The sequence below is a fragment of the Lactuca saligna genome, chromosome 7 (genome assembly GCF_052625555.1).
Source record: "Lactuca saligna cultivar CGN05327 chromosome 7, ASM5262555v1, whole genome shotgun sequence".
NCBI lineage: Eukaryota > Viridiplantae > Streptophyta > Magnoliopsida > Asterales > Asteraceae > Lactuca > Lactuca saligna.
Window position 1 is genome coordinate 41,579,893 of NC_136423.1, and position 72,089 is coordinate 41,651,981.

Here is a 72,089-nt window from a genome sequence, read left to right on the forward strand (position 1 = left end):
CATCACTAGCACACGAGTTGAGGTTTACAACCTATCGTGTTGACACTATTTTGTTTTCTATGCCATTCCAATTGAGTTAATTGTGCATATGAGTCCTATGAGTTCTCATTTGAATGCATAAGAGGCAAGGACCTTGATGAATGGAATGTACATTGATAGGAAAAGGTGAGTTGTTTAACTACTTGGAAGACATGGTGGGCAGCTGTGCTACCATAAGGCAAGAAATCAAGATTAAGAAAGTTCAGTCCATATGAGTTTGAATTTGTCGTAAACCTTGGTTTTGACAAATTCACATGGATAGGAACACATACACCGTTTAAATCTAAGTGTCATAAGATTTCCTCTTGCATGAAAATGATTGTGAGGAAATGCTTTCACTAAGAAAGATTTTAAGAAGATAGTGATTGTAAAATTGCATTCTCGAATTCGATTATGGTTACGGTATCCCTTTCCATAATTTGAATTATGAGGTTTGGCAATTAGTCTTAATTGTTTAGACACACATATGAACTATCTAAGGCAAAGGTGTATAAGCTTAAGAGGCCTTGATAAAAGATTATCAAAGCATTAAGTATTAGAAACATGGACTTAAGAAATTCAATAAGTATTGTTTTTCTGGAAGTTAAGATGTTTTGAATACATGTCAGAGCTAGTGGGAGCATAAGTGTTATGTTTTATAATAATCATCATGATAGTGGGAGCATAAATGTTATGATTGTATGATTATTAAGGCATGTATTGCAAGTTGGAAATATTAATTATAGAAAACAAGAGTTATACCTTGTAAAGTCGTAAGGGTTGTAAAGTTGTTTTGCTATAATTAAGGGAGAGAATATTATGCTTCGTTTCAAATCTAAAGGCTTAGGTTGAGAAATGTTAATAAATTTAGTCAAAGGTACATAGTGTGTTCTTAAAATTTCGATTATGATTACGGAATTCCTCTTCACAATTCGAATTTTGAGAACATAGCATATAAAACATTATGCATCGTGTCCCATACGCTTCGGGTGTAGTGTCGATTGCAAATGCTTTAATATTTGACAATTCTAAAATTTTCCAAATGTCTAGCGCATTTAGAGGGAAAAGGGACTAGAATCGGTTTTGACTAAAATAATTAAACAACTATCAAAGGACAATCCAAAATTTGACGAGGATTGGTTGGTTGTGAGTAGTTGGAAGCATGGTATTGAATGGACCATATCGACATTATTATGAATAGACAAGATTCTATTAAGAATGAGTTGTCAAATGGAAAATATGGAAGCGTGTCCATATTGGGAATTGAATATTGAAAAAAAAATCTATGTCTAGATCAGAAACTTTTATACAAAAGGATGTTCAAAGAAATGTACATTGAGTGAGAGACATCATATCTAATGAATTGTCTTGTAACAATCTCCGATAGAAGATTTTGTAATATTATTGGCAATAGTCTTTGTGACTTTGGTGCAGTGGCATTACGAAAGAAACATTGAATAGAATGTTAGAATCTAGCATATTCTATAAGTAGCAAGAATTTGATATTCTTTCACTTATGAAAAAGGATTTGGAGTTGTGAAATGAGTATGATTGGAAATGTGTCCAATGTGATCTATTTCACAAAGTAAGAACCATAGGTGAACATTGTGTGCATGCTAGGAGCATGGGATAAGTGTTGTAATTCAAGTAAGAAGTTGATTATCCGAAACGACAAATAATGAGTAATCGATATGGTGATGAAAAAAGGAGTTTTATTTATACTCAAAGGGTTGAGGCCATATGGGATTAGTATTATTCTTGTGTTTCACTTTGCATGTTTTGACTTCCAGAATAATTGAGTTTATTAAGAATAATCAAATTATTCAAACGGGCCACAGTCGTTCATATGTTGGAAGTAGATATGAATGAAGACTATCGTGAATTGGTGTGTGGTTTGTCTAAAAGAGTATTAGACATAAGCAAATGTTTGTTGCAGCGTTCATGAGTGCTTATGAATATGAATTTGAGCATTGGATTAAACCCATGCTCACTTGGATCACTCCATGAACTGTATCACGAGTGATTGGTGAGACGATAACATCTTATATTCTTGAAACCGAGATGTGTGAGTTGTATCTTAGTAATCGGTTGCACATTGATAATATGAAAATGCACTAGTAACTTGGTGTTATCAAACATATTATTGTGTGTGATTCGGTGAGTAAGTGCAAGCGAACATTGTATCAAAGTTTATCCGTTCCTTTTATCCAAAGAAGGGTAAAACCGATATCTTTGGGCCCCTCGATGGTTTAGTGATGACAAACGTAAATGCTCGGCCGGGCTAGGGCTAATTTGATTTGTTCAATTAGTCAGTCGTCATAAATCGGATAAGTCGAGATATAGTACAAAGAGAATGATTTGAAATCATATCTCATATGATATCTAGAATGGAGGAATATATGATCTCTTATCTAAGGACTCGCGTATCTGATAGGATCAGAGTTGACATCGGCTTTGGAAAGCTACGATTGCAGATCAGGATCTGAAGTCATACGCATAATAGTTATTAGACTTATCCACGAGGGAGACTGTTGGATTAGTGTCTAAGTCCATAGCTATTTCGGTATGTACTTGACCTGATGGTGCATGGTCCTTTTGGGTTGCCTTCACCAAAGCAACTTGATTGGAGAAATAAATAGAGAGAGAGGTTATTATGATTTATTAATATGTTATAAGAATAATATATTAAAGGAGAAATCATATTTGTTTAATTAATATTGGTCAATAATTAATTAGGAATTAATTTTGTGATCAAGTGTAATTAATTAAACTAGAGGGGCTGAATTGTAATTATGTGATAGTTACAAAATAAGGTAAGGATTATCTTATTAATGGGTTGGACGAATCTAAGGTGATAAGGCCTTAGAATTCAACAAGGATAAGGATTTCTAAGACTTATCTTATGGTTACTTGGTGAGCAAGCAACTAGATAAGGATAAGGACTAAAATCCTAATATTTACACCTATATAAACCCCCTAAGGCTCATGAATTCGTGTATCACTTCCCAAGAGGTCCTAGAGACGAATTCCTATACCTCCCCTCTCTCTTTATAACTTCTCCATTTGCTCTTGGTGTTTGTAAGCCATTAGAGGAGTGACACTTGTGACTCTAAGCCTAATTAGGATTGTTATTGCTACATAACAATCAAGGTAATATCTTAAACCTAATTATATGTTAATATCGATTTCCATATGCTAGAATTATGGTTTATAGTCTTGGATTTAAAGCATGTACAATAGACAAACCTAGATCCAAGCTTTAGGGTTTGTGTGAGCACATAGGATGTCTTATGACCAAAACCCATCATAACACTCCATATTTTATACACTAAAAGTATAAAATTTCAAACAAAATATCTTACGAATTGAAGTCGTATCATATGAAAACTTGACCTCTTAAAAATACATTTCTAAAAGTATTAGATAGCTTGTGAGTTACAATTCCATCTCAAACAACCATAGAGAAGCTATATATGTACCAAATAGTCATAATACATAAATAATGACTAATGTTTTTCTCATTCTAATCCGAGTTATCTAAGGTGTTCTAATCTTTTATATTAAAATTCATACTAAGAGGCTAAGTCTTCTATAACGGCGATGATCTACACATCACCGATGGGGGCTTGGTTAAGGAGTGGATCCTTACGGTTTCCGGAGCTTTGAAATTGCATTCACTATTAGGTTTTTGGGTTCAGTCAAGTAGGCGTCGATCAGAAGTTTTATCACTAATCTCTATGCATTGTAAGTTGGTGTATATTGAAATTCTCCATCTTTATATTCTACATGTAGCTTTATTTTGAAATTATGGAAATTTTTTAATGTCTGAAGATGCAAATGGCCTGCCAGGATCGATATTATTCTTCCTCACTGCATTCCACCAGATTGTAACACCTGAGTACCCCCAGCGTATTGCAGTACGTACCTTGTAGTCAGTGTCTGACAACCTATAAATAGAGCTCGAAAATCACTCTTTTCCTCACACCTTTCTATCTGTCACACCCCCAAACCAAGGATGGCGGAAACGTCCGGGGGTGGAGGACTTCATGTATAGTATCATAACCACAATTTCAATAGTAATTTAAGCAAACACAACCAACATATATATAATTGAAAAAGTTACATCACTTGTATGAATTATATGTTTCAAAATCAATTATAATATGTTGACAAAATATGAAAAGTTTGACGCCTTAACGTCCCATCCTCAAAAGCACTTGATTACCTGTTTAGTGATTTCCTGAGAATACAAGTTGTTTGAAAAGTGTCAACACAAAGGTTGGTGAGTTCATAAGCTTTTATTATAAAACTTAGTAGAAGTCTTTCACATGTAAATGTCGCGTTTGTTTCAGAAAAATCCGATATTTTCCTTAAAATCCGTATAATGTAGCCTTATAACCAAAGACCAAAATGTATAAGAAATCATCCTTACTTAGTAGAAATGTCGTGAGTTTGAAATGATATGGAAAGTAAATTTTAAATCAACCTAAAACCTACTTAGGTTTTATGAAATCCCGTAAACTTTATGAATTGTTATCTCCCTAGGTGAGTCGCTATAATCATACTGTGACTATGTGAACCTGCCACAACGTTTCTCAGGCGTCGCGAAAATGAAATGACATTTGTCACCCGTAGACCTGCAGGTCCCACTGTAGCTAGCAGCAAGGTGTGGGGTGTCAAACCCAATATAGATCTATATACAAGTATCACGTTCTCCCTCAAGAAGATTCTGATTATAACTACCAGGAATTATATCCCGCACTCGGACGTACGGGGAGAGAGAGAGTCTCACAATATAGGTTAACAAGTTTACGTGAAATGTGTGTGAATATAAATCTTTCTTGTATGAATGTACCCTTTTTGTACGAGTGTGTTGAGTGATGTATCATAAACTATACCTATTATAGTTTATCTAAAATGTATGTAATATGTATGAACTCTTTTATGAAAATGTATTAGTGTTATGAATTTATCAAACTATACCTTTATAGTTTAATATACGTGTTCTAAAATGAATGATTAATATTTATTATGAATTACTTAGTTTCAGTTCATGATGACAAACTAACAAGGAAACACATTCAATAATTAGAACTTATGATTATACACTTTGCTCAACATAATACAAAGTGTTATGATATTTACATGCTATTGGTTAACTATAGCCATTCTGCCCTGTTTTGGAAAAATCATATAAAAATCATACGAAGTCGAAAACTAGATCCGTAAATTCTGAGAGTTCACAAAATGTGTCTAGTTTAGTCATAATTTTTATCACGATTTTAATGACCTCCAACTTAGGTGAATAAGTCCAAAATCACAGACTGGTCTGGATTGTTGTTTGAAATGATAGTCAGTTTTGTAAAAATCACCATAAATTGTATAAAAATTGTATGGAGATGTGCAAGTAGACATTTTAAATCTAAAAACTTGAACTATTTGCACCTTGTACAGTTTTGAAAACAAAAATGCTTAAGATGCCCAAAACAGTCCGTGAATGGAGTTGAACTTTTCTGATGAAGGCTGTTAGAAAATTTTAGTTATGTTCTTGGTGTTTTAACTTGTATTCCCCCTTAAAAACTTGAGAAAACATGAAAATGTAGGGGTATGAACTCACCTTAAGTGATTTCAGTAGATGATTGTTGAAGAATGGAAGTGTTTAATTCAAGAACACTTGGAGATGCCTTGAAGATTTTCGAGAATCTAACATTATAGTTATGGAGTTTGTGTAAGCAATCAATGATTTGAGTAGAATGAAGTGAAATAATCATAAGGAGGATGAATTTTACTTACTAAGAGTGGAAGAACACTTGAAAATCAGCCTTGAATCTCAAAATTTATGTAGAAAAAGTTTGAGAGAAATGTGGTGTTTGATACTTAGTGAAATGAGAGCAAATGAGAGAAAATGAGGAGAGATGATGTTTGTTCCAGCTCTAAAAACGTGGGAATGAGTGTAATTTGAGTGTAAGGGACATTGAAGTGACCTAGGTAAGATGGGGAGGTATGGCCGGTCATAGAGTGGGTGTGGGGTGGTTGCTTGTGACATAAGTTAAGGCAAAGTCAATACTCCACCTTTAATAATTCACCCATTTGATTTTTATTATTTAGATAATGATTTTCATCAAAATATGTTTAAATTATGAATATTTAGAGTTTATTATGTTAAAATTTAATTTCTGGAGAAAATCCCGCTTTAAAATCACGAAAAACGGGCTTAAAATGTTAAAAATATCAAAAATGGGCTAAAAGTGACAAAATCCCGAAATTTGGCCGAGGTTCGGTCTTCTAATGCTGAACCGAGAGAGAGGAAGGCAGAAACCGAGAGGGGAGAAGAGGGAGAGAAGGAACCGAGAGGGGAGGATAGAGACCGAGAGAGGAGAAGAGAAGAGAGGAGAGAGGCGAGAATAGAGACCGAGAGGCGGGTAGAGACAGAGACCGAGAGGCGGGTAGAGACAGAGACCGAGAGTCCGCGAGGGAGTAGAGACCGAGAGGCCGAGTAGAGACAGAGAGGCGGAGGCCGAGAAGGAGCAAAGACCGAGAGGGGCAGAGACCGAGGCTCGGTCTCGCATGCCTCAGCCAACAGAGGCTCGGTTCTGGTCCTGAGAGGCCTCTCTTCTTGGTTTCGGTTCCTAAAGCCTATTTTTATCGTTTTCGCCCCGTTTTAAGCCGTTTTTGACCCGGTTAAGGGTCGGAATGACCCGAATGATTATAAAAAGTTACGGGAACTTTTGACAGAGATTTGGGAGAGATTTCACATACTTGGAGAGATTTGGGAGAGATTTGACATTCTTGGAGAGATTTCTCATACAAGGAGATATTTGAGAGAGGTTTCACATACTTGGAGAGATTTGGGAGAGATTTGACATTCTTGGAGAGATTTCTCATACAAAGAGATATTTGAGAGAGATTTCACATACTTGGAGAGATTTGGGAGAGATTTGTCATAGAGAGAGATAAAGTGGAAACGATTGAGAGAGGTTCCATGTGTGACAATTGTGAGTGTTTGGCTCCGCAATGCAAGGTTCTTAAGCCCCGTTAAGTCATGATTAAGGATCCTACACACTCCCGATGAGTATGCAACATGGTTTTTATCAGTTTAGTTCATTGATTAGCACTAAGGCTTAGTAAATTTTAACACAAGACTTTTCCCAAGTGATGTTTTCCCATTAATATAGCAAGTTATACAGTATGAACATAACACAAACCCTAATACACAAGGTTTAATCGAGTTGACCAGTTTGAATTGATGACCCGACTTGACTCAAGATTGACGATTGTCACACTATCCAAATCTCTCGCAACACCACCCACTGTGTTCCAGATATCTATGCTAGATAAACTATTTATATATGTTTTACTTGATTTAAAGTGTACATGTATTTTATACCTATAAATATATTGGGTAAAAATGGGTAGATGAATGAAGATATAGATGATGAAAGATGAATGATAAAATAAATGATGAGATGCCTTAACTTTAAAGTTGATGATGCTATCTAGCGGAGTATAGCTGACGGCCACTAACTATTCTAGACAGTCAAGTGGAACTCTAGCAGGTTAGCAACTTGTGGGTGTTTTTGAACTACGTGTTCACCAGGTGTACTCCATCCCCCTCATGGTTGCCTTAATAACATATATTTATGAGGAATCCCCTAAGCATTATTGTCAATCCCGAAGATAATCCTTAGGATAGGTCCCTTAAATTAGATGTTTTAGGGATATAAAGTGAGGATAACGGGAATGGATAAACGGGATGAATGATTTGATATAAATAAAGAATTTAACTATTATGGGTTGAAAATCATATGTGCTCACTAGGCTTCCAAACCTGACCCACTCAGTTTCTTGTATTACAGGTAGTGACACAAGAGCATAGGTGCGATGATCAGATGAGAGATGTATGAAATATGGGCCAACAGAATAATAGATGTTTGTAAGGCCTATGTTATTTCCAGTTATGCTTATGTATTGTATTAACGATGACATCCTAACGTTTTAAATATAATTAAAATACATTTCTTCGGAAATGCTTTGATAATATATTGATCATATTTTGGGAACAAAATCCGTAATTATTCTTCAAAATGATACTCTGATTTTTAAATAAAGCATAAATAAATCGGTATTTTCTGGTCGTGAAATAAGGGATGTTACAGTTATGGTAGATATTCTTTCCTAAGTTCTTACATCAACTCAAAACTAATTCATCTAACTTCCTCAGGGTTATGAGAAATGTGTATTTCTACATTTATGAATTTTACATACAAATAAATATAAATTTTGCTATCCACCAAAAGAGGTGTTTTTGTGTTGATACAGAATGCAAAACTACTTAACAAGTACTTACTATCCAACCAAGTTCTTAATAAGTGCTCATCTTAATGTCAAACATTCATTAAATGCCATAGTAGTTACACTACCAATATTATTGTTGTTGGTTGTAATAAATTCTAATTACAAGTATATTTATTAAAATGTATAGTAAATTTTAGTTTTGGCCCTTTCAGTATGTGTAACACTCCATATTTCATACAATAATAGTATAAAATTTCAAAAGAAATATCTTACGAATTGAAGTCGTATCATATGAAAACTTGACCTCTTAAAAAGACATTTCCAAAAGTATTAGATATCTTGTGAGTTACAATTCCATCTCAAACAACCATAGAGAAGCTATATATGTACCAAATAGTCATAATAAATAAATAATGACTAATGTTTTTCTCATTCTAATCCGACTTATCTAAGGTGTTCTAATATTTCATATTAAAAGTCATACTAAGAGGATAAGTCTTCTATAACGGTGATGATCTACACATCATCGATGGGGGCTTGGTAAAGGAGTGGCTCCTTAGGGTTTCCGGAGCTTTAAAATTGCTTTCACTATTAGGTTTTTGGGTTCAGTCGAGTAGGCGTCGATGAGAAGTTTTGTCACTAATCTCTACGCATTGTAAGTTGGTGTATGTTGAAATTCTCCATTTTTATATTCTACATGTCGCTTATTTTGAAATTATGGAAATTTTTTAGTGTCTGAAAATGTAAATGGCCTGCCAGGATCGATATTATTCTTCCTCACCGCTTTCCACCAGATTGTGACACCAGAGTACCCCCAGCGTTCGGTGGTTGGCAGCCTATAAATAGAGCTCGAAAATCACTCTTTTCCTCACACCTTTCTATCCAAATCTCTCCCAACACCACCCCCTGTGTTCCTGATATCTATGCTAGATGAACTATTTATATATGTTTTACTTGATTTAAAGTGTACATGTATTTTATACCTATAAATATATTGGGTAAAAATGGGTAGATGAAAGAAGATATAGATGATGAAAGATGAATGATAAAATAAATGATGAGATGCGTTAACTTTAAAGCTGATGACGCTATCTAGCGGAGTATACCTGATGACCACAAACTATTCTAGACAGTCAAGTGCAACTCTAGCAGGCTAGCAACTTGTGGGTGTTTTTGAACTACATGTTCACCAGGTGTACTCCACCCCCTCATGGTTGCCTTAATAACATGTATTCCTGAGGAATCCCCTAAGCATTATTGTCAAGCCTGAAGATAATCCTTAGGATACGTCCCACAAATTAGATGTTTTAGGGATATAAAGTGAGGCTAATGGGAATGGATAACCGGGTTGAATGATTTGATATAAATAAAGAATTTAATTATTATGGGTTGACAATCTTATGTGCTTACCAGGCTTCCAAGGCTGACCCACTCAGTTTCTTGTATTACAGGTAGTGACACAAGAGCATAGGTGTGATGATCAGACGAGAGATTTATGAAATATGGGCCAGCAGAATAATAGATGTTTGTAAGGCCTATGTTATTTCCATTTAAACTTATGTATTATATTGACGATGACATCCTAATGTTTTAAGTATAATTAAAATACATTTCTTCGGAAATGATGTGATAATATATTTATCATATTTTTGGAACAAAATCCGTAATTATTCTTCAAAACGATACTCTAATTTTTAAATAAAGCATAAACAAATCGGTATTTTCTGATCGTGAAATTGAGGATGTCACAGTTATGGTAGATATTATTTCCTGAGTTCTTACATCAACACAAAACTTATTCATCTAACTTCTTAGAGTTATGAGAAATGTGTATTTCTGCATGTATGAGTTTTACATACAAATAAATATAAATTTTGCTATCCACCAAAAGTGGTGCTTTTGTGTTGATATAGAATGCAAAACTACTTAACAAGTACTTACTTTCCAACCAAGTTCATAATAAGTGCTCATCATAATGTCAAACATTCATTAAATGCCATAATAGTTACACTACCAATATTATTGGCTTTGGTTGCAATAAATTCTAACTACAAGTATATTTATTAAAATGTATAGTAAATTTTAGTTTTGGCCCTTTCAGTATGTGTAACACTCCATATTTCATACACTAAAAGTATAAAATGTCAAAAGAAATATCTTACGAATTGAAGTCGTATCATATGAAAACTTGACCTCTTAAAAAGACATTTCCAAAAGTATTAGATAGCTTGTGAGTTACAATTCCATCTCAAACAACCATAGAGAAGCTATATATGTACCAAATAGTCATAATACGTAAATAATGACTAATGTTTTTCTCATTCTAATCCGAGTTATCTATGGTTTTCTAATCTTTCATATTAAAAGTCATACTAAGAGGATAAGTCTTATATAACGGTGATGATCTATACATCACCGATGGGGGCTTGGTTAAGGAGTGGCTCCTTAGGGTTTCCGGAGCTTTGAAATTGCTTTCACTATTAGGTTTTTGGGTTCAGTCGAGTAGGCGTCGATCAGAAGTTTTGTCAATAATCTCTAAGCATTGTAAGTTGGTGTATGTTGAAATTCTCCATTTTATATTCTACATGTAGCTTTATTTTGAAATTATTGAAATTTTTAGTGTCTGAAAATGTAAATGGCCTGCCAGGATCGATATTATTCTTCCTCACCGCTTTCCACCCGATTGCGACACCTGAGCAACCCCAACGTATTGCAGTACTTACCTTGTAGTCGGTGGTTGGCAGCCTATAAATAGAGCTCGAAAATCACTCTTTTCCTCACACCTTTCTATCCAAATCTCTCCCAACACCACCGACTACAAGGTAAGTACTGCAATACGTTGGGGTACTGCAATATTTATATATCAGGAACACCCCTGTGTTCCTGATATCTATACCAGATGAACTATTTATATATGTTTTACTTGATTTAAAGTGTACATGTATTTTATACCTATAAATATATTGGGTAAAAATGTGTAGATGAAAGAAGATATAGATGATGAAAGATGAATGATAAAATAAATAATGAGACGCCTTAACTTTAAAGTTGATGTCGTCATCTAGCGGAGCATAGCTGACGACCACAAACTATTCTAGACAGTCATGTGGAACTCTAGCAGGCTTGCAACTTGTGGGTGTTTTTGAACTACATGTTCACCAGGTGTACTCCATCCCCTCATGGTTACCTTAATAACATGTATTCCTGAGGAATCCCCTAAGCATTATTGTCAAGCCCGAAGATAATCCTTAGGGTACGTCCCACAAATTAGATGTTTTAGGGATATAAAGTGAGGCTAACAGGAATGGATAACCAGGTTGAATGATTTGATATAAATAAAGAATTTAATTATTATGGGTTGACAATCTTATGTGCTTACCAGGCTTCCAAGGCTGACCCACTCAGTTTCTTGTATTACGAGTAGTGACACAAGAGCATAGGTGTGATGATCAGATGAGAGATTTATGAAATATGGGCCAGGAGAATAATAGATGTTTGTAAGGCCTATGTTATTTCCATTTATGCTTATGTATTGTATTGACGATGGCATCCTAATGTTTTAAGTATAATTAAAATACATTTCTTCGAAAATGTTGTGATAATATATTTATCATATTTTGGGAACAAAATCCGTAATTATTCTTGAAAATGATACTCTAATTTTTAAATAAAGCATAAACAAATTTGTATTTTCTGGTCGTGAAATTGACGATGTCACAGTTACGGTAGATATTCTTTCCTGAGTTCTTACATCAACTCAAAACTTATCCATCTAACTTCCTTAGAGTTATGAGAAATGTGTATTTTTGCATGTATGAGTTTTACATACAAATAAATATAAATTTTGCTATCCACCAAAAGTGGTGCTTTTGTGTTGATATAGAATGCAAAACTACTTAACAAGTACTTACTTTCCAACCAAGTTCATAATAAGTGCTCATCATAATGTTAAACGTTCATTAAATCCCATAATAGTTACACTGCCAATATTATTGTTGTTGGTTGCAATAAATTCTAATTACAAGTATATTTATTAAACTATATAGTAAATTTTAGTTTTCGCCCTTTCAGTATGTGTAACACTCCATATTTCATACACTAAAAGTATAAAATGTCAAAAGAAATATCTTACGAATTGAAGTCGTATCATATGAAAACTTGACCTCTTAAAAAGACATTTCCAAAAGTATTAGATAGCTTGTGAGTTACAATTCCATCTCAAACAACCATAGAGAAGCTATATATGTACCAAATAGTCATAATACATAAATAATGACTAATGTTTTTCTCATTTTAATCCGAGTTATCTATGGTGTTCTAATATTTCATATTAAAAGTCATACTAAGAAGATAAGTCTTCTATAACGGTGATGATCTACACATCACCGATGGGGGCTTGGTTAAGGAGTGGCTCCTTAGGGTTTCCGAAGCTTTGAGATTGCTTTCACTATTAGGTTTTTGGGTTCAGTCGAGTAGGCGTCGATTAGAAGTTTTGTCAATAATCTCTAAGCATTGTAAGTTGGTGTATGTTGAAATTCTCCATTTTTATATTCTACATGTAGCTTTATCATGAAATTATTGAAATTTTTAGTGTCTGAAAATGTAAATGGCCTGCCAGGATCGATATTATTCTTCCTCACCGCTTTCCACCAGATTGCGACACCTGAGTAACCCAGCGTATTGCAGTATGCACCTTGTAGTCGGTGGCTGCCAGCCAATAAATAGAGCTCGAAAATCACTCTTTTTCTCACACCTTTCTATCCAAATCTCTCCCAACACCACCACCTGTGTTCCTGATATCTATGCTAGATGAACTATTTATATATGTGTTACTTGATTTAAAATTTAGATGTATTTTATACCTATAAATATATTGGGTAAAAATAGGTAGGTGAAAGAAGATATAGATGATGAAAGATGAATGATAAAATATATAATGAGATGCCTTAACTTTAGAGTTGATGCCATCGTCTAGCGGAGTATAGCTGACGACCACAAACTATTCTAGACAGTTAAGTGGAAGTCTAGGAGGCTTGCAACTTGTGGGTGTTTTTGTACTACGTGTTCACCAAGTGTACTCCATCCCCCTCATGGTTTCCATAGTAACATATATTCCTGAGGAATCCCCTAAGCATTATTGTCAATCCCGAAGATAATCCTTAGGATAGGTCCCTTAAATTAGATGTTTTAGGGATATAAAGTGAGGATCACGGCAATGGATAACCGAGTTGAATGATTTTATATAAATAAAGAATTTAATTATTATGGGTTGACAATCCTATGTGCTCACCAGGCTTCCAAGGCTGACCCACTCAGTTTCTTTTGTTACAGGTAGTGACACAAGAGCATAGGTGTGATGATCCGATGAGAGATTTATGAAATATGGGCCAGCAAAATAACAGATGTTTGGAAGGCCTATGTTATTTCCATTTATGCTTATGTATTGTATTGACGATGTCATCCTAACGTTTTAAATATAATTAAAATATATTTCTTCGGGAATGCTTTGATAATATATTTATCATATTTTTGGAACAAAATCCGTAATTATTCTTTAAAACGATACTCTAATTTTTAAATAAAGCATAAAAAATCGGTATTTTCTGGTCGTGAAATTGGGGATGTCACAGTTATGGTAGATATTCTTTCCTGAGTTCTTACATCAACTCAAAACTAATTCATCTAACTTCCTCAGGGTTATGAGAAATGTGTATTTCTACATGTATGAATTTTACATACAAATAAATATAAATTTTGCTATCCACCAAAAGAGGTGCTTTTGTGTTGATATAGAATGCAAAACTACTTAACAAGTACTTACTTTCCATCCAAGTTCATAATAACTGCTCATCATAATGTCAAACATTCATTAAATGCCATAGTAGTTATAACAATATTATTGTTGTTGCTTGCAATAAATTCTAATTACAAGTATATTTATTAAAATGTATAGTAAATTTTAGTTTTCGCCCTTTCAGTATGTGTAACACTCCATATTTCATAAACTAAAAGTATAAAATTTCAAAAGAAATATCTTATGAATTGAAGTCGTATCATATGAAAACTTGACCTCTTAAAAAGACATTTCCAAAAGTATTAGATAGCTTGTGAGTTACAATTCCATCTCAAACAAGCATAGAGAAGCTATATGTGTACCAAATAGTCATAATACATAAATAATGACTAATATTTTTCTCATTCTAATCCGAGTTATCTACGGTGTTCTAATCTTTCTTATTAAAATTCATACTAAGAGGCTAAGTCTTCTATAACAGCGATGATCTACACATCACCGATGGGGGCTTGGTTAAGGAGTGGCTCCTTAAGGTTTCCGGAGCTTTGAAATTGCATTCACTATTAGGTTTTTGGGTTCAGTCAAGTGGGCGTCGATCAAAAGTTTTATCACTTATCTTTATGCATTGTAAGTTGGTGTATGTTGAAATTCTCCATTTTTATATTCTACAAGTAGCTTTATTTTGAAATTATGGAAATTTTTTAATGTCTGAAGATGTAAATGGCCTGCCAGGATCGATATTATTCTTCCTCACCGCTTTCCACCAGATTGCGACACCTGAGTACCCCCAGCGTATTGCAGTACGCACCTTTTAGTCGGTGGTTGGCAGACTATAAATAGAGCTCTAAAATCACTCTTTTCCTCACACCTTTCTATCCATATATCTCCCAACACCACCCCTTGTGTTCCTGATATCTATGCTAGATGAACTATTTATATATGTTTTACTTGATTTAAAGTGTACATGTATTTTATACCTATAAATATATTGGGTAAAAATAGGTAGATGAAAAAAGATATAGATGATGAAAGATGAATGATAAAATAAATGATGAGATGCCATAACTTTAAAGTTGATGCCGTCATCTAGCAGAGTATAGCTGACGACCACAAACTATTCTAGACAGTCATGTGGAACTCTATCAGGCTTTGCAGCTTGTGGGTGTTTTTGAACTACATGTTCACTAGGTGTACTCCATCCCCCTCATGGTTGCCTTAATAACATATATTCATGAGGAATCCCCTAAGCATTATTGTCAATCCCTAAGATAATCCTTAGGATAGGTCCCTTAAATTAGATGTTTTAGAGATATAAAGTGAGGATAACGGGAGTGGATAACTGGGTTGAATGATTTAATATAAATAAAGAATTTAATTATTATGGGTTGAAAATCCTATGTGCTCATCAGGCTTCCAAGCCTGACCCACTCAGTTTCTTGTATTACTGGTAGTGACACAAGAGCATAAGTGTGATGATCAGATGAGAGATTTATGAAATATAGGCCAGCAGAATAATAGATGTTTGTAAGGCCTATGTTTATTTCTAGTTATGCTTATGTATTGTATTGACGATGACATCCTAATGTTTTAAATGTAATTAAAACACATTTCTTCGGAAATGCTTTGATAATATATTTATCATATTTTGGGAACAAAATCCATAATTATTCTTCAAAATGATACTCTGATTTTTAAATAAAGCATAAACAAATCGGTATTTTCTGGTCGTGAAATTGGGGATGTCACAGTTATGGTAGATATTCTTTTCTAAGTTCTTGCATCAACTCAAAACTAATTTATCTAACTTCCTTAGAGTTACGAGAAATGTGTACTTCTACATGTGTGAATTTTACATACAAATGACTATAAATTTTGCTATCCACCAAAAGAGGTGCTTTTGTGTTGATATAGAATGCAAACGGAGTCAATCATAAGGACTGTCCGTGCAACAACTGGGAACCATAGGGACCATACTTGTTCAAAATTCCTCATAAGGACTATCTTTGGTCTCTTGTGCCAACCACAGGGATCATCTATGTAATTTTGTCAATTTTATATGATTTTTACTTTCAAATTTAAATAAAATCACATTGATTAGCATTAGCATTGACAGAACAAATCAAATTTGTAATTCCTAATTAATTAGGATTTATTGTAATCACATAAAATCATCAGTTTGACAATTATAACATTCTGTTCAAATTTAAAACTCAAACCAATCCATAAATCTCGTGAGATTTATGGTCACCTCTCTTTTAGGTCAATTATCGGTCAACTCTCTTTTCTCTCTTTAATCATTTAAATTTATGTTTTTCCTTGAACATTTTGAAAGCGATTAGGAAGTTCTTATTGATTCCTCCACCTTGATGCCGATTAAAATGGGAAATAAACGTCCATGAATAGACTCATACACCAAAGTTAACATCAACCACAATCATCACCATAATGGCTTGCAAATTCCTCATCTATCTTTCCGGTTTCCAAACCTAAGTAAAGAATCTCTCTCTCTCTCTCTCTCTCTCACACACACACAGAGTAAATATGACAGTTTCTTCTGCCACCGAGTTGCCATCCTTCCTGACAACCACCAACACGACCATCCTTCTCTACTAGACCTAGCAAAACATGACACAACACGACCCGACACGAAATTAGCGGGTTAGGGTCAGAGATTTTGACATGTTTATGTAAATGGGTTGACACAACACGACACGATAATTAAACGGGTAGGGTTAGGGTCAAGACTTTCAACTCGAAGATGACTCGAATATAACCCGTTTAATTATATATTATTTATTATAAATTTCATATATTTATAAATATATTATATATTATAGACTTGTAGTGGGTCAAACTCAAGAATTAGAAATAATATTTAAATTTTCAAAGTTACTTAATTTTATTCATCCTCACCACTTATCCCTATTGCTCTTCAACTTCAACTCTTTTCATTTTGTCTTCTAAACTTACTAAAAAAATTTTGAATCCATCTCCTAACTCCAATGTTTCACTTTTTCAGTTTTGCATCCATAACTCCTACTTTCCAACCTTTAAAATGTCTCAAGCAGACATGACCCAACATATTTACAAGGTCTAGACCTTAACTCGAAACCCGACACGAAAATAAACGGGTTGAATGACACGACAAGATGATTAAACGGGTCGGGTTAGGATCAAACCTTTTCAACCCGTTTAATGTCTTGACACGACACGAACCCAACACGACACGACACGTTTGTTAGGACTATTCTCCACAGCCGCCACTGCACCCCACTGACCTACAAACTCACCCACATCGATGGATACGACCGACAAATCACCTCGCAATTCCATCAAAACTCAATCCCTCTCTTGTAGATATTGATCAATAGTACTTACTGATAATGCAACAAGTAGGGCGGATCTCAACTATACAAAACTCGAAATGGTGTAGTGCGGATGGAAGTATGAAAAGTCATATTATACCAATATTTTGCCCATAACAATCAACGAACCCATTACTTTGGTGTATCAGAAACAAAACAACAAATGTAAGTTTCTATGCAACGATTTACCACCTTTGTTTGACCAACTGTTTGCGGGTGATACATTGTAATGTGCTTTAGTTGAGTTCCCTGAAAACGATATAGTTCCCGCCAAAACAAACTAAAAAAAACTTTGTCACAGGTCAGACACGATAGATTCCAGAATTCCATGCAGTCGGACAACCTTCCGAAGGAAAATAGTAGCGACCGACAAAGCAAAATACGGATGTTTTAGCGGAATAAAATGGGCATACTTAAACGGTCAACGATAACAAAAATAATTGTAAACCCTTTCGACTTAGGTAATTCTTCAATGAAATCTGTAGTTATCTCTGACCAAACTATGTTTGGTAAATATAGGAGCTGTAGTAATCCGCTAGGCACCATAGTGGAGTACTTTTGACACACATCACCTGTAGAGTTCGGAGGAACATGGAGTAACAACCGTAAGGAGCAATATTTATAATGTTCTACAAACCTAATTAGATACCAATTACTAAATAAAAGGAATCCTACATCAAATTCAAAACTAATTAAATAAAAGAAAAACTAAAAATAAGGAAACATTTAAACTATCCTACTCTTGAAGTATCTCTTCAAAGCCGACGAAGCCTATCCATTTGGGTCCTATAAAGGTATTCCCATCGACTCTTCCTCATGTCCTTTCTATAACATCAACAACGAAACAAAAAAGAAACACAATTTTGCTAATAAACAACAAATGCAACGCAAAAAGACTATATATAGAAAAGCATATAGACAAAGATAACAATATCATCTCGTTCAACATATATTATGCGCATACAATATCATCTCATTAAACATATATTATGCGCATACGCATAAGCATCCACATATGTTTGTATTTAAACCCTCTATTAAGATGAACATATTACCATAACAAGCAACAACATTCCAAAAGGATGAAACCATCATAAAAGCTTTACATAGCTTTCTACACATCTTCTCAACTTCTTTGTTTCTTTATATATCAAAACTCGGCTTCATGTAAGATGACATTTGCATTAAATCTTCATAACTTATCCAACAATCTTCCTTTCCTTCCTCCAATGTTCCCCATCTCCAATTTAGTTTAGGCCACCTCATCATGCATGTGCACATAAAACCCTTCGATACATAAGAATCAACGTTTTGATGGATAAGCAAAGAGACATCTAGCAAGCCATAGCATTGGTCCAACACACAAGCAACCAAGGATAAAGTCAACGAAAGGTCAACTATCATCAGATACCCACAAAAAGTTCTCAATTCTTGCATCCCAACCCCAAACATACCCCTCACCTCAAACTCCGACCATGCCCTTGACCGAAAACATAAAGAAGTCATGTTGGGGAAAATCTTGAACAAATTCTCGAGGGAAATTTTGAATCTTTCAAAAGGCCCTTTAGTCAAACCTTGTGAATCCAAAGTTAGATTTTCCACGATTTTAGTAAATCGAAAGCTAAAAAGTAAGGGGTAGAGGAATGAAGCCTCGATACATAATGTTTTCAGATTCTCAAACTTTTCGACTAAAAGTGAGTCCGCATGAGGAAGGGCAAGATGGAAGTGAGTTAACAATGGAGCATCAACATGAACTGCAGCAGGCTTTTTACCCTCGATTGTGAGTGTGATAAGGTTAGGTGCGATTACAGTTACAAATGGTGGAGCATCTGTTATAGTCCAGTGACACGTTTTTAGGTGGAGAAGATGGATTGTGGGTAGTTTCAGTCCTCTAACATCTATCAAGTTAAGAACTTGAAGATTAGGGAAGGACTTATTCAACTGGATTAATTCCTTATCATCTAATCGTATGCACTCGAGTGTTAAACTTGTTACCATTAACATCTGATTCAGATTTTCAACAGAAAGCCATGCGTTCTTCACCTCTAGTTCAACAAGATTGTGGCCTGAATCAAGGAAAACAAACAAGAACATTAAGAATACAGGCAAATATATCATGTATTACCAAAAATGTTGATCATTAATAAGCCCTTTTCAAGGATAATTTTGTCCGGATAAAAGATTTAACTAAATACAAATCAAAAAGATTCTATTAAACAGTAGATTACATTGTATTATTAGAAGAATGTGATAGAAATGAAAGAATAAGAGTTATAAATAACCATTGTTTATGAGGTACAAGGGAATCTATATCCTTACAGTAAACAAAAGAACAGCAATTGACCACCAATTTTATCCATTTCTTGGAAGATTTTAGCCAAAATTTCAAGTTTATTAACTAGAAATCGACTTCAGTTTGCCAAGTTAGTAACTAGTAAGGCCAAAAACTCACAAATAACTAGCAAGCAACTACAGTTTAACAAGTAACAGTCGGTGATAATAAGAACCCTAGAAAGGTACATAATTTATTGAAAAGAAGTTATCCGTAGGGCCGGCCCAAGGGTAGGGCGAGCTGAGCCACTGCCCTGGGCATCAATGGACATAGGGGCATCAGTTTTGCTTTCTTCTTTTGGGTATGCATTACATTTAGGCCCAAGACATTTATTTACTGACAAGGGCACGATATGAGGTTTGAGAAGGCAGAAGCCGAGCGGGGAAAAAAAATAAGCACGCCTTAATTTTCTTGGTGAATGCACCCAACACGCCTAATTCCAAGAGTCAAGAGAATCAGAGAAGACAAGGAGACCTGGATCAATATTAAATATCAACGGTAGCTCTGTTTTCTTATTTCAGTTTTTTAGTTCATCTTCTCCCTTAGTCCCTTTATAGCTTTACACTATCGAGAAAGCCTAGTTCTTCTTCTGATTTATGATTTCGAATTTGATATTACTAGTTTTCTGGTTAACTGAAAGTCTAATGCGCATGAAGTAGTATTAGACAGCATCAGTTGACTTGAGCTGTTTTCATTAAGTATTGTTAATATTAGTTTTTTTTAGTATTGTAGTATTGTTAACATAAGTTTCACACTAATTTTGATCAAGTATTGATAATATTGGTTCTAAATTGATTTTGATTTCTGTTAATCTCCATAATTTCGTTAGTTCTCAAATCTGATTTTTGGGATTTTGTTAACAATGATTATTGATTCTGATTTCAGGATTTTTTTTTGTGAATATTGATATTGATTTCTAGAACCCTTCCTGCGTTTAGGACACTTGCAGTACGCCATTAGGCCTTTTTTTCTTCTTCTTCTTGATTTAGCAGTTTTAGGCGAGACTTATTGTTTTTTATAATATTTTTTTGTTGTTTTGCTAGTTTTGTTTTATAGGAAACTACGCCAGGTTATCATTTTTTGATATGGTTATTTAACTTTTCATTTTTTCATATGTGTTGTTGAAATTTATTGTTTTATTTCCGATTCCACATCAATGTTTTTTTTTCTTTAGTTTATAGAAAACTTCATCTTTATTTATTTAGTTATGTTCTCATTTGTCATTAAAAATTGTTAAAAGATATTGAATCTTATATATATATATATATATATATATATATATATATATATATATATATATATATAATCTTATTAAATATCATATTGCTTATGGAAGTATAAATTATATAGATAATATATTGATGCAATAAATGAAACTTTTTAACTCTCATTAATGATTTCTAATTTCAGGTTTTGGGTTATGATGAACAGAATGCAAATTTTACTATTATTATAGGATAATTAATGTTTTTGCTTCAAGAATTCCTTTGTAATATTTAATTTGTACTCTGTACGATTAAGTAATCTAACAAAAAGCTGTTTTAAGTAGCTGCTTTAGAAGATTATGTTATAAAATTTTCGAATTGTATTAACATAGTATAAAAATAGGGCATTGTTTTCTCTATTTGCCCGGGGCATGGAATTTCATTGGACCGGCGTGGTTATCCGGTAGTTAGAATTAGGTCGGCTTGAGACATACATGTGAAGGCTATTACACCAATCAGATTAATTAAGCAAAATGTCTATTTTTCATCTAAATAATCACCAATGTCTTCACCTCACTAGCCAACATGTGATAGTTTTTAATCTTGCCATTGAAACATTATCACATCAGTATCTCCAAACAGTCCAAATGAAAGTAGCGAACGCAGCCGAGATAGCCTCAATATTACACTTTGGAAGCAAACCTGAACATATCAAAAAGAGATTTGCTTGATGTATGAACCTAATTCCACCGGCTATTGATGATAACACGAACCCCCTAGTGATAGAATAATCCAGAAGTCTCAATCATGGAGCTGCAAAGCGCACATGAAATGGAATCGAGAAATAACCTGATTTTCTCATGATTAAATTGAGTAGGCAATCTATCAACAGGAGATCTCTAAGAAAGATTTTCACTTTACTAGGCAAGATTCTATCCCAATAAGTAGTGTCTAGATTGCGAATCAAAAATTTATCATGCAATAGTTTCATGCGCGATGCAAAAATAAAGCTTTCATTCTCATCTTCAGTTCATTTCCATCTGCTTCCCTATAAAACAAATAAGTCAGTAAGGTTCACTTGATGTTTAGGATCACCATGAGAGAAGCAATAGTTTCATGACTATTTGATATTCATATATCATTTCTATGGTTGTTTTGATACGTAATTCTTCTCATAATTGGTAATTGCTATAAAATATTTTTATTTTGTCTTATTTTTTGGTTTTTATTAAATTATACAAATAATAAATATATATTAAAACTTATGGTTATTAATTCCCTACAAAAAGAGTATTATTCATTATTGCCCCTTAAGTATTACTGTTTATAGAAACTCATTTTAATTTAAATGATTATCATTTCAATTATGCCTCATCGATTACTTGTAAAGATTGTTTAGCACTTTAGGACAAAACACACTTCGAAAGTTAACAATCGAAGATTTTATGATATTTTTTGTTACACAAGTATGTTTTCTAATAAAAAAAAATGTCATTTTTTTCATGTATAGTGTTTGTTCTGTTAACAACAAGAAATTTATAGAGTTTGCGGAAGCTTTGAGTGATTTGGAGAGGCAATTTGGGCTCAAATTGATGAAATCTTGAAGAAAATGGGCTGAAAGTTGATTAGACCCGAACTGGGCCAATGCAATAGTTGTAAGGGACCAAAACTTGAAGTAGCCCAAAACTCTATCATACTCACGCGGTCTGCGTAAGATTTCCATGCAGGGGCAAATTAGGGATTTTATTTTGAGCTTTATATTGGTAAGGTTGGTGTGCCTCTTTAGCCTTATCTTGAAGATCTGATTTAGAGACATTCTCTCTAGAGTTTTTGAGCACTTTTAAGGCCAAGAACCCTCAAGAACTTCATCATTTTCACCTCCTTGAATCTTGTAAAATGTTTGGTACAATCTTTATTAGCTTTGTTTCTTTGAGTTTAGTCATGCTTGGCTAAACAAAACTTGGTTGACTTTTGTTGAATCCTTTGAACTTTTGTTGAATGTTGAAGAATCCATGAACTTGTGTTTGAATCTTTATAAAAATGTTTTGTGTTTTAACATCTTATCACTACTTGTTTGTTTTTATTCATGAGTTTATATGTGTTTGTGGTGATTGGTTGGCTAATTTCTTGATTATGTAAAGGATCTTCAAATTAGCAAGCAACAAGTGATTTTTTTGTTAGTTTACTTCACACAATCATAAAACCATTTTCTCCAACATGGTAGTGGAAGCTTTTGACTCCTCTTGGATTTGGTGACTTTTTGGTTCTTAATGCTAGTTGACTTTCACTAATTACATGCATAATGGAAATTGTGACTTTGACTAAGGAAATTGTTATGAGCTTCTCTAACCACTTAACAACTAAGAAAAGTCTAGGTAATCTCAAGCTTCTTGGACAACTATAGACAAATTAAGGATTTTAAACAAGTATTGAACCATTGGATTCTAATGATATGTTCATCAAAAGTCAAAGTGAGGAAACTATAAGTCAACCATCTTTCCTTTATTGATTTTACATCAAACTCTTGTTTTTTATTGAAATTGTCTATTTAAATCTTAGTTTAGTTTTAGTTTATTTCAAGTATTTCAAAAGACTAAACCCCTATTTTTATTTTTATTGTTATTTAACAAGTATTTTTACAAAGAGATTTTCATTGAGTAACAAATTGAGCTAGTCTCAGTGGATTCGACCCCTTTAGCACTATACACTATTTTAGTGTAAAAGATTTAGGGTTATTAATTTTGTTGGCCTCGAAAACCACCAAATTTTTGGCACCGTTTCCGGGGACTGGTTTTGGTTTAATCAGTTTGTTTCTCTATGCCTAGATCTCATTGTGCAGGTACTCTAGTTTAAAACTCAAAAATTGAAGAAAAAAAGTATGGTTCGGGAATGAACACTCCTTGCATTGAAAATAAACTTTCTGAGCTTGCTTAGTTAGTTATGATGATTGAAATTTACCAAAGTGTGCAACCCATGCCTCTTATTTGTGATTTTTGCACCCAAAACGGACATCATTCTGACATGTGTCCATATTTACAAAGAAGATGGGAAGAAGTGCAAGAGAAGGGAAGCTACTACTAGTTAAACCATTGGAGTTATGATCAACCTTAGCATGATCAATGGTGGTACAACAACCAAGCTTGGGGATACAACCAATACCAAAGCCCATGCCAAGCTTGGAGAAGTGACCATTACCAACTAACTCCAAAATTCCAACATCCGTATCCTCCACCACCTCAATAACCTGAAACACCAAGCATTTCCTTAGAGGAGATTGTGAAGAGCATTGCCACTTCTACCCAAAATTTCCAGGAAACAATGCAAGCTAGCCTCAAAATCTTGGTGCAACAAATAACACAACTTGTTTAAACAATAAATATAATGTAAGCTCAAGACAACCTACAGTATGAAGAGAGCCTATGACATAGCACAAGTGTCATTCCTTTAAAAGATGAGAAAAGTTTTGATGATCCAAGAGTGTTATATGGAGAAGAGGAAGACGGATTAGAGGTGGAAGAGGTTATCAATAAGGAAGAAGAAATTGAGAAAGATATCAATGAAACTATAGAGGAAGTGTTGAGTGTTAACAATAGAGAGGTTGAGCCACCCACTACCATTGAGAAACTAACTCCAGTGCTAGAGCAACCACAAGATCCAGAAACGATAAATCTATTCGACCCTTCAAATGATATGTATCCCGAGAAAGTGAATGCCAAACCGCTCACCTACTCAACCACCATGTCAAAGAGGGAAGAGTCGGTCACCTTACTAAACAAGTACAAGAAAGAATATGGTTGGATGATTGCTATTACCAAAGGTCTAATTACGGTATGGTTCTCCCGTAAAAAGAAAGTCAAATACAAGAAAAGAGTCCCACTGGAGGCGTGGAAACTAAAAAATGTCGACACGGGGCAAGTTTTCAAGGTTAATGGAAATCGGTTGTAGCCTTTCTATGGAGGTTTTGAAACAAATATCCAATTCATCATCCATTTGGGCACCCCAAAATATCGAAAAAAGATTGGAGTAAGTCTCGCCAAAGACGTTAAAGAAGGGCATTTTTGGGAAGCATTGTGCTTTCGTCTTTTATAAACCAAATAAAATGATTTTGAAATTTTTTTTTTAAGTCTTCATTTTTTTTAAAAAAAATTAAGCTTCATTCTCACCTTTGCTCCAAACTTTTTTTGTGTTTTTCAAACCGGGACTTTACGAGAATCATTTTGGCCAAAAATGAGGTTTTTGGAAATTTTAAAATTTTTAAGTGTAGGAAGTTGTGCGGGTTCCACGCATCCCGCGTGAGGCTTCATGCGCCCAGTGTGCGTGTAACATCCAAAGTTTTAGGTATATTATTTTATTCATTTATTTTGAGTTTGGGAAGGAACTCGGTGAGTTGATGCTTAGACTCGCCGAGTAGGATCGGGGGTTCTTATCCGGATTGGTGACCGGACTCGGCAAGTCCACGCTGTTAAGTGAAACCCTAATTCTTGGGTTTGGGATCTATTTAAAGGCTCTTATAGCCTTTAGTTGCAGCTACCAGACCCTTGAGAGAAACCCTAAGAGAGCTAGAACGTTTGTGAGGGAGGAGAGGCCATTTTTGATCCTTGTGTTGGTGTTCTTGCAAGAAGAAGGTGACCAAGGCAAGAGGGAGCTAAAGAGGGTGCTAATCTATAGATTTCAGAGCCCATGGACTTCATATTTGAGGCATAGACTCGATCATTCTTCAGTTTTGGTGTTAATCTTTGGAGTTAGGGTTTTCTAGACCCTTTAGAGGCTTGATTGGATGAGCATTTGGTCCCTTCTCGTATTGAGGCTTTGGATCTGGATCCAAAGAGGTCTAGAGACCTTAACCTTTTGATCTTTATGATTGATATTAGGAGACATGAGCTTAGGGTGTCATATTTGAGGTTATTTCTCCAAATAGAGCCTTTGGGCCTTTGCATGAGCATCAAGATCTGAACTTTACGTAATTATCATGCTTGGGAAGGTCAGATCTATGGATTAGAGGAACAGATCTGACCTTAGCAGGTCATTTGAGTTTGAGCATGGCATGAACTCGCCGAGTCCAAGAACTGACTCGACGAGTAGGATAGTTTTCCCCATGAATCATATAGTTGGTGACTCACTAAGTTGGGGAAATGACTCGGTGAGTCAGAGGGGATTTAGAAGGCATGAGTTCATAACTGAACTCGCCGAGTCAAGAGCCTGACTCGACAAGTTGGGTCGGGTTGTCCCACAATTCACAACCAAAGATCATTTCAAGAGTGGAGGGTTGCCCCAGTGAGTCAAGTAAGGACCAGGGGTGAACAGGACATGCACGGACTCGCCGAGTCACATTTGTGCACTCGACAAGTATGGTCAAAGGTTTGAACATTGACTTCTGTTGACTTTTAGGGTTTGGTCAACAATTGGACTTGTGGACTGTTTGAAGGGTAAAATGGTCTTTTAGCCTTCATTAGAGGACATGTGAGAGTGTAGTCTAGCATGGAGAGTTGTTATTGATTGAGATGATTGTTATGTGTTTAAGCAGAGGCTAGATCAGTGTATACGCGAGCCAGGTATTACCCGAGACATCCAAGGTGAGTCTTCTCACTATACTTTACCTTGAGTGGTAATTAGAGTTATGTGATAGAGTTATTGTAGGTTATTTATGTGATGTGTTACACTGTATTATTTCTATATGATTTATGTCGTGTGTGTATCAGAGTATATCAGAGTTAGAACCAGAAGGTTCGCAGAGTTAGGACCAGAAGGTCCACGGAGTTAGGGCCCAAGGGCCAGCAGAGTTAGCCTCGAGTGGCTAGTATGTGTTATGTGTGGTATTTCGGGGAACTCGCTAAGCTTTGTGCTTACAGTGTTTTGTGTTATGTGTTTCAGGTACTAGTGAGGATAGCGGGAAGGCGCCGGTATGATCAGTACACACGCACGCGAAGTTTTATTTATATGTTATGATCTTGGGATTTTTATTTATGTTCGAATATATGAAACAATGAGTTTTATAATATTGTGAAATAAAGTGTTTTTAAATTTTGAAAATTTGTTTGAAATTTTTCGGCGTTACAATGCGGCCCATTCCTTGCCCGCACAAAAGAGTTACCTCCAACCTTGTTCAGTACATGCGGCCAGCGTGCGGGTTGCATGCGGCCCGCGTGGCTGGTTTCAACACTTATTATTTTTTTTTGAGTATCAGTTCAAGGGGCCTCCACGTGGCCATTGTGTGGCCCAGTGTGGTTCGACCCAAAATTCTTCTGAACCTTATGTGGACTAGATAGAAAAGAAAGAATGTTACACGCGGCATCTACGCGTCCCGCTCCTTGCCCGCATTCCATACAAAAACTCAATTTTTTGGAGATCTACTGGTCGGAATCCCATGATACCACCGCCATTCTCCACCATTTTTTCTCCTCTACAAACCACTTTCTGCCGCCCGACCCTCCGACTTAGGTCATTTCTGGCCTTACCTTAAGCATTGAGGACAATGCTTGTTCTTAAGCTTGGGGTAGGGCATTTCCCTTTTCTTTTAGTTTTCCATGCATTTTTTATTAGGTTGCATCACATTCTAGTTTTAAGCTAATTTGCATTCAATTTTTTTTTTTATAAAAACCCAAAAATATTTTATTTTCTTTTTTCCTCTTTTTATTTTTGCATAACATTTAACTTAGGGTATTAACATTCATGCATTTTTGTTGTCTGTTCATTCTCACTTCATTGGATACCTTGGAACATGTTCATACTTATTGTATCATTATTGGTCTAGGATCTTATTACTATCTCAACCATCGAACCGGGACCACTAGCTATAGTTTGGGATTTCATACTTTGGATCAGATGTTGGAAGTTTAAACGGGTAAGTGATTATGGCCAGGTACATTTCCTGAAGAATTATGCATACAATACTAACATCTGTAGGATATACTATAGCAATGGATTTTCTTAGACTTGCGATCACTACCGCCGAGAGGATCACATTTGATCATGTTTAAATTGTTAGGATGAAGCACTGGTGCTTGTCCCCGAGTAGAATCCATATCCGGTCTCTTTACATCACCATATTTTTTTTGCGATTTTCTTAGGATTTCATAGAGTCTTTTAGTCCATATTTGGACATTTTCATCATTTTTGAAAAATCGAAAGTTTGAAAAGCAGCTTAAATCTTTACGTTCCACATATGGTCATTTTCACATTCAGACCATTCAGATTATATTATTACCTCCCTCGGTTCCACTTACATACTTTTGGGAACCATATTAAAAAAAAATCATTGGTAAAAATCAAAAACTCAATATTTTAAGGGCATTACCTTCAAGTTTACTAGTATTTGTGTTAAAAATTAAAAAAAGAAACTTAAGAAAATTCCAAGCGGCGATTATCTTATATTGGTGACCGGTTCAATTATTGAACAAACTTTCCTACATTTTGGTCACCCGATGTTTGATATTCATTTATTTAGTTATGTTTTATTGTATATAAATCGAGTTGTTTTTCGCAAGTTGGTGATGTTAGGGACACTGTTGAGTCGGATACTACGGGAGGTTTGGGCCAACACTAAGTGAACTGATTCCTACAACGGTGCCCAAGCGATGAAACCCAATCACATTTGAGATTGGCCAACAGATGTGAGATCACACAACATATGTGATAAGAGTGTACACTTAAAGAAGAGCTCCACACGAGCCCATCCAACTGCTTTCTCCCTACTACAGATGTTCTTCTTTGTATGCATGTTCCATTGGGGCTGCGACTGATCACCCTTCTTACTCACCTGAAGGAGTTGTCCTAGCTATAGTTTATGGTCTCATTGTCATCGGATGAAAAATTAATGAGATAATTGCAAGATCAATTTTGACCATGTTGACTAAAGGTGATTAGGTTCCATGGTTCTATCCATTCTTTTTATTTTTCTTACAATAGTTCACCCCGAGTTCATTTTAGTCTTGTCTTACATGAGGGCAAGTAAGGTTTAAGCTTGGGGTGATTTGATAGCTTCATTTTATTTACTTATTTTTATAGGTTATTTTAGCATATTTCATTTTCATTTTAGTTAATTTCCATGCATATCTTCCTTTTTGTTATTTTATGACCATTTCGGGTACATTCTAGTTTCTTGAGCATTACTGCAATTTTTTTTGGAGACTAACCGAGCGGGATTTTTGGGAGGCGATTGGACTAGAACGGTAATGGGGATTTCGCACTTGATGGCTACGGAGGTGATTCATTAAGTGGGCTTGCAAATTGCTTGAAAGGCTTGAAAGATTTGAACTTTAACTTACAAAGCATGGGAGAATTTTCAAGTGTGCGAAGATCGATGATCGGGAGTTTGCGGAAGCTTTGAGTGATTTGGAGAGGCAATTTGGGCTCAAATTGATAAAATCTTAAAGAAAATGGGTTGAAAGTTGATTAGACGCGAACTGGGCCAATGAAATAGTTGTAGGGGCCCAAAACTTGAATTAGCCCAAAACTCGGTGATACTCACACGGTCAGCGTAAGATTTCCATGCGGCCCACGTGGATTCTTGAAGGGGTAAATTCGGGATTTTATTTGGAGCTTTATATTGGTAAGGTTGGTGTGCCTCTTTACCATTATCTTGAAGATCCGATTTGGAGACATTGTCTCTTGAGTTTTTGAGCACCTTGAAGTCCAAGAACCCTCAAGAACTTCATCATTTTCACCTCCTTGAATCTTGTAAAATGTTTGGTACAATCTTTACTAGCTTTGTTTCTTTGAGTTTAGCAATGCTTGGCTAAACAAAATTTGGTTGACTTCTGTTGAATCCTTTGAACCTTTGTTGAATGTTGAAGAATCCATGAACTTGTGTTTGAATCTTTATAAAAATGTTTTGTGTTTTAACATCTTATCACTACTTGTATGTTTTTATTCATGAGTGTAAATGTGCTTGTGGTGAATAGTTGGCTAATTTCTTGATTAAGTAAATGATCTTCGAATTAGCAAGCAACAAGTGATTTTTGTGTTAGTTTTACTTCACACAATCATAAAAAACATTTTCTCCAACATGGTAGTGGAAGCTTTTGACTCCTCTTGGATTTGGTGACTTTTTGGTTCTTAATGTTGGTTAACTTTGAAGGGTTTTGGTCATAAGACATCCTATGTGCTCATACAAACCCTAATGCTTGGATCTAGGTTTCTCTATTGTACATGCTTTGAATCCAAGACTATAAACCCTAATTCTAGCATACATATAATCATATTAACACGAGAATAAGTTTATAGTGTTACCTTGATTGTTATGTAGCAATAACAATCCCAAATCTCCTTGTATTGACTTTGGAATGCTTAGAGTCACAAGTGTCACTCCTCTAATGGTTCACAAACACCATAAGCAAGAGGATGAAGAGAAGAGAGGATGGAGGCTTCCAAAAACGTGTGTAAACCCTTACCAGAACATTAGCCACGTTTTTGAGCCTTAAGGGGTCTTTATATAGTTGGGCTATTAGGGTTATCTAACAAGGAAACCCTAATTTGGATGCTTAAGCCCTAAGTAACCCATAGACTCCTTTTAATCAAGCCCTTGGACGATTTCCTTATGGGCTTCCCCATAGAATTCGTCCAACCCTTGATACAAGGCAATCCATGGCCCAAATTGCAATTATCCTATAATTACAATTCCAGTCCCTTAAGTTTAATTAATCTCTTTTAGTCACAAAACTAATTACCAATTAATTATTGACTAATATTAATTAAACAATATGATTTCTCCTTTAATATATTATTCCCATAATATATTAATAAATCATATTTAATCCTTACTCTCCATAATTCATCCTATCAAGTTGCTTTGGTGAAGGCAACCCAAAAGGACCATGCACCATCGGGTCAAGTACATACCAAAATAGTTATGGACTTAGACACTAATCCAACAGTCTCCCACTTGGATAAGTCTAACAACTATTCTGCGTATGACTTCAGATCCTGATCTGCAATCGTAGCTTTCCAAAGCCGCTGTCAACTCTGATCGTATCAGATACGCGTGTCCTTAGATAAGGGATCATATATTCCTCCATTCTAGATATCGTATGAGATATGATTTCAAATCATTCTCTTTGTACTATATCTCGATTTCTGATTTATGACGACAGACTAATTGAACAAATCAAATTAGCCCTAGCCCGGCCGAGCATTTACGTATGTCATCACTAAACCATCGAGGGGCCCAAAGATATCGCTTTTATTCTTTGAATAAAAGGAACGGATAAACTTTGATACAATGCTTGCTTGCACTCACTAACCAAATCACACACAACAATATGTTTTATAACACCAAGTTACTGGTGCGTTTACATATTATCAATGTGCAACCGATTAGCAAGATACAACTCACACATCTCGGTTTGAAGAATATAAGATGTTATCGTCTCACTAATCACTCGAGATAGTGATCCAAGTGAGCGTGGGTTTAATCCAATGCTCAAATCATATTCATAAGCACTCATGAACGTTGCAGCAAACATTTGCTCATGTCTAATACTTTTCTAGACAATCCACACACCAATTCATGACAGTCTTCATTCATATCTACTTCCAACATATGAACGACTGTGGCCCGTTTGAATAATTCGATTATTCTTAATAAACTCAATTATTCTGGAAGTCAAAACATGCAAGGTGAAACACAAGAATAATACTAATCCCATATGGCCTCGAACTTTTGAGTATAAACAAAACACGTTTTATTTATCACCATATCGATTACTCATTATTTGTCGTTTCGGGTAATCAACTTTTTACTTGAATTATTACACTTGTCCCATGCTCCTAGCATGCACACAATGTTTACCTATGGTTCTTACTTTTAGGAAATAGACAAATTTAACACATTTCCAATCATTCTCATTTTACAACTCCAAATCCATTTTCTTAAGTGTAAGAATATCAAATTCTTGTTACTTATAGAATATACCAGATTCTAACACTTTATGCAACGATCCTTTTGTAATGTCACTGCACCAAAGTCTCAAAGACTATTGCCAATGATATTACAAAGTCCTCTATCGGAGATTGTTACAAGACAATTCCTTAGATATGATGTCTCTCACTCAAAGTACATTCCTTTGAACATCCTTTTGCATAAAGGTTTCTAATCTAGTCATAGATTTTCAATATTTACTTCCCAATATGGACACGCTTCCATATTTTCCATATGACAACTAATTTCTTAATAGAATCTTATCTATTCGTAATGATGTCGATATTGTCCATCCAATATGGAAACATTTCCATAATTTCCAATACTATACTTCCAACTACTCACAAGCGACCAATCCTCGTCGAACTTTGGATTGTCCTTTGATAGCTGTTTAATTATTTTAGTCAAAACCAATTCTAGTCCCTTTTCCCTCTAAATGCACTAGACATTTGGAAAATTTTAGAATGGTCAAACATTAAAGCATTTGCAATCGATCCTATACCCGAAGCGTATGGGACACAACGCACAATGTTTTATTTTCTATGTTCTCAAAATTCGAATTGTGAAGAGGAATGCCGTAATCATAATCGAAATTTTAAGAACACACTATGTACCTTTGACTAAATTTATTAACATTCCACAACCTAATCCTTTAGATTTGAAATGAAGCATAATATTCTCTCCCTTAATTATAGCAAAACAACTATACAACCCTTACGACTTTGCAAGGCATAACTCTTGTTTTTATATAATTAATATTGCCAACTTGCAAAACTTTCCATAATAATCATACAATCATAACTTTTATGCTCCCACTATCATGATGATTATTATAAAACATAACACTTATGCTCCCACTAGCTTCGACATGTATTCATAAACATCTTAACTTTCAGAAAAACAATACTTATTGAATTTCTTAAGTTCATGTTTCTAATACTTATTGCTTTGATAATATTTTATCAAGGCTTCTTGAACTTATACACTTTTGCCTTAGATAGTTCATATGTGTGTCTTAACAATTAAGACTAATTGCCAAACCTCACAATTCAAATTATGGAAAGGGATGCCGTAACCATGATCGAATTCGAGAATGCAATTTTACAATCACTATCTTTTAAAATCTTTCTTAGTGAAAGCATTTTCTCACAATCATTTTCATGAAGGAGGAAATCTTATGACACTTAGATTTAAACAGTGTATGTGTTCCTATCCATGTGAATTTGTTAAAAAACAAAGTTTACGACAAATTCAAATTCATATGGACCGAACTTTCTTAATCTTGATTTCTTTCCTTATGGTAGCACAGCTGCCCACCACGTCTTCCAAGTAGTTAAGCATCTCACCTTTTTCCTATCAATGTACCTTTCATTGATCAAGGTCCTTGCCTTTTATGCATTCAAATGAGAACTCCTAGGACTCACATGCATAATTAACTCGATTGGATTGGCACAGAAACAAAATAATGTCTTCACGATAGGTTGTAAACCTCAACTCGTGTGCTAGTGATGATCGATAAGGTTTATTTGATTTGTTCTTGAAACCTTTCAAGACCATTAAGACTCCCACTGACTCCTTGACATATACGATTCTCTTATCAAAACATTTCTTGACAAACAAATATTCAAGAGTTAGTGTAGCTTTTATCAAAACACTTCATAAATTGGTCCAAGTTGGTCTTTATCTTATTCAAGACATCACAACTTTCCACATTTGATGAATGTTATAAACCTTTAATACTTTTCACTCATTGTCACAATCTTAACTTTAAGACTTGTTATTGGAACGAAGTATGATAGACTTCTTGATTTAACCATTTCTTCAATCCTTGATTCCTCTTCTTAAACATACAATTGTACTAAGACTCACTTAGAGGATCAATTGAGATATGGTTCTTAATCATTAAGACCTATCATAAAGCATAAAAGGTACTCTCCCTTCTTCTTAGAATGGAGAAACTTTTATCTTTCTGTCTACTTGACTCTTCTTATTCGTTCTGCTATTGATTTAAACATTTTCAATCAATTCAGAATTACACTTAATCTTATAAGCATAATCATATTTACTAAACCTTTAGTAAATCATGACGAATATCTTTGTTACTCTTACGGTGAACTTGATCAACACACAACTTTGTGTACTCGATCTCCTAGTCCTTCACTTGACACTTTGTCAATGAATTAGTCTAATTTCCAAATATGTAATTTCTCATTCATTGTGCATCCACGTTTCATGATTCCAAGTTTCTATCCAATTGAAACTTGGGCGATGAGAAACTCTCCCTATTTGGTAAATTCTTGACATTTCCACAAACAACATAACTAAGAATCATATCCATTCGTTGTAGAAATATGCAAACATCAATTTTCATAACAATTTCATTGCAAGGATGTAAACAAATAAATAAGTTAAACAAAATTTGTTTTATTTATAAAAGCAGTGGAAAAACATTTGTCCTTACAATGCAAAATCTATTGAAAACTATGTAAAAGGAAAATTTCTAACAACTCTATCATAACTATCTAAGCTCAAAATCCAATCTTCAAGTCCATGCGATCAAGATCCATCTCTTGTGATTAAATTCATCTTGCTCTCTCATCAAGCTTCCTTTCTTTTCACCGATCCTTCAAAACATTCAAATGCAATCTTATCACATCATGTATTAAGAATCAATGAACAGGAACTTAATGGAGTTAGATAGTGGATTCTTACCTAAAGCGTAGTCATACTTTTGACTCTCCCATCTCTTAGATCTCTTAGGTAAATAGGGCAACTTCGTCTCCAATGCCCTTCTCTATTGGCAATAAAAGCAAATTGACTCTTTTGGAACAACACATGGAACTACTTCAGACATCGCCTTTCTCTTATGATCAAACTTTTCGATCATTGCATGTCTTTCATTGCCATTGTCTATATCCATAGAGGTCTTGAAGGCAGATTCACCAATCAACTTTGCTTTTCTATTGCGCCAAACCATTATTGATTCAGCAGCAATAAGCATGTAGGTGAGATCTATAAGTGTCACGTCGTGGTTCATCATATAGTACTCTCTTACGAACTCAATATACGAGTTAGGAAGTGACTGAAGAACCCAATCAACAGCCATCGCTTCACCGACAACGGATCCCATCATTCTTAATCTATCAATGTGTGACTTCATCCCTAAGACGTGTGCACACACGGAATTTCCCTTTTTACGTTTACTTGCCAAAAGGGCTTGAGTGATATTGAACCTTTCAATTTTACAATCTTGTGGGTTAGGGAGAATAATTGGAGGAGGAGGAGGAAGTGAAGCATGATTTCTTGTTCCTCGATCGAATCGTGGAATATCATCTTCATGTGGAATACTTGTTCCACGGGATTTGAGAAATCCATAGTTATCGAACTTTGACATCGGGAGAAAAACGAATTCAAGTTAGTTGATTGATTGAGTCCTTGGTAAATCACCCAAATGAAATTCCAAGGCTAGGACCCAACACAATATTCTACAACTCGGGAGAGGGATGCCGTAACCCAAATTGAAGAACATTTGAAGGTAAGTGAATGACGATTCACTAGTTTCCACCATGAAAAACGAAAAAGAAGTTTAAGTTTTAAATCTATGAAAACTCCTAGATCCTTTGAGATTCATTGAACATTTCAATGGCATGTTTAAATCTTGATATGCCCCTCTTATTTGTGACTGGGATGCCGAAGATCACAAAGCGGGTGTGAATAACGATGCAAACTACATGGTGCCCTCACATGTTAAAATCACCTATTCGATGTGCTGGTAAACCACACACGCTCCACCGAACTATGACAAACATTGAGTCACCCTTTGCTACCTTTGCTTAGAACCATTTAGTGTGCCGGTAAACCACACACACTCCACTAACGTCTTCGCAAGGGCACAAAGTGTAATTTCATGGAATTGCATCAATTCACTTTTGCCTAAGTAACTAAGATTGAGAATTTGAAAAACATTTAGTTACTTTGTATTTCATTATACTTATAATGGAAGGTTTCGTCCTATCCTACCCATTCGGCTAACGACCCTCCACTAGTCAAGAGTGCGGTGGGTAAGAGTGGATACCCATTCAATTGCCATTTCATAGGCAATTTCCTTAAACACCCCTTATAGACCAGCTTCGTGAATGAGGCCTACTAACGGTAAGACTGACTTTTACTCATACATATATATAATGTTAGACTTTTAATATTATATATAGTATAGGGTGTATTTTATACTTTTAAAATACTATGTGGTTAACTTTAATAATTAAACTTTTAATTCAATTAAATTGTTAACCTATATTTTTATGGATTTATTAAACCTCTTTTAATTATACTCCTTAATTAATTAATAAAACCATAAGGGTGTGATTTGAACTTTTCAAAACATTACTAGGGTTTCAGAATTTAACATTCCTAATTAAACTTTTAATCAACTTTTAAATTCAAAACTTGAGGGCAAGTTTTGAAACATTTCAAAACATTAGGGTTTTAACTATTTAAATTTCAAAACTTCAAAACTTTTGGGTTCAAATTTAAACTATAAAACCTAAAGGGGAAAATATGAAACTTTTCATAACTACAAGGATCAAATAACAAATAATTTTAAATTAACATTTAATCACATAATTATCCATATTTGATTTGTTTAATGATTTCTTGCAAAACAATTTATCAATTTACTCAAAATAATTAATCAATTATCTTATAAGGAAACAATTATCTTGTTAATTGATAATTATCTTTAATTAGATCAAGAATATAGTCATATATATATCATGAAATCGGATTTATATTGATCTAACATGATAAGGTAACTATCCATATGCAAAAACAGCAAGAAATCCCGAGATAAGCATTATCTGACGAGTTGACTCGTCGAGTCAGGCATGGACTCGTCGAGTCTGCATGGACTCGGCGAGTTCAGCCATGGACTCGGCGAGTCCAGCCTCCACAATCCAAAAAATCGAATTTTTCAATTATACAATGCATCAATACAATTGAAACCAAGCTAGGCTCTGATACCACTAAAGGGTTTTGGTCATAAGACATCCTATGTGCTCATACAAACCCTAATGCTTGTATCTAGGTTTCTCTATTGTACATGCTTTGAATCCAAGACTATAAACCCTAATTCTAGCATACATATAATCATATTAACACGAGAATAAGTTTATAGTGTTACCTTGATTGTTATGTAGCAATAACAATCCCAAATCTCATTGTATTGACTTTGGAATGCTTAGAGTCACAAGTGTCACTCCTCTAATGGTTCACAAACACCATAAGCAAGAGGATGAAGAGAAGAGAGGATGGAGGCTTCCAAAAACGTGTGTAAACCCTTACCAGAACATTAGCCACGTTTTTTAGCCTTAAGGGGTCTTTATATAGTTGGGCTATTAGGGTTATCTAACAAGGAAACCCTAATTTGGATGCTTAAGCCCTAAGCAACCCATAGACTCCTTTTAATCAAGCCCTTGAACGATTTCCTTATGGGCTTCCCCATAGAATTCGTCCAACCCTTGATACAAGGCAATCCATGGCCCAAATTGCAATTATCCTATAATTACAATTCCAGTCCCTTAAGTTTAATTAATCTCTTTTAGTCACAAAACTAATTACCAATTAATTATTGACTAATATTAATTAAACAATATGATTTCTCCTTTAATATATTATTCCCATAATATATTAATAAATCATATTTAATCCTTACTCTCCATAATTCATCCTATCAAGTTGCTTTGGTGAAGGCAACCCAAAAGGACCATGCACCATCGGGTCAAGTACATACCAAAATAGTTATGGACTTAGACACTAATCCAACAAACTTTCACTAAGTATATGCTTAATGGAAATTGAGACTTAGACAAAGGAAATTGTTATGAGCTTCTCTAACCATTTTAACAACTAAGAAAAGTCTAGGTAATCTCAAGCTTCTTGGATTACTATAGCCAAATTAAGGAATTTAAACAAGTGTTGCACCACTGGATTCTAATGATATGTGCATCAAAAGTCAAGGTGAGGAAACTTTTAGTCAACCAGCTTTTCCTTATTGATTTTACATCAAACTCTTGTTTTTTTTTATTTATTGAAATTATCTATTTAAATCTTAGTTTAGTTTTAGTTTATTTCAAGTATTTCAAAAGACGAACCCCCAAATTTTATATTTATTGTTATTTAACAAGTATTTTTACAAAGAGATTTTCATTGAGTAACCAATTGATCCAATCTCCGTGGATTCGACCCATTTACCACTATACACTATTTTAGTGTAAAATATTTAGGGTGATTAATTTTGTTGGCCTCGACAACCACTGTGACATCCCCATTTTCACGGCCAGAAAAGACCGATTTTGTTTATGCTTTATAAAAATCAGAGTACTTCTTTTAATAAAAATGTTGCGGAATTTGTTCCCAGAAAAATATGATAAATACGTTATTAAAACATTTTCAAAGAAACGTATTTTATTCATTTCAAAACGTTTGGGATGTCATCGTTAATACAGAAACATAAGCATAAACAGAACTTACATTTATTTACACTAGTGATCTACATCTCTTTAAATCTCTCAGTGTAATGTGACTTCATATCAACACCTCTGATATAAATAAAATGAGTGGGTCAGGTTGGGAAACATGGTGAGTACATAGGGTTTTCAACCCACAATAATATAATTAGTATGTTTAAACAATCAAACAATCAACCCAATTACCCATCACCATTATCTTCATTACTCTTAAGGATTTATCCTAAGAGTCATCTATCCTGCATTCATTTGTTCCGAAGTCCCTTACTTCCAGGTTTATAGGACTGGCACTAAATCCATAGCTGCCAATGTTCGTTCATAAAGCACTATTCCATAGCTGCTATAGTCTATTCATCGGGTACTAAATCCATAGCTACCAATGTTTATCTAATAGGTACTAAGTCCGTAGCTACCAATTCCTAACAGGTACTAAGTCCATAGCTACCAGTGTTTGTCCAATAGGCACTAAGTTCATAGCTGCCGATGTTTATTAGGCACTAAGTCTATAGCTGCCAATGTTTACTCACATCATCTTTTATCTCTCATCATTCATCTACCCATGACATACCCAACATATTCGTATATATAAAATACGTATACAGTTTAAATCATTTAAAACATGTATAAAACGTTCATCCAGCATAGACAGCAAGTACTCAGATAATATATACACATAGCACGTAATTTATATAAAATACTTCATATCCATGTGTAAGACGAAAGTAACTATGCACTCACCTGAAAGCTGGTGACTCAGCACTCAGACAGCGCTTCGATACTCTCAAAATAATTTTCCTTTGATAAACCTAGTATCAATACCACTAGGGTTTAGTCTAACAAAAACCGTAACAAATTAATAGTTTAGCTATTATTATTATTATTATTATTATTATTATTATTATTATTATTATTATTATTATTATATAAGCGTTAAATAAAACTCAATATAACTCATAATAATAGCCCAAATAATTATTTTAAGGTCCTAATAACATTACTATATCGAAACATAAGCTATGCTAAAGATATGGTAGGCGTAGCTCACTTACAACGGGTTTTCTCGAAAATCGGGCTTCGCTGGAGCAGCGTTTCCGAGCCGAAATACCCTTTTTCTCGGGACTCTGGGACCCTAGGGGCTTCCTTTGGATGCTAGGGGGTTTACCTAGGCTTTAGGGGGGGTTTAGGGGCTAAAGAGAGAGTCTAGAGAGAGAAATAATAGTTCGGGAAGGTGTGAAGAATGAGGGATCCCGAAACCTCTATTTATAGGATGAATTCCTGATGTACTCGCCAAGTAGGAGGACCTACTCGCCGATTTGGGGCATGTGGCAGCCTTCTGGTGGTGCCACGTGTCCAATTTTGGTGGTGCCACGTCACCCCCTATAGCGTATCAGCCTTCAAACTTAGAAAAATCATAACTCTCGCATACGAGACCCGTTTTCAATGTTCTTTTTTAAAACACGTAGGTAAAATCAAGATCTACAACTTTCATTTAGACTCCATCGGCTAATTCTCGACCAATCTCAAATTTAACAGTAGGAGGCGTTTAGACTGTTAAATGACCGCGAAGAATTCGTAACTCCTTCATACGGACTCCGTTTTTGTCTGTCTTTTTACTGGTAAGTTCCTATTAATGAGATCTTCAACTCTCATTTAGGTCACGTAAGCCAAATACCGCTCGAACTGAAATTCGAGTTTCGGGCCGTGCACTGCTAAGCCGAATCTTAGAAAAATCATAACTTCCTCATACGAAGTCAGATTTGGGCGTTCTTTTTATCGAAACTCTTAGTTTAACATATTCTACGACTTTCATTTAGATTGCTAAGGCTAAATCTCGCTCTAACGCAAATTCACTATTTACGCTTCCCGGTGCCGTGCTAGTTTTGCCGTAAAACTTCGACAGGCCATAACTTCTTCGTTATAACTCGGATTTCGGCGTTCTTTATATGTACGGAAACCTTGAGACATATTCTACAACTTGGTAATACTATTTATTATAAATAATCTTTTTCCGAAAAGTCATTTTCGACACTTATTGTCTCTAAATTGACTAGCCCGGATCTACGGGCGTTACAACCACCATTGACTTTATTGGAAACTGTCCAGTTAAGTTTTGGAGTTTCGTAAATGGTTTTGAAAAAGATTATTTCAGGTTCAAACCGAATTTCAGTTGAAAAACCGTTATGAAATTGGGTATATTCAGTTAAATTGGTCCGAGTTTGTTCAAATTGGACCAATAAAGGAAGCATTTTCCTTTCAACACATACATTTGAAACTCCAATAATTTTTCAAATTGTTTCTAATGATATTATAAATAAGTTACATAAACATAAACTTATAACTCTTTGAAAAACGAATTTGATTCAAAAACATGAAATATATACAAACCGAGTTTCAATACAAAAACATTATGTACTTTGGTATATTGAGCTGAATTGGATCGAGTTTGATCAATTTGGACCTATAAAGGAAGCATATTACTTTCATCACATAAATTTGAAACTCTCATGATTTTTAAATTGTTTCTAATAATATTATAAATAAGTTACATTATGCTATATAAATATAAAAAAATCTAGGATGTTTAAGAGAATTTATGTCTATTTAGGTTCATTGAAACTGGGTTTTAAGGCAGGTTTAAGAGATTTTTTAGGATTCGATGGGGCTTTCATGAAGGGACCTTACCCTGGACAAGTTCTCACTGTTGTGGGTCTTGATTCCAATAATGGGATCTACCCACTAGCATATGCCATAGTTAAAGCCGAGACCAAAAGCTCATGGAGTTGCTTTCTAGAGTGTCTAGGTGAAGATTTGGAGCTCTCTACAAATTCAAACTTCACATTCATTTATGACAGAAAAAAGGTAAATCTTCTTATGATACTTTTTTTTAACATCTGTGTAATTTTGTCTACTACATTTAGAAAAATAACATTTTTGTTACTTGTTAATTAGGGGATTTTACCTGCCATTGCCAATCTATTCCCTACCGCTGAACATAGGTTCTGTTTACAACATATTCATGAAAACATGAAGTTACAATGGAGGGGGAAGGAACACAAAGATCATTTGTGGAAATGTGCAACAACAACAACAATTAGACACTTTGATAGATTCATGGAAGATTTTAAAAAGTTCAATTCAAAGGCATATGACTGGTTAAAGAAAATTCCACCAGAATGGGTAAGAGCACATATTTCAGGTATCTTTACCATTATATAATACGTGTTTATTCTTATATATATTCTTATAAGATATTTTGTTGCATTGTACAGGAAGAGCACATACAAATATTTTGTTGAATAACTTATGTGAAGTTTTCAGCTCAAAGTTGTTAGATGCTCGAGACAAACCTATAATTACATGTTTATAGCATATTAAGGATACTTAATGAAAAGAATTTCTATTGTGCAAAATGTGATAGATAAGTCTCAAGGGCCACTTACCCCAACAACCACAAAACTTTTAGATGGAGTTAAGAAAAATGCTTCTCAATACACTTGTATATTTAATGGTGCTGATAAGACTCAAGTTACTGGGACAATGGGTGAACAATTTGTGGTTAATTGGAGGGATAAGAACTGTAGTTGCTGGCATTGGGAAATCATTAGGATACCATGCTCTCATCTTGTTAGTGCCATTTGGGATAAGGTTGAGCATGGGGCGAAAAATGTCCCACCTCTTGAGGAGTGGGTACACCCATGTTATAGGTTAAGCACATGGAATGAAATGTACAAGTACAAAGTTCAGCTTATCAATGGAAGAAGTATGTGGCAAAAGTCAGATTGCCCCACAACACTAACACCCCCACGCATACTAAACAAGTAAATAATTTTCAATATACAAGTTAATATACATTTATACTATTTTATAATTTATTATTTATGTAGGTGGGGAGACCAGAAAAGAAAAGAAAGAGAGCTCAAACGAAAGAACCAAAGAATCAAGGTAAAAGTTTAACCAGGATGGTCCTTACAGTTACTTGTAGCAAATTCAAGAACAAGGGTTACAACACTAGGAGTTGCAAGGAACAAGGGGGACAAAATGAAGTTAGAAATGTGGTTGCAGGGGGCAAGAAGCTTAGCAAGGAAAAGAAGTAGGAGATGGCAAGAAGGAGAAACCTAAAATGAAGGAGAAAACAAAATTTTGGGAGAAGCCCAAAATGAAGGAAAAAGTTTGATTTGTTGTCATTATGGTTTTTAAAAGTATGTCTTTTATGTTGTGTGTTTTGGTATCGTAGAATGCTCAAACTAAGTTGGTTCTTGTGTGTCTTTATCTTTTGTTAGTATTATGGTACATTGGGATGCTAGACTAAGTTGGTTCTTTTGGTTATGATACATTAGTCTGCAAGCTCTTTTAATATTTTGTTTGTATTATGACTTTGCACTTTAAGGTTATGGAACGAAGTTTATGACTATGCAAAAGTTTACATTTTATCTTTGAACATTTATAATGTTGTGTGTTTTAGACCATTATACTACAATGGTCTAAACCCTAAAAAAAACCTTTCACTTTCATATTTTATACTTTAATGGTCTACATAGTTCATAAAGTTGCAGACCAATATTTTACACTCATGTTAACTTTTCCAATAAAACCTACGTCTATAAGGTTCCAGACTAAAAAGTTTCCCAAATAAAAAGCATTCAATTCATACATACGAACATTTCTTACATCCCAAACAAACAAAATTAAATCATCTTCAGACTAATACTAGACTAATACTATTATCTGATATAACTAACAAGTAAAAGAGCCATCATCTCCAGACTAATAATATTAGCATCTTTTGTACACATACATGAAAAAGAAAACCCAGCTAAAAACTAGCATCATCTTCAAAAAAAATCCTTCGAAACTTGCTTGCAGTAGAGATTCTTTAAGCTTGTTCATTGATCTTAGCAAACCTGGAATGATAGCCACAACCCTGCAACACAGGGGCTCATCAAACCATGCAATGAAACCGCAACTACTAGGAAATCTCCAAAACATACGCCCCAGGTTCAAATCCGTCCATGATGTCACTATCACCGGCCGCTTGCCTTCCACAAATTTTTTTTATCATTTTTAGGTGAAGTTTCTTAAAAAACCACAGAAGAGAGAAGAAAGGAGAAGTAAAATAATGGGGTTCTAATTTTTATAGGTAAAGGGAAAATCTTTTGCAAATAATATAAAAATATGAGAGAGAAGGGATAAGCAAAAGACCAAAATACCCTCGTGTGAGGGTCATGTGATTTAGATAAACAGCCACAATCAAACGGAGTCAGTCATAAGGATTGTCCGTGCAACAATTGGGAACCATAAGGACCATACTTGTTCAAGATTCCTCATAAGGACTATCTTTGTTCAAAACATGGATCATCTATGTAATTTTGTCAATTTTATATGATTTTTACTTTCAAATTTAAATAATATCACATTGATTTACATTAGCATTGACAGAACAAATCAAATTCGTAATCCCTAATTGATTAGGATTTATTGTAATCACGTAAAATCATCAGTTTGACAATTATAACATTCTGTGAAAATTCAAAACTCAAACCAATCAATAAATCTCGTGAGATTTATGGTCATCCCTCTTTTGGGTCAATTATCGGTCAACTCTCTTTTCTCTCTTTAATCATTTAAAATTTTCTTTTTCCTTGAACATTTTGAAAGCGATTAGGAAGTTCATCTCTCTCTCTCTCTCACACACACACACACACACTCTCTCTCTCTCTCTCACAGCAAATATGACAGTTTCTTCTGCCACCGGATTGCCATCCTTTGTGACAACCACCAACACGACCATCCTTCTCCACTAGACCTAGTAAAACATGACACGAAACGAACCCGACACGAAATTAGGTCAGAGATTTTGGCATGTCTATTTAAATGGGTTGACACGACATGATAATTAAACGGGTAGGGTTAGGGTCAAGACTTTCAACTCAAATATGACTTGAATATGACCCGTTTAATTATATATTATTTATTATAAATTTCATATTTTTATAAATATATTATATGTTATAGACTTCTAGTGGGTCAAACTCAAGAATTAGAAATAATATTTAAATTTTCAAAGCTACTTAATTTTATTCATCCTCACCACTTATCCCCTTTGCTCTTTAATTTCAACTCTTCTCATTTTGTCTTCTAAACTTACTAATTATTTTTTTTTGAATCCATCTCCTAACTCCAATGTTTCACTTTTTCATTTTTGCATCCATAACTCCTACTTTCCAACCTTTAAAATGTCTCAAGCAGACATAACCCAAGATATTTACAAGGTCTAGATCTTAACCCGAAACCCAAGACGAAACCGATACGAAAATAAACTGGTTGAATGACATGACAAGATGATTAAACAGGTCGGGTTAGGGTCAAGCCTTTTCAACCCGTTTAATATCTTGACACGACACGAACCCAACACGACACGACACGTTTGCCAGGTCTATTCTCCACAGCCGCTAGTGCATCCCACTAACCTACAAACTCACCCACATCGACGGATACGGCCGACAAATCACCTCGCAGTTCCATCAAAACTCAATCCCTCTCTTGTAGATATTGATCAATAGTACTTACTAGCATCTTCTAACTCCGATAATGCAACAAGTGGGGCGGATCTCAACTATACAAAACTCGAAATGGTGTAGTGCGGATGGAAGTATGAAAAGTCGTATTATACCAATATTTTGCCCATAACAACCAACGAACCCATTACTTTGGTGTATCAGAAACAAAACAACAAAAGTAAGTTTGTATGCAACGATTTACCACCTCCGTTTGACCAACTGTTTGCGGGTGATACATTGTAATGTGCTTTAGTTGAGTTCCCTGAAAACGATATAGTTCCCGCCAAAACAAACTAAAAAAAAACTTTACACGATAGACTCCGGAATTCCATGCAGTCGGACAACCTTGCGAAAGAAAATAGTAGCGACCGACAAAGCAAAATACGGATAATTTAGCGGAACAAAATGGGCATACTTACTTAAACGGTCAACGATAACAAAAATAATTGTAAACCCTTTCGACTTAGGTAATTCATCAATGAAATTTGTAGTTATCTCTGACCAAACTATATTTGGTAAATATAGGAGTTGTAGTAATCCGCTAGGCACCATAGTGGAGTACTTTTGACACACATCACCTATAGAGTTTGTAGAGTTCAGAGGAACAGGGAGTAAACAACCGTAAGGAGCAATATTTATAATGTTCTACAAACCTAATTAGATACCAAAACCAATTCCTAAATAAAAGGAATCCTACATCAAATTCAAAACTAATTAAATAAAAGAAAAACTAAAAATAAGGAAACATTTAGACAATCCTACTCTTGAAGTATCTCTTCAAAGCCGACCAAGCCTATCCATTTGGGTCCTATAAAGGTATTCCCATCGACTCTTCCTCATGTCCTTTCTACAACATCAACAACGAAACAAAAAAGAAACACAATTTTGCTAAAAAACAACAAATGCAACGCAAAAAGACTATATATAGAAAAGCATATAGACAAAGATAACAATATCATCTCGTTCAACATATATTATGCGCATACAATATCATCTCATTAAACATATATTATGCGCATACGCATAAGCATCCACATATGTTTGTATTTAAACCCTCTATTAAGATAAACATATTACCATAACAAGCAACAACATTCCAAAAGATGAAACCATCATAAAAGCTTTACATAGCTTTCTACACATCTTCTCAACTTCTTTGTTTCTTTATATATCGAAACTCGGCTTCATGTAAGATGACATTTGCATTAAATCTTCATCACTTATCCAACAATCTTCCTTTCCTTCCTCCCATGTTCCCCATCTCCAATTTAGTTTAGGCCACCTCATCATGCATGTGCACATAAAACCCTTCAATACATAAGAATCAACGTTTTGATGGATAAGCAAAGAGACATCTACCAAGCCATAGCATTGGTCCAACACACAAGCAACCAAGGATAAAGTCAACGAAAGATCAACTATCTTCAGATACCCACAAAAAGTTCTCAATTCTTGCATCCCAACCCCAAACATACCCCTCACCTCAAACTCCGACCATGCCCTTGACCGAAAACATAAAGAAGTCATGTTGGGGAAAATCTTGAACAAATTCTCGAGGGAAAATTTGAATCTTTCAAAAGGCCCTTTAGTCAAACCTTGTGAATCCAAAGTTAGATTTTCCACGGTTTTAGTAAATCGAAAGCTAAAAAGTAAGGGGTAGAGGAATGAAGCCTCGATGCATAATGTTTTCAGATTCTCAAACTTTTCGACTAAAAGTGAGTCCGCATGAGGAAGGGCAAGATGGAAGTGAGTTAACAATGGAGCATCAACATGAACTGCAGCAGGCTTTTTACCCTCGATTGTGAGTGTGATAAGGTTAGGTGCGATTACAGTTACAAATGGTGGAGCATCTGTTATAGTCCAGTGACACGTTTTTAGGTGGAGAAGATGGATTGTGGGTAGTTTCAGTCCTCTAACATCTATCAAGTTAAGAACTTGAAGATTAGGGAAGGACTTATTCAACTGGATTAATTCCTTATCATCTAATCGTATGCAGTCGAGTGTTAAACTTGTTACCATTAACATCTGATTCAGATTTTCAACAGAAAGCCATGCGTTCTTCACCTCTAGTTCAGCAAGATTGTGACCTGAATCAAGGAAAACAAACAAGAACATTAAGAATACAGGCAAATATATCATGTATTACCAAAAATGTTGATCATTAATAAGCCCTTTTCAAGGATAATTTTGTCCGGATAAAAGATTTAACTAAATACAAATCAAAAAGATTCTATTAAACAGTAGATTACATTGTATTATTAGAAGAATGTGATAGAAATGAAAGAATAAGAGTTATAAATAACCATTGTTTATGAGGTACAAGGGAATCTATATCCTTACAGTAAACAAAAGAACAGCAATTGACCACCAATTTTATCCATTTCTTGGAAGATTTTAGCCAAAATTTCAAGTTTATTAACTAGAAATCGACTTCAGTTTGCCAAGTTAGTAACTAGTAAGGCCAAAAACTCACAAATAACTAGCAAGCAACTACAGTTTAACAAGTAACAGTCGGTGATAATAAGAACCCTAGAAAGGTACATAATTTCCGCTATTGAAGATCAGATCTGTAACGGATCTTATCATTTCACATAACTTGGAATTCGCAATAGAGCAACAGCGTCACTAGAGAATATGAAAAAAAAAAAAAAAAAGATCCAGCATATAAAGAACTTACAGTAAGCAGACACCAGAGACAAAACATTCGATCGACGGTGACATGACTGAGCCCAAAAATCAGAAATTGAGAGCGATTTCAACGATCCGGAAACCCGAGGCAGCCACTCCATAATGAAATCCCCATCGGTGAGGTGCAGATCTTTTGCCTTTACTTCGATGCCAGCGTGTGACAAATCTCGGGGAAGGTTCTTGACGCCGATACGCACCGATTCAACAGCTACCAAGTTCGATAGAAAACTGAGGAAAATCGTCTTGAGAGGGGAACTCATTTGGGAAGAACTTGAAGCATTTGAAACCCTAGACATTGATTCGATGTAACTGGACAATGGCCATTGCAGATTGATAGACTGCAGGCCTGGAGAGACAGCATTGAAAATCTTCCACGCAGCTCGACAACGAGCTACGTCCGCCGAGTCGTCGAGTCGACTCAGTATTCCGAGCACTAGAGTTTCAGGAAGAGTGTCCATGCAAGCAAGCAAGCAGTGAACGATTTACAAAGGGAAAATGGATTTGTTGGACATATTTATGCCTTTTTAATTTACGTTTACTTCTCAGACTTTGAGTATTTTTCATTATTGCCCCTTAAGTATAACTGTTTATAGAAAATCATTTTAATTTAAATGATTATCATTTCAATTATGCCTCATGGATTACTTGTAAAGATTGTTTAGCACTTTAGGACAAAACACACTTCAAAAGTTAACGATAGAAGATTTTATGATATTTTTATTACACAAGTGTGTTTTCTAATAAATAAAATGTCATTTTTTTTCACGTATGGTGTTTTTTTTTTTTTTAACAACATGAAATTTATTGAAAAGAAGTTATCCGTAGGGCCGGCCCAAGGGTAGGGCGAGCTGAGCCACTGCCCTGGGCATCAATGGACATAGGGGCATCAGTTTTGCTTTCTTCTTTTGGGTATGCATTACATTTAGGCCCAAGACATTTATTTACTGACAAGGGCACGATATGAGGTTTGAGAAGGCAGAAGCCGAGCGGGGAAAAAAAATAAGCACGCCTTAATTTTCTTGGTGAATGCACCCAACACGCCTAATTCCAAGAGTCAAGAGAATCAGAGAAGACAAGGAGACCTGGATCAATATTAAATATCAACGGTAGCTCTGTTTTCTTATTTCAGTTTTTTAGTTCATCTTCTCCCTTAGTCCCTTCACAGCTTTACACTACCGAGAAAGCCTAGTTCTTCTTCTGATTTATGATTTCAAATTTGATATTACTAGTTTTCTGGTTAACTGAAAGTCTAATGCGCATGAAGCAGTATTAGACAGCATCAGTTGACTTGAGCTGTTTTCATTAAGTATTGTTAATATTAGTTTTTTTTTAGTATTGTAGTATTGTTAACATAAGTTTCGCACTAATTTTGATCAAGTATTGATAATATTGGTTCTAAATTGATTTTGATTTCTGTTAATCTCCATAATTTTGTTAGTTCTCAAATCTGATTTTTGGGATTTTGTTAACAATGATTATTGATTCTGATTTCAGGATTTTTTTTTTGTGAATATTGATATTGATTTCTAGAACCCTTCCTGCGTTTAGGACACTTGCAGTACGCCATTAGGCCTTTTTTTCTTCTTCTTCTTGATTTAGCAGTTTTAGGCGAGACTTATTGTTTTTTATAATATTTTTTTGTTGTTTTGCTAGTTTTGTTTTATAGGAAACTACGCCAGATTATCATTTTTTGATATGGTTATTTAACTTTTCATTTTTTCATATGTGTTGTTGAAATTTATTGTTTTATTTCCGATTCCACATCAATGTTTTTTTTTTCTTTAGTTTATAGAAAACTTCATCTTTATTTATTTAGTTATGTTCTCATTTGTCATTAAAAATTGTTAAAAGATATTGAATCTTTATATATATATATATATATATATATATATATATATATATATATATATATATATATATATATATATATATATGTATATATATATATATATATATATATATATATATATATATATATATAATCTTATTAAATATCATATTGCTTATGGAAGTATAAATTATATAGATAATATATTGATGCAATAAATGAAACTTTTTAACTCTCATTAATGATTTCTAATTTCAGGTTTTGGGTTATGATGAACAGAATGCAAATTTTACTATTATTATAGGATAATTAATGTTTTTGCTTCAAGAATTCCTTTGTAATATTTAATTTGTACTCTGTACGATTAAGTAATCTAACAAAAAGCTGTTTTAAGTAGCTGCTTTAGAAGATTATGTTATAAAATTTTCGAATTGTATTAACATAGTATAAAAATAGGGCATTGTTTTCTCTATTTGCCCGGGGCATGGAATTTCATTGGACCGACGTGGTTATCCGGTAGTTAGAATTAGGTCGGCTTGAGACATACATGTGAAGGCTATTACACCAATCAGATTAATTAAGCAAAATGTCTATTTTTCATCTAAATAATCACTAATGTCTTCACCTCACTAGCCAACATGTGATAGTTTTTAATCTTGCCATTGAAACATTATCACATCAGTATCTCCAAACAGTCCAAATGAAAGTAGCGAACGCAGCCGAGATAGCCTCAATATTACACTTTGGAAGCAAACCTGAACATATCAAAAAGAGATTTGCTTGATGTATGAACCTAATTCCACCGGCTATTGATGATAACACGAACCCCCCTAGTGATAGAATAATCCAGAAGTCTCAATCATGGAGCTGCAAAGCACACATGAAATGGAATCGAGAAATAACCTGATTTTCTCATGATTAAATTGAGTAGGCAATCTATCAACAGGAGATCTCTAAGAAAGATTTTCACTTTACTAGGCAAGATTCTATCCCAATAAGTAATGTCTAGATTGCGAATCAAAAATTTATCATGCAATAGTTTCATGCGCGATGCAAAAATAAAGCTTTCATTCTCATCTTCAGTTCATTTCCATCTGCTTCCCTATAAAACAAATAAGTCAGTAAGGTTCACTTGATGTTTAGGATCACCATGAGAGAAGCAATAGTTTCATGACTATTTGATATTCATATATCATTTCTATGGTTGTTTTGATACGTAATTCTTCTCATAATTGGTAATTGCTATAAAATATTTTTATTTTGTCTTATTTTTTGGTTTTTATTAAATTATACAAATAATAAATATATATTAAAACTTATGGTTATTAATTCCCTACAAAAAGAGTATTATTCATTATTGCCCCTTAAGTATTACTGTTTATAGAAACTCATTTTAATTTAAATGATTATCATTTCAATTATGCCTCATCGATTACTTGTAAAGATTGTTTAGCACTTTAGGACAAAACACACTTCAAAAGTTAACAATCGAAGATTTTATGATATTTTTTGTTACACAAGTATGTTTTCTAATAAAAAAAATGTCATTTTTTTCATGTATAGTGTTTGTTCTGTTAACAACAAGAAATTTATTAAAAAGAAATTTATAGAGTTTGCGGAAGCTTTGAGTGATTTGGAGAGGCAATTTGGGCTCAAATTGATGAAATCTTGAAGAAAATGGGCTGAAAGTTGATTAGACCCGAACTGGGCCAATGCAATAGTTGTAAGGGACCAAAACTTGAAGTAGCCCAAAACTCTATCATACTCACGCGGTCTGCGTAAGATTTCCATGCAGGGGCAAATTAGGGATTTTATTTTGAGCTTTATATTGGTAAGGTTGGTGTGCCTCTTTAGCCTTATCTTGAAGATCTGATTTAGAGACATTCTCTCTAGAGTTTTTGAGCACTTTTAAGGCCAAGAACCCTCAAGAACTTCATCATTTTCACCTCCTTGAATCTTGTAAAATGTTTGGTACAATCTTTATTAGCTTTGTTTCTTTGAGTTTAGTCATGCTTGGCTAAACAAAACTTGGTTGACTTTTGTTGAATCCTTTGAACTTTTGTTGAATGTTGAAGAATCCATGAACTTGTGTTTGAATCTTTATGAAAATGTTTTGTGTTTTAACATCTTATCACTACTTGTTTGTTTTTATTCATGAGTTTATATGTGTTTGTGGTGATTGGTTGGCTAATTTCTTGATTATGTAAAGGATCTTCAAATTAGCAAGCAACAAGTGATTTTTTTGTTAGTTTACTTCACACAATCATAAAACCATTTTCTCCAACATGGTAGTGGAAGCTTTTGACTCCTCTTGGATTTGGTGACTTTTTGGTTCTTAATGCTAGTTGACTTTCACTAATTACATGCATAATGGAAATTGTGACTTTGACTAAGGAAATTGTTATGAGCTTCTCTAACCACTTAACAACTAAGAAAAGTCTAGGTAATCTCAAGCTTCTTGGACAACTATAGACAAATTAAGGATTTTAAACAAGTATTGAACCATTGGATTCTAATGATATGTTCATCAAAAGTCAAAGTGAGGAAACTATAAGTCAACCATCTTTCCTTTATTGATTTTACATCAAACTCTTGTTTTTTATTGAAATTGTCTATTTAAATCTTAGTTTAGTTTTAGTTTATTTCAAGTATTTCAAAAGACTAAACCCCTATTTTTATTTTTATTGTTATTTAACAAGTATTTTTACAAAGAGATTTTCATTGAGTAACAAATTGAGCTAGTCTCAGTGGATTCGACCCCTTTAGCACTATACACTATTTTAGTGTAAAAGATTTAGGGTTATTAATTTTGTTGGCCTCGAAAACCACCAAATTTTTGGCACCGTTGCCGGGGACTGGTTTTGGTTTAATCAGTTTGTTTCTCTATGCCTAGATCTCATTGTGCAGGTACTCTAGTTTAAAACTCAAAAATTGAAGAAAAAAAGTATGGTTCGGGAATGAACACTCCTTGCATTGAAAATAAACTTTCTGAGCTTGCTTAGTTAGTTATGATGATTGAAATTTACCAAAGTGTGCAACCCATGCCTCTTATTTGTGATTTTTGCACCCAAAACGGACATCATTCTGACATGTGTCCATATTTACAAAGAAGATGGGAAGAAGTGCAAGAGAAGGGAAGCTACTACTAGTTAAACCATTGGAGTTATGATCAACCTTAGCATGATCAATGGTGGTACAACAACCAAGCTTGGGGATACAACCAATACCAAAGCCCATGCCAAGCTTGGAGAAGTGACCATTACCAACTAACTCCAAAATTCCAACATCCGTATCCTCCACCTCCTCAATAACCTGAAACACCAAGCATTTCCTTAGAGGAGATTGTGAAGAGCATTGCCACTTCTACCCAAAATTTCCAGGAAACAATGCAAGCTAGCCTCAAAATCTTGGTGCAACAAATAACACAACTTGTTTAAACAATAAATATAATGTAAGCTCAAGACAACCTACAGTATGAAGAGAGCCTATGACATAGCACAAGTGTCATTCCTTTAAAAGATGAGAAAAGTTTTGATGATCCAAGAGTGTTATATGGAGAAGAGGAAGACGGATTAGAGGTGGAAGAGGTTATCAATAAGGAAGAAGAAATTGAGAAAGATATCAATGAAACTATAGAGGAAGTGTTGAGTGTTAACAATAGAGAGGTTGAGCCACCCACTACCATTGAGAAACTAACTCCAGTGCTAGAGCAACCACAAGATCTAGAAACGATAAATCTATTCGACCCTTCAAATGATATGTATCCCGAGAAAGTGAATGCCAAACCGCTCACCTACTCAACCACCATGTCAAAGAGGGAAGAGTCGGTCACCTTACTAAACAAGTACAAGAAAGAATATGGTTGGATGATTGCTATTACCAAAGGTCTAATTACGGTATGGTTCTCCCGTAAAAAGAAAGTCAAATACAAGAAAAGAGTCCCACTGGAGGCGTGGAAACTAAAAAATGTCGACACGGGGCAAGTTTTCAAGGTTAATGGAAATCGGTTGTAGCCTTTCTATGGAGGTTTTGAAACAAATATCCAATTCATCATCCATTTGGGCACCCCAAAATATCGAAAAAAGATTGGAGTAAGTCTCGCCAAAGACGTTAAAGAAGGGCATTTTTGGGAAGCATTGTGCTTTCGTCTTTTATAAACCGAATAAAATGATTTTGAAATTTTTTTTTTAAGTCTTCATTTTTTTTAAAAAAAATTAAGCTTCATTCTCACCTTTGCTCCAAACTTTTTTTGTATTTTTCAAACCGGGACTTTACGAGAATCATTTTGGCCAAAAATGAGGTTTTTGGAAATTTTAAAATTTTTAAGTGTAGGAAGTTGTGCGGGTTCCACGCATCCCGCGTGAGGCTTCATGCGCCCAGTGTGCGTGTAACATCCAAAGTTTTAGGTATATTATTTTATTCATTTATTTTGAGTTTGGGAAGGAACTCGGTGAGTTGATGCTTAGACTCGCCGAGTAGGATCGGGGGTTCTTATCCGGATTGGTGACCGGACTCGGCAAGTCCACGCTGTTAAGTGAAACCCTAATTCTTGGGTTTGGGATCTATTTAAAGGCTCTTATAGCCTTCAGTTGCAGCTACCAGACCCTTGAGAGAAACCCTAAGAGAGCTAGAACGTTTGTGAGGGAGGAGAGGCCATTTTTGATCCTTGTGTTGGTGTTCTTGCAAGAAGAAGGTGACCAAGGCAAGAGGGAGCTAAAGAGGGTGCTAATCTATAGATTTCAGAGCCCATGGACTTCATATTTGAGGTATAGACTCGATCATTCTTCAGTTTTGGTGTTAACCTTTGGAGTTAGGGTTTTCTAGACCCTTTAGAGGCTTGATTGGATGAGCATTTGGTCCCTTCTCGTATTGAGGCTTTGGATCTGGATCCAAAGAGGTCTAGAGACCTTAACCCTTTGATCTTTATGATTGATATTAGGAGACATGAGCTTAGGGTGTCATATTTGAGGTTATTTCTCCAAATAGAGCCTTTGGGCCTTTGCATGAGCATCAAGATTTGAACTTTACGTAATTATCATGCTTGGGAAGGTCAGATCTATGGATTAGAGGAACAGATCTGACCTCAGCAGGTCATTTGAGTTTGAGCATGGCATGAACTCGCCGAGTCCAAGAACTGACTCGACGAGTAGGATAGTTTTCCCCATGAATCATATAGTTGGTGACTCACTAAGTTGGGGAAATGACTCGGTGAGTCAGAGGGGATTTAGAAGGCATGAGTTCATAACTGAACTCGCCGAGTCAAGAGCCTGACTCGACAAGTTGGGTCGGGTTGTCCCACAATTCACAACCAAAGATCATTTCAAGAGTGGAGGGTTGCCCCAGTGAGTCAAGTAAGGACCAGGGGTGAACAGGACATGCACGGACTCGCCGAGTCACATTTGTGCACTCGACAAGTATGGTCAAAGGTTTGAACGTTGACTTCTGTTGACTTTTAGGGTTTGGTCAACAATTGGACTTGTGGACTGTTTGAAGGGTAAAATGGTCTTTTAGCCTTCATTAGAGGACATGTGAGAGTGTAGTCTAGCATGGAGAGTTGTTATTGATTGAGATGATTGTTATGTGTTTAAGCAGAGGCTAGATCAGTGTATACGCGAGCCAGGTATTACCCGAGACATCCAAGGTGAGTCTTCTCACTATACTTTACCTTGAGTGGTAATTAGAGTTATGTGATAGAGTTATTGTAGGTTATTTATGTGATGTGTTACATTGCATTATTTCTATATGATTTATGTCGTGTGTGTATCAGAGTATATCAGAGTTAGAACCAGAAGGTTCGCAGAGTTAGGACCAGAAGGTCCACGGAGTTAGGGCCCAAGGGCCAGCAGAGTTAGCCTCGAGTGGCTAGTATGTGTTATGTGTGGTATTTCGGGGAACTCGCTAAGCTTTGTGCTTACAGTGTTTTGTGTTATGTGTTTCAGGTACTAGTGAGGATAGCGGGAAGGCGCCGGTATGATCAGTACACACGCACGCGAAGTTTTATTTATATGTTATGATCTTGGGATTTTTATTTATGTTCGAATATATGAAACAATGAGTTTTATAATATTGTGAAATAAAGTGTTTTTAAATTTTGAAAATTTGTTTGAAATTTTTCGGCGTTACAATGCGGCCCATTCCTTGCCCGCACAAAAGAGTTACCTCCAACCTTGTTCAGTACATGCGGCCAGCGTGCGGGTTGCATGCGGCCCGCGTGGCTGGTTTCAACACTTATTATTTTTTTTTGAGTATCAGTTCAAGGGGCCTCCACGTGGCCATTGTGTGGCCCAGTGTGGTTCGACCCAAAATTCTTCTGAACCTTATGTGGACTAGATAGAAAAGAAAGAATGTTACACGCGGCATCTACGCGTCCCGCTCCTTGCCCGCATTCCATACAAAAACTCAATTTTTTGGAGATCTACTGGTCGGAATCCCATGATACCACCGCCATTCTCCACCATTTTTTCTCCTCTACAAACCACTTTCTGCCGCCCGACCCTCCGACTTAGGTCATTTCTGCCCTTACCTTAAGCATTGAGGATAATGCTTGTTCTTAAGCTTGGGGTAGGGCATTTCCCTTTTCTTTTAGTTTTCCATGCATTTTTTATTAGGTTGCATCACATTCTAGTTTTAAGCTAATTTGCATTCAATTTTTTTTTATAAAAACCCAAAAATATTTTATTTTCTTTTTTCCTCTTTTTATTTTTGCATAACATTTAACTTAGGGTATTAACATTCATGCATTTTTGTTGTCTGTTCATTCTCACTTCATTGGATACCTTGGAACATGTTCATACTTATTGTATCATTATTGGTCTAGGATCTTATTACTATCTCAACCATCGAACCGGGACCACTAGCTATAGTTTGGGATTTCATACTTTGGATCAGATGTTGGAAGTTTAAACGGGTAAGTGATTATGGCCAGGTACATTTCCTAAAGAATTATGCATACAATACTAACATCTGTAGGATATACTATAGCAATGGATTTTCTTAGACTTGCGATCACTACCGCCGAGAGGATCACACTTGATCATGTTTAAATTGTTAGGATGAAGCACTGGTGCTTGTCCCCGAGTAGAATCCATATCCGGTCTCTTTACATCACCATATTTTTTTTGCGATTTTCTTAGGATTTCATAGAGTCTTTTAGTCCATATTTGGACATTTTCATCATTTTTGAAAAATCGAAAGTTTGAAAAGCAACTTAAATCTTTACGTTCCACATATGGTCATTTTCACATTCAGACCATTCAGATTATATTATTACCTCCCTCAGTTCCACTTACATACTTTTGGGAACCATATTAAAAAAAATCATTGGTAAAAATCAAAAACTCAATATGTTAAGGGCATTACCTTCAAGTTTACTAGTATTTGTGTTAAAAATTAAAAAAAGAAACTCAAGAAAATTCCAAGCGGCGATTATCTTATATTGGTGACCGGTTCAATTATTGAACAAACTTTCCTACATTTTGGTCACCCGATGTTTGATATTCATTTATTTAGTTATGTTTTATTGTATATAAATCGAGTTGTTTTTCGCAAGTTGGTGATGTTAGGGACACTGTTGAGTCGGATACTACGGGAGGTTTGGGCCAACACTAAGTGAACTGATTCCTACAACGGTGCCCAAGCGATGAAACCCAATCACATTTGAGATTGGCCAACAGATGTGAGATCACACAACATATGTGATAAGAGTGTACACTTAAAGAAGAGCTCCACACGAGCCCATCCAACTGCTTTCTCCCTACTACAGATGTTCTTCTTTGTATGCATGTTCCATTGGGGCTGCGACTGATCACCCTTCTTACTCACCTGAAGGAGTTGTCCTAGCTATAGTTTATGGTCTCATTGTCATCGGATGAAAAATTAATGAGATAATAGCAAGATCAATTTTGACCATGTTGACTAAAGGTGATTAGGTTCCATGGTTCTATCCATTCTTTTTATTTTTCTTACAATAGTTCACCCCGAGTTCATTTTAGTCTTGTCTTACATGAGGGCAAGTAAGGTTTAAGCTTGGGGTGATTTGATAGCTTCATTTTATTTACTTATTTTTATAGGTTATTTTAGCATATTTCATTTTCATTTTAGTTAATTTCCATGCATATCTTCCTTTTTGTTATTTTATGACCATTTCGGGTACATTCTAGTTTCTTGAGCATTACTGCAAATTTTTTTGGAGACTAACCGAGCGGGATTTTTGGGAGGCGATTGGACTAGAATGGTAATGGGGATTTCGCACTTGATGGCTACGGAGGTGATTCATTAAGTGGGCTTGCAAATTGCTTGAAAGGCTTGAAAGATTTGAACTTTAACTTACAAAGCATGGGAGAATTTTCAAGTGTGCGAAGATCGATGATCGGGAGTTTGCGGAAGCTTTGAGTGATTTGGAGAGGCAATTTGGGCTCAAATTGATAAAATCTTAAAGAAAATGGGTTGAAAGTTGATTAGACGCGAACTGGGCCAATGAAATAGTTGTAGGGGCCCAAAACTTGAATTAGCCCAAAACTCGGTGATACTCACACGGTCAGCGTAAGATTTCCATGCGGCCCACGTGGATTCTTGAAGGGGTAAATTCGGGATTTTATTTGGAGCTTTATATTGGTAAGGTTGGTGTGCCTCTTTACCATTATCTTGAAGATCCGATTTGGAGACATTGTCTCTTGAGTTTTTGAGCACCTTGAAGTCCAAGAACCCTCAAGAACTTCATCATTTTCACCTCCTTGAATCTTGTAAAATGTTTGGTACAATCTTTACTAGCTTTGTTTCTTTGAGTTTAGCAATGCTTGGCTAAACAAAATTTGGTTGACTTCTGTTGAATCCTTTGAACCTTTGTTGAATGTTGAAGAATCCATGAACTTGTGTTTGAATCTTTATAAAAATGTTTTGTGTTTTAACATCTTATCACTACTTGTATGTTTTTATTCATGAGTGTAAATGTGCTTGTGGTGAATAGTTGGCTAATTTCTTGATTAAGTAAATGATCTTCGAATTAGCAAGCAACAAGTGATTTTTGTGTTAGTTTTACTTCACACAATCATAAAAAACATTTTCTCCAACATGGTAGTGGAAGCTTTTGACTCCTCTTGGATTTGGTGACTTTTTGGTTCTTAATGTTGGTTAACTTTGAAGGGTTTTGGTCATAAGACATCCTATGTGCTCATACAAACCCTAATGCTTGGATCTAGGTTTCTCTATTGTACATGCTTTGAATCCAAGACTATAAACCCTAATTCTAGCATACATATAATCATATTAACACGAGAATAAGTTTATAGTGTTACCTTGATTGTTATGTAGCAATAACAATCCCAAATCTCCTTGTATTGACTTTGGAATGCTTAGAGTCACAAGTGTCACTCCTCTAATGGTTCACAAACACCATAAGCAAGAGGATGAAGAGAAGAGAGGATGGAGGCTTCCAAAAACGTGTGTAAACCCTTACCAGAACATTAGCCACGTTTTTGAGCCTTAAGGGGTCTTTATATAGTTGGGCTATTAGGGTTATCTAACAAGGAAACCCTAATTTGGATGCTTAAGCCCTAAGTAACCCATAGACTCCTTTTAATCAAGCCCTTGGACGATTTCCTTATGGGCTTCCCCATAGAATTCGTCCAACCCTTGATACAAGGCAATCCATGGCCCAAATTGCAATTATCCTATAATTACAATTCCAGTCCCTTAAGTTTAATTAATCTCTTTTAGTCACAAAACTAATTACCAATTAATTATTGACTAATATTAATTAAACAATATGATTTCTCCTTTAATATATTATTCCCATAATATATTAATAAATCATATTTAATCCTTACTCTCCATAATTCATCCTATCAAGTTGCTTTGGTGAAGGCAACCCAAAAGGACCATGCACCATCGGGTCAAGTACATACCAAAATAGTTATGGACTTAGACACTAATCCAACAGTCTCCCACTTGGATAAGTCTAACAACTATTCTGCGTATGACTTCAGATCCTGATCTGCAATCGTAGCTTTCCAAAGCCGATGTCAACTCTGATCATATCAGATACGCGTGTCCTTAGATAAGGGATCATATATTCCTCCATTCTAGATATCGTATGAGATATGATTTCAAATCATTCTCTTTGTACTATATCTCGATTTATGATTTATGACGACAGACTAATTGAACAAATCAAATTAGCCCTAGCCCGGCCGAGCATTTACGTATGTCATCACTAAACCATCGAGGGGCCCAAAGATATCGCTTTTATTCTTTGAATAAAAGGAACGGATAAACTTTGATACAATGCTTGCTTGCACTCACTAACCAAATCACACACAACAATATGTTTTATAACACCAAGTTACTGGTGCGTTTACATATTATCAATGTGCAACCGATTAGCAAGATACAACTCACACATCTCGGTTTGAAGAATATAAGATGTTATCGTCTCACTAATCACTCGAGATAGTGATCCAAGTGAGCGTGGGTTTAATCCAATGCTCAAATCATATTCATAAGCACTCATGAACGTTGCAGCAAACATTTGCTCATGTCTAATACTTTTCTAGACAATCCACACACCAATTCATGACAGTCTTCATTCATATCTACTTCCAACATATGAACGACTGTGGCCCGTTTGAATAATTCGATTATTCTTAATAAACTCAATTATTCTGGAAGTCAAAACATGCAAGGTGAAACACAAGAATAATACTAATCCCATATGGCCTCGAACTTTTGAGTATAAACAAAACACGTTTTATTTATCACCATATCGATTACTCATTATTTGTCGTTTCGGGTAATCAACTTTTTACTTGAATTATTACACTTGTCCCATGCTCCTAGCATGCACACAATGTTTACCTATGGTTCTTACTTTTAGGAAATAGACAAATTTAACACATTTCCAATCATTCTCATTTTACAACTCCAAATCCATTTTCTTAAGTGTAAGAATATCAAATTCTTGTTACTTATAGAATATACCAGATTCTAACACTTTATGCAACGATCCTTTTGTAATGTCACTGCACCAAAGTCTCAAAGACTATTGCCAATGATATTACAAAGTCCTCTATCGGAGATTGTTACAAGACAATTCCTTAGATATGATGTCTCTCACTCAAAGTACATTCCTTTGAACATCCTTTTGCATAAAGGTTTCTAATCTAGTCATAGATTTTCAATATTTACTTCCCAATATGGACACGCTTCCATATTTTCCATATGACAACTAATTTCTTAATAGAATCTTATCTATTCGTAATGATGTCGATATTGTCCATCCAATATGGAAACATTTCCATAATTTCCAATACTATACTTCCAACTACTCACAAGCGACCAATCCTCGTCGAACTTTGGATTGTCCTTTGATAGCTGTTTAATTATTTTAGTCAAAACCAATTCTAGTCCCTTTTCCCTCTAAATGCACTAGACATTTGGAAAATTTTAGAATGGTCAAACATTAAAGCATTTGCAATCGATCCTATACCCGAAGCGTATGGGACACAACGCACAATGTTTTATTTTCTATGTTCTCAAAATTCGAATTGTGAAGAGGAATGCCGTAATCATAATCGAAATTTTAAGAACACACTATGTACCTTTGACTAAATTTATTAACATTCCACAACCTAATCCTTTAGATTTGAAATGAAGCATAATATTCTCTCCCTTAATTATAGCAAAACAACTATACAACCCTTACGACTTTGCAAGGCATAACTCTTGTTTTTATATAATTAATATTGCCAACTTGCAAAACTTTCCATAATAATCATACAATCATAACTTTTATGCTCCCACTATCATGATGATTATTATAAAACATAACACTTATGCTCCCACTAGCTTCGACATGTATTCATAAACATCTTAACTTTCAGAAAAACAATACTTATTGAATTTCTTAAGTTCATGTTTCTAATACTTATTGCTTTGATAATATTTTATCAAGGCTTCTTGAACTTATACACTTTTGCCTTAGATAGTTCATATGTGTGTCTTAACAATTAAGACTAATTGCCAAACCTCACAATTCAAATTATGGAAAGGGATGCCGTAACCATGATCGAATTCGAGAATGCAATTTTACAATCACTATCTTTTAAAATCTTTCTTAGTGAAAGCATTTTCTCACAATCATTTTCATGAAGGAGGAAATCTTATGACACTTAGATTTAAACAGTGTATGTGTTCCTATCCATGTGAATTTGTTAAAAAACAAAGTTTACGAAAAATTCAAATTCATATGGACCGAACTTTCTTAATCTTGATTTCTTTCCTTATGGTAGCACAGCTGCCCACCACGTCTTCCAAGTAGTTAAGCATCTCACCTTTTTCCTATCAATGTACCTTTCATTGATCAAGGTCCTTGCCTTTTATGCATTCAAATGAGAACTCCTAGGACTCACATGCATAATTAACTCGATTGGATTGGCACAGAAACAAAATAATGTCTTCACGATAGGTTGTAAACCTCAACTCGTGTGCTAGTGATGATCGATAAGGTTTATTTGATTTGTTCTTGAAACCTTTCAAGACCATTAAGACTCCCACTGACTCCTTGACATATACGATTCTCTTATCAAAACATTTCTTGACAAACAAATATTCAAGAGTTAGTGTAGCTTTTATCAAAACACTTCATAAATTGGTCCAAGTTGGTCTTTATCTTATTCAAGACATCACAACTTTCCACATTTGATGAATGTTATAAACCTTTAATACTTTTCACTCATTGTCACAATCTTAACTTTAAGACTTGTTATTGGAACGAAGTATGATAGACTTCTTGATTTAACCATTTCTTCAATCCTTGATTCCTCTTCTTAAACATACAATTGTACTAAGACTCACTTAGAGGATCAATTGAGATATGGTTCTTAATCATTAAGACCTATCATAAAGCATAAAAGGTACTCTCCCTTCTTCTTAGAATGGAGAAACTTTTATCTTTCTGTCTACTTGACTCTTCTTATTCGTTCTACTATTGATTTAAACATTTTCAATCAATTCAGAATTACACTTAATCTTATAAGCATAATCATATTTACTAAACCTTTAGTAAATCATGACGAATATCTTTGTTACTCTTATGGTGAACTTGATCAACACACAACTTTGTGTACTCGATCTCCTAGTCCTTCACTTGACACTTTGTCAATGAATTAGTCTAATTTCCAAATATGTAATTTCTCATTCATTGTGCATCCACGTTGCATGATTCCAAGTTTCTGTCCAATTGAAACTTGGGCGATGAGAAACTCTCCCTATTTGGTAAATTCTTGACATTTCCACAAACAACATAACTAAGAATCATATCCATTCGTTGTAGAAATATGCAAACATCAATTTTCATAACAATTTCATTGCAAGGAAGTAAACAAATAAATAAGTTAAACAAAATTTGTTTTATTTATAAAAGCAGTGGAAAAACATTTGTCCTTACAATGCAAAATCTATTGAAAACTATGTAAAAGGAAAATTTCTAACAACTCTATCATAACTATCTAAGCTCAAAATCCAATCTTCAAGTCCATGCGATCAAGATCCATCTCTTGTGATTAAATTCATCTTGCTCTCTCATCAAGCTTCCTTTCTTTTCACCGATCCTTCAAAACATTCAAATGCAATCTTATCACATCATGTATTAAGAATCAATGAACAGGAACTTAATGGAGTTAGATAGTGGATTCTTACCTAAAGCGTAGTCATACTTTTGACTCTCCCATCTCTTAGATCTCTTAGGTAAATAGGGCAACTTCGTCTCCAATGCCCCTTCTCTATTGGCAATAAAAGCAAATTGACTCTTTTGGAACAACACATGGAACTACTTCAGACATCGCCTTTCTCTTATGATCAAACTTTTCGATCATTGCATGTCTTTCATTGCCATTGTCTATATCCATAGAGGTCTTAAAGGCAGATTCACCAATCAACTTTGCTTTTCTATTGCGCCAAACCATTATTGATTCAGCAGCAATAAGCATGTAGGTGAGATCTATAAGTGTCACGTCGTGGTTCATCATATAGTACTCTCTTACGAACTCACTATACGAGTTAGGAAGTGACTGAAGAACCCAATCAACAGCCATCGCTTCACCGACAACGGATCCCATCATTCTTAACCTATCAATGTGTGACTTCATCCCTAAGACGTGTGCACACACGGACTTTCCCTTTTTACGTTTACTTGCCAAAAGGGCTTGAGTGATATTGAACCTTTCAATTTTACAATCTTGTGGGTTAGGGAGAATAATTGGAGGAGGAGGAGGAAGTGAAGCATGATTTCTTGTTCCTCGATCGAATCGTGGAATATCATCTTCATGTGGAATACTTGTTCCACGGGATTTGAGAAATCCATAGTTATCGAACTTTGACATCGGGAGAAAAACGAATTCAAGTTAGTTGATTGATTGAGTCCTTGGTAAATCACCCAAATGAAATTCCAAGGCTAGGACCCAACACAATATTCTACAACTCGGGAGAGGGATGCCGTAACCCAAATTGAAGAACATTTGAAGGTAAGTGAATGACGATTCACTAGTTTCCACCATGAAAAACGAAAAAGAAGTTTAAGTTTTAAATCTATGAAAACTCCTAGATCCTTTGAGATTCATTGAACATTTCAATGGCATGTTTAAATCTTGATATGCCCCTCTTATTTGTGACTGGGATGCCGAGGATCACAAAGCGGGTGTGAATAACGATGCAAACTACATGGTGCCCTCACATGTTAAAATCACCTATTCGATGTGCTGGTAAACCACACACGCTCCACCGAACTATGACAAACATTGAGTCACCCTTTGCTACCTTTGCTTAGAACCATTTAGTGTGCCGGTAAACCACACACACTCCACTAACGTCTTCGCAAGGGCACAAAGTGTAATTTCATGGAATTGCATCAATTCACTTTTGCCTAAGTAACTAAGATTGGGAATTTGAAAAACATTTAGTTACTTTGTATTTCATTATACTTATAATGGAAGGTTTCGTCCTATCCTACCCATTCGGCTAACGACCCTCCACTAGTCAAGAGTGCGGTGGGTAAGAGTGGATACCCATTCAATTGCCATTTCATAGGCAATTTCCTTAAACACCCCTTATAGACCAGCTTCGTGAATGAGGCATACTAACGGTAAGACTGACTTTTACTCATACATATATATAATGTTAGACTTTTAATATTATATATAGTATAGGGTGTATTTTATACTTTTAAAATACTATGTGGTTAACTTTAATAATTAAACTTTTAATTCAATTAAATTGTTAACCTATACTTTTATGGATTTATTAAACCTCTTTTAATTATACTCCTTAATTAATTAATAAAACCATAAGGGTGTGATTTGAACTTTTCAAAACATTACTAGGGTTTCAGAATTTAACATTCCTAATTAAACTTTTAATCAACTTTTAAATTCAAAACTTGAGGGCAAGTTTTGAAACATTTCAAAACATTAGGGTTTTAACTATTTAAATTTCAAAACTTCAAAACTTTTGGGTTCAAATTTAAACTATAAAACCTAAAGGGGAAAATATGAAACTTTTCATAACTACAAGGATCAAATAACAAATAATTTTAAATTAACATTTAATCACATAATTATCCATATTTGATTTGTTTAATGATTTCTTGCAAAACAATTTATCAATTTACTCAAAATAATCAATCAATTATCTTATAAGGAAACAATTATCTTGTTAATTGATAATTATCTTTAATTAGATCAAGAATATAGTCATATATATATATCATGAAATCGGATTTATATTGATCTAACATGATAAGGTAACTATCCATATGCAAAAACAGCAAGAAATCCCGAGATAAGCATTATCTGACGAGTTGACTCGTCGAGTCAGGCATGGACTCGTCGAGTCTGCATGGACTCGGCGAGTTCAGCCATGGACTCGGCGAGTCCAGCCTCCACAATCCAAAAAATCGAATTTTTCAATTATACAATGCATCAATACAATTGAAACCAAGCTAGGCTCTGATACCACTAAAGGGTTTTGGTCATAAGACATCCTATGTGCTCATACAAACCCTAATGCTTGGATCTAGGTTTCTCTATTGTACATGCTTTGAATCCAAGACTATAAACCCTAATTCTAGCATACATATAATCATATTAACACGAGAATAATTTTATAGTGTTACCTTGATTGTTATGTAGCAATAACAATCCCAAATCTCCTTGTATTGACTTTGGAATGCTTAGAGTCACAAGTGTCACTCCTCTAATGGTTCACAAACACCATAAGCAAGAGGATGAAGAGAAGAGAGGATGGAGGCTTCCAAAAACGTGTGTAAACCCTTACCAGAACATTAGCCACGTTTTTTAGCCTTAAGGGGTCTTTATATAGTTGGGCTATTAGGGTTATCTAACAAGGAAACCCTAATTTGGATGCTTAAGCCCTAAGCAACCCATAGACTCCTTTTAATCAAGCCCTTGAACGATTTCCTTATGGGCTTCCCCATAGAATTCGTCCAACCCTTGATACAAGGCAATCCATGGCCCAAATTGCAATTATCCTATAATTACAATTCCAGTCCCTTAAGTTTAATTAATCTCTTTTAGTCACAAAACTAATTACCAATTAATTATTGACTAATATTAATTAAACAATATGATTTCTCCTTTAATATATTATTCCCATAATATATTAATAAATCATATTTAATCCTTACTCTCCATAATTCATCCTATCAAGTTGCTTTGGTGAAGGCAACCCAAAAGGACCATGCACCATCGAGTCAAGTACATACCAAAATAGTTATGGACTTAGACACTAATCCAACAAACTTTCACTAAGTATATGCTTAATGGAAATTGAGACTTAGACAAAGGAAATTGTTATGAGCTTCTCTAACCATTTTAACAACTAAGAAAAGTCTAGGTAATCTCAAGCTTCTTGGATTACTATAGCCAAATTAAGGAATTTAAACAAGTGTTGCACCACTGGATTCTAATGATATGTGCATCAAAAGTCAAGGTGAGGAAACTTTTAGTCAACCAGCTTTTCCTTATTGATTTTACATCAAACTCTTGTTTTTTTTATTTATTGAAATTATCTATTTAAATCTTAGTTTAGTTTTAGTTTATTTCAAGTATTTCAAAAGACGAACCCCCAAATTTTATATTTATTGTTATTTAACAAGTATTTTACAAAGAGATTTTCATTGAGTAACCAATTGATCCAATCTCCGTGGATTCGACCCATTTACCACTATACACTATTTTAGTGTAAAATATTTAGGGTGATTAATTTTGTTGGCCTCGACAACCACTGTGACATCCCCATTTTCACGGCCAGAAAAGACCGATTTTGTTTATGCTTTATAAAAATCAGAGTACTTCTTTTAATAAAAATGTTGCGGAATTTGTTCCCAGAAAAATATGATAAATACGTTATTAAAACATTTTCAAAGAAACATATTTTATTCATTTCAAAACGTTTGGGATGTCATCGTTAATACAGAAACATAAGCATAAACAGAACTTACATTTATTTACACTAGTGATCTACATCTCTTTAAATCTCTCAGTGTAATGTGACTTCATATCAACACCTCTGATATAAATAAAATGAGTGGGTCAGGTTGGGAAACCTGGTGAGTACATAGGGTTTTCAACCCACAATAATATAATTAGTATGTTTAAACAATCAAACAATCAACCCAATTACCCATCACCATTATCTTCATTACTCTTAAGGATTTATCCTAAGAGTCATCTATCCTGCATTCATTTGTTCCGAAGTCCCTTACTTCCAGGTTTATAGGACTGGCACTAAATCCATAGCTGCCAATGTTCGTTCATAAAGCACTATTCCATAGCTGCTATAGTCTATTCATCGGGTACTAAATCCATAGCTACCAATGTTTATCTAATAGGTACTAAGTCCGTAGCTACCAATTCCTAACAGGTACTAAGTCCATAGCTACCAGTGTTTGTCCAATAGGCACTAAGTTCATAGCTGCTGATGTTTATTAGGCACTAAGTCTATAGCTGCCAATGTTTACTCACATCATCTTTTATCTCTCATCATTCATCTACCCATGACATACCCAACATATTCGTATATATAAAATACGTATACAGTTTAAATCATTTAAAACATGTATAAAACGTTCATCCAGCATAGACAGCAAGTACTCAGATAATATATACACATAGCACGTAATTTATATAAAATACTTCATATCCATGTGTAAGACGAAAGTAACTATGCACTCACCTGAAAGCTGGTGACTCAGCACTCAGACAGCGCTTCGATACTCTCAAAATAATTTTCCTTTGATAAACCTAGTATCAATACCACTAGGGTTTAGTCTAACAAAAACCGTAACAAATTAATAGTTTAGCTATTATTATTATTATTATTATTATTATTATTATTATTATTATTATTATTATTATTATTATTATATAAGCGTTAAATAAAACTCAATATAACTCATAATAATAGCCCAAATAATTATTTTAAGGTCCTAATAACATTACTATATCGAAACATAAGCTATGCTAAAGATATGGTAGGCGTAGCTCACTTACAACGGGTTTTCTCGAAAATCGGGCTTCGCTGGAGCAGCGTTTCCGAGCCGAAATACCCTTTTTCTCGGGACTCTGGGACCCTAGGGGCTTCCTTTGGATGCTAGGGGGTTTACCTAGGCTTTAGGGGGGGTTTGGGGGCTAAAGAGAGAGTCTAGAGAGAGCAAGAATAGTTCGGGAAGGTGTGAAGAATGAGGGATCCCGAAACCTCTATTTATAGGATGAATTCCTGATGTACTCGCCAAGTAGGAGGACCTACTCGCCGATTTGGGGCATGTGGCAGCCTTCTGGTGGTGCCACGTGTCCAATTTTGGTGGTGCCACGTCACCCCCTATAGCGTATCAGCCTTCAAACTTAGAAAAATCATAACTCTCGCATACGAGACCCGTTTTCAATGTTCTTTTTTAAAACACGTAGGTAAAATCAAGATCTACAACTTTCATTTAGACTCCATCGGCTAATTCTCGACCAATCTCAAATTTAACAGTAGGAGGCGTTTAGACTGTTAAATGACCGCGAAGAATTCGTAACTCCTTCATACGGACTCCGTTTTTGTCTGTCTTTTTACTGGTAAGTTCCTATTAATGAGATCTTCAACTCTCATTTAGGTCACGTAAGCCAAATACCGCTCGAACTGAAATTCGAGTTTCGGGCCGTGCACTGCTAAGCCGAATCTTAGAAAAATCATAACTTCCTCATACGAAGTCAGATTTGGGCGTTCTTTTTATCGAAACTCTTAGTTTAACATATTCTACGACTTTCATTTAGATTGCTAAGGCTAAATCTCGCTCTAACGCAAATTCACTATTTACGCTTCCCGGTGCCGTGCTAGTTTTGCCGTAAAACTTCGACAGGCCATAACTTCTTCGTTATAACTCGGATTTCGGCGTTCTTTATATGTACGGAAACCTTGAGACATATTCTACAACTTGGTAATACTATTTATTATAAATAATCTTTTTCCGAAAAGTCATTTTCGACACTTATTGTCTCTAAATTGACTAGCCCGGATCTACGGGCGTTACAACCACCATTGACTTTATTGGAAACTGTCCAGTTAAGTTTTGGAGTTTCGTAAATGGTTTTGAAAAAGATTATTTCAGGTTCAAACCGAATTTCAGTTGAAAAACCGTTATGAAATTGGGTATATTCAGTTAAATTGGTCCGAGTTTGTTCAAATTGGACCAATAAAGGAAGCATTTTCCTTTCAACACATACATTTGAAACTCCAATAATTTTTCAAATTGTTTCTAATGATATTATAAATAAGTTACATAAACATAAACTTATAACTCTTTGAAAAACGAATTTGATTCAAAAACATGAAATATATACAAACCGAGTTTCAATACAAAAACATTATGTACTTTGGTATATTGAGCTGAATTGGATCGAGTTTGATCAATTTGGACCTATAAAGGAAGCATATTACTTTCATCACATAAATTTGAAACTCTCATGATTTTTAAATTGTTTCTAATAATATTATAAATAAGTTACATTATGCTATATAAATATAAAAAAATCTAGGATGTTTAAGAGAATTTATGTCTATTTAGGTTCATTGAAACTGGGTTTTAAGGCAGGTTTAAGAGATTTTTTAGGATTCGATGGGGCTTTCATGAAGGGACCTTACCCTGGACAAGTTCTCACTGTTGTGGGTCTTGATTCCAATAATGGGATCTACCCACTAGCATATGCCATAGTTAAAGCCGAGACCAAAAGCTCATGGAGTTGCTTTCTAGAGTGTCTAGGTGAAGATTTGGAGCTCTCTACAAATTCAAACTTCACATTCATTTATGACAGAAAAAAGGTAAATCTTCTTATGATACTTTTTTTTAACATCTGTGTAATTTTGTCTACTACATTTAGAAAAATAACATTTTTGTTACTTGTTAATTAGGGGATTTTACCTGCCATTGCCAATCTATTCCCTACCGCTGAACATAGGTTCTGTTTACAACATATTCATGAAAACATGAAGTTACAATGGAGGGGGAAGGAACACAAAGATCATTTGTGGAAATGTGCAACAACAACAACAATTAGACACTTTGATAGATTCATGGAAGATTTTAAAAAGTTCAATTCAAAGGCATATGACTGGTTAAAGAAAATTCCACCAGAATGGGTAAGAGCACATATTTCAGGTATCTTTACCATTATATAATACGTGTTTATTCTTATATATATTCTTATAAGATATTTTGTTGCATTGTACAGGAAGAGCACATACAAATATTTTGTTGAATAACTTATGTGAAGTTTTCAGCTCAAAGTTGTTAGATGCTCGAGACAAACCTATAATTACATGTTTATAGCATATTAAGGATACTTAATGAAAAGAATTTCTATTGTGCAAAATGTGATAGATAAGTCTCAAGGGCCACTTACCCCAACAACCACAAAACTTTTAGATGGAGTTAAGAAAAATGCTTCTCAATACACTTGTATATTTAATGGTGCTGATAAGACTCAAGTTACTGGGACAATGGGTGAACAATTTGTGGTTAATTGGAGGGACAAGAACTGTAGTTGCTGGCATTGGGAAATCATTAGGATACCATGCTCTCATCTTGTTAGTGCCATTTGGGATAAGGTTGAGCATGGGGCGAAAAATGTCCCACCTCTTGAGGAGTGGGTACACCCATGTTATAGGTTAAGCACATGGAATGAAATGTACAAGTACAAAGTTCAGCTTATCAATGGAAGAAGTATGTGGCAAAAGTCAGATTGCCCCACAACACTAACACCCCCATGCATACTAAACAAGTAAATAATTTTCAATATACAAGTTAATATACATTTATACTATTTTATAATTTATTATTTATGTAGGTGGGGAGACCAGAAAAGAAAAGAAAGAGAGCTCAAACGAAAGAACCAAAGAATCAAGGTAAAAGTTTAACCAGGATGGTCCTTACAGTTACTTGTAGCAAATTCAAGAACAAGGGTTACAACACTAGGAGTTGCAAGGAACAAGGGGGACAAAATGAAGTTAGAAATGTGGTTGCAGGGGGCAAGAAGCTTAGCAAGGAAAAGAAGTAGGAGATGGCAAGAAGGAGAAACCTAAAATGAAGGAGAAAACAAAATTTTGGGAGAAGCCCAAAATGAAGGAAAAAGTTTGATTTGTTGTCATTATGGTTTTTAAAAGTATGTCTTTTATGTTGTGTGTTTTGGTATCGTAGAATGCTCAAACTAAGTTGGTTCTTGTGTGTCTTTATCTTTTGTTAGTATTATGGTACATTGGGATGCTAGACTAAGTTGGTTCTTTTGGTTATGATACATTAGTCTGCAAGCTCTTTTAATATTTTGTTTGTATTATGACTTTGCACTTTAAGGTTATGGAACGAAGTTTATGACTATGCAAAAGTTTACATTTTATCTTTGAACATTTATAATGTTGTGTGTTTTAGACCATTATACTACAATGGTCTAAACCCTAAAAAAACCTTTCACTTTCATATTTTATACTTTAATGGTCTACATAGTTCATAAAGTTGCAGACCAATATTTTACACTCATGTTAACTTTTCCAATAAAACCTACGTCTATAAGGTTCCAGACTAAAAAGTTTCCTAAATAAAAAGCATTCAATTCATACATACGGACATTTCTTACATCCCAAACAAACAAAATTAAATCATCTTCAGACTAATACTAGACTAATACTATTATCTGATATAACTAACAAGTAAAAGAGCCATCATCTCCAGACTAATAATATTAGCATCTTTTGTACACATACATGAAAAAGAAAACCCAGCTAAAAACTAGCATCATCTTCAAAAAAAAATCCTTCGAAACTTGCTTGCAGTAGAGATTCTTTAAGCTTGTTCATTGATCTTAGCAAACCTGGAATGATAGCCACAACCCTGCAACACAGGGGCTCATCAAACCATGCAATGAAACCGCAACTACTAGGACATCTCCAAAACATACGCCCCAGGTTCAAATCCGTCCATGATGTCACTATCACCGGCCGCTTGCCTTCCACAAATTTTTTTTATC

At 34.8% G+C, this 72,089-nt stretch overlaps 4 protein-coding genes across 4 annotated transcripts; 2 read left to right on the forward strand and 2 right to left on the reverse strand.

The window, feature by feature from the left end:
* Positions 1-18,615: 18,615 nt before the first annotated feature.
* LOC145006868 (F-box/LRR-repeat protein At4g29420-like) lies at positions 18,616-19,590 on the reverse strand. The gene has a single exon (XM_078965894.1). The coding sequence runs from the start codon at positions 19,588-19,590 to the stop codon at positions 18,616-18,618; it is 975 nt and encodes a 324-aa protein (XP_078822020.1).
* Positions 19,591-41,115: 21,525 nt separating this feature from the next.
* LOC145006869 (uncharacterized) lies at positions 41,116-42,542 on the forward strand. The gene is made up of 5 exons (XM_078965895.1): positions 41,116-41,307; positions 41,398-41,644; positions 41,718-41,807; positions 41,867-42,135; positions 42,333-42,542. Exons 1-5 carry the CDS (start codon positions 41,116-41,118, stop codon positions 42,540-42,542), a joined length of 1,008 nt encoding a protein of 335 aa, XP_078822021.1.
* Positions 42,543-45,973: 3,431 nt separating this feature from the next.
* Positions 45,974-48,159, reverse strand: LOC145005572 (F-box/LRR-repeat protein At4g29420-like). Its single transcript, XM_078964678.1, has 2 exons — positions 47,683-48,159; positions 45,974-47,092 (listed from the first exon to the last, which is right to left on the reverse strand). The coding sequence occupies exons 1-2, from the start codon at positions 48,149-48,151 to the stop codon at positions 46,170-46,172; spliced, it is 1,392 nt and encodes a 463-aa protein (XP_078820804.1). The 5' UTR covers positions 48,152-48,159; the 3' UTR covers positions 45,974-46,169.
* Positions 48,160-69,699: 21,540 nt separating this feature from the next.
* LOC145006870 (uncharacterized) lies at positions 69,700-71,126 on the forward strand. Its single transcript, XM_078965896.1, has 5 exons — positions 69,700-69,891; positions 69,982-70,228; positions 70,302-70,391; positions 70,451-70,719; positions 70,917-71,126. Exons 1-5 carry the CDS (start codon positions 69,700-69,702, stop codon positions 71,124-71,126), a joined length of 1,008 nt encoding a protein of 335 aa, XP_078822022.1.
* Positions 71,127-72,089: the final 963 nt, after the last annotated feature.

Bases quoted from the DNA above. Each gene is read 5' to 3' on its own strand.
- LOC145005572 (XM_078964678.1), bottom strand. From the start codon at position 48,151: ATGGACACTCTTCCTGAAACTCTAGTGCTCGGAATACTGAGTCGACTC. The intron at 47,093-47,682 runs GTAAGTTCTTTA...TCCTTGATTCAG, and splicing joins GTCTCTGGTGTCTGCTTACT to GTCACAATCTTGCTGAACTA.
- LOC145006870 (XM_078965896.1), top strand. From the start codon at position 69,700: ATGAAGGGACCTTACCCTGGACAAGTTCTCACTGTTGTGGGTCTTGAT. The intron at 70,229-70,301 runs GTATCTTTACCA...TGCATTGTACAG, and splicing joins GGTAAGAGCACATATTTCAG to GAAGAGCACATACAAATATT. The intron at 70,720-70,916 runs GTACACCCATGT...TTATTTATGTAG, and splicing joins TCCCACCTCTTGAGGAGTGG to GTGGGGAGACCAGAAAAGAA.
- LOC145006868 (XM_078965894.1), bottom strand. From the start codon at position 19,590: ATGATATATTTGCCTGTATTCTTAATGTTCTTGTTTGTTTTCCTTGAT.
- LOC145006869 (XM_078965895.1), top strand. From the start codon at position 41,116: ATGAAGGGACCTTACCCTGGACAAGTTCTCACTGTTGTGGGTCTTGAT. The intron at 41,308-41,397 runs GTAAATCTTCTT...CTTGTTAATTAG, and splicing joins TCATTTATGACAGAAAAAAG to GGGATTTTACCTGCCATTGC. The intron at 41,645-41,717 runs GTATCTTTACCA...TGCATTGTACAG, and splicing joins GGTAAGAGCACATATTTCAG to GAAGAGCACATACAAATATT.